We start from the raw sequence: 72,089 nt of genomic DNA, 5'->3' as shown, positions 1-72,089 counted from the left end.
GATTCTGATCCATGCAAATATAGTACACGGAGATATTAGTATATATTATCTTTGAGTAACAAGAAAGACTTAATAATAACAGGCTGTACCACATAATCATTGTTAATGGATTGGATATATTCGAAATGCCATGTAGGAGGTTTGTAATTCCCAGAACGCCTATGGGTATTCATATTTGTGGGAATAGAGCTGTGACTCAATGGTGGTTCAGCTTTTGGACTAGTGGAATTAGCTTTAGACATGCTGCAGGCTTTGGCTTTTGATACAAGTGATGCCTTTCTACCACTGAAAAAGGAAAGAGAAGGAGTTGCAGGTCTTATGGAGGTGGCCATAAATAGCATCTCTACTTTGTTCAAATTTGATCAAATTTTATGAGTGGAAAGATTTTTTTAATATGGTAATTGGATCCCAAGCAGTTGGCATATATATATAAGGAAAAATAAAAAAAATTAGTTTCGCAATTAACCTTTATGAATAATACCACACTATTCTTATTTTTAGTATAATTAACAAATATTACTCTAAAAGCTGATGAAATTAAATATAAAGAAAAAGTGGGCGCCTAATAGTCCAAAGTAAAGCCAAAAACCAGCCCCCAGCCCCTCCCATTCTTCATCTTCATCCCCCCCCCCCCCAACGCTGTTCTTCTCCTTTCACAAATTTTCCTTCTTCTAATCCTTTAAACACTTCTACATAGAAACCCTAGAGGCCCAAAAACTAAAAATTAAAAACTTTCCAAAAAAAAAACCTTAATTAATACTCAGTTTAAATGTGTAATCCAATTTCTTCCTAAGACCAATCAAAATCAAAAGTCATGCACACTCTAACAATTATGATGTTAAATTTCTCATACCCATTTACCTTCCAAGTTCTTCTTCTTCTTATATTTTTTGAAAATTTTGTTTTTGTTAAATCTGTTGCGGATAACTCTTGGCTCTCGTTGGTTCACCTTTTCAATTCTTTTTTGTTTTTTGTTTTCCTTTTATCAGAATTAAATTCTTTATATAACTAACTAGCAAAATTTTCATTTTTGGCTTGAAACCTTTACCCATTTCAGAGTAAGAGGATGATCCGCCAGAATAAGGACATTATTTCTTCTTCACGTTGCAATTTAGCTTCTTTTTATCCTATCTAAATGTTAGAAGTTCAATGGAAGATAGTCACTTTTTATGAATGAATCATTTGTTGTGATTGTGGTTGTTGTGTGCGATGGTTTTGCTGGTGGTGGTTTGACAGGTTTGGTGGTGGATAACGGAGAAGAAAGGATTGGATGACATGGAAAATAATCTTTTTAAAATATGACATAGTATTTGTCGTGGCAGCGACATGGCAATAACGTGAAGGCAAGTGTAGAACACTTCCCACCACGTGGCTGGTTATATGTGTGTTAGGGAAGTGTTTGTTACATTTAAAAAAAAAGATAGGCGGTATTAGGACGTCGGTAAAGGTTAAGTGTGAAATTAATTTTTTGGTACGAGTACACATTATATCTTATGTATTTTCCTTATATATAAAGAGAATGCTATATATCATGAAATAAGTCGTCACCTTGCCTGCATAGCTATAGACGAATCTTAGCTTCTATTCTGTGCGTGGCATATTAAAGAGTGAATATTCTAAAATCTAAACTATTATGCTTTTGTCAATTACCTACTTAAACTATATGGTGTCACCAAAAAGTCTCTTGAATTATATTCCCTTGCTTATTTAAAGATGAAACCATTGATTTCTTGGCAGAATGTGTGAATGAACTCATCAAAACACACATGAGAGATGAAATTATGCATAACAATGGCCCCACCAAGCCGTGTATAACGACTAATTAGTGTTACCCTTTCTTCTTCATTTCTTCTTTATCTATTTCTCCGTAATTTTTCTTTCTTGAAAGAATATCCATTTAAATTTTTCAGTAAATCCAACACACCGCAGAGAAATGAAGTTATTCATCTTTTGTAGATGTGAATCCATCCCCGTGAAAATCGAAGGTTGACAAAAAAAATAATCAATCGAAGTTTAATAGGGAGATATAGTTCGGGGGTTTTGGGAGCACTGATAGCTTAAATAAATAAATAACAAAAGTATAATAGTTTAAACGGGTTTTAGGATATTCATTCTATTAAATGAATGTAGTCAAATATCATATGAACTAAATTCATAATTTATTAATAAATGAGGGACCAATACTGCTAATGCTTTACTAAAATATGTTAATGTAATTAATTTAAAAAATTAAAATAAATGTTAAAATGATGCTACTTGGCAAAAGAGCTCTGCAACTCTCCTGGTTGAGGGCCAAGATTTCCCATTTGAGCGATGGATTCGAATCCTGACAGCTTCACATTTTTGATTTGAGGCTTTTTGTCCCTTTTCCTATTCCATCAGCTAAAAGATTAAAGATACATACTACTCTCTCCGTTTCAATTTAGGTGATGTAGATTGATTTGATATAAAGTTTAAGAAAAAAGAAGAAGATTTTTGAAATATGTGGTCCTAAAAGCTTAAGGGCAAAAGCTTTGTTGGGCCATGACATTTGTGTGACTATAAAAGCTTCTCATTAATGGTAAAACGGTAAAAATAAATTTAAAGCTAAATCATTTCTAAATATAAAAATATGCCATTCTTTTTGGAACGGGCTAATAAATAAAGTGTGTCATTTAAATTAAAACAGAGGGAATATGAAACAAACCAGAGATTATACCTGAACCAACTGATTGTATTAACTCACCAAATGGAATTACAATATCCAAATGTCCACAAAACAATAGAAAACAATACTGGGGGAAATAGAGACGAGATGAGAAAAGAAACTGCAACAGGAAACTAAGAAGAAAGGGGATGAGATACAGATTCAGAAGAGGAGTTGAGAAGTACATACTTGAGCCGAAGCTTCAACATAATTCGCATAATCCTTCTTTCTAATCTCGTAGTCCTTTTTATCTACTTGCTAACTGGGCCTGGATCCCAAATATAATTCTCCAATATTTTACTTAGTCCAATAATCTTAATTGATCCAGTAACGACCCGACATGTCGTTTTAAAAATTTACGCCTCATTCAATGACTTAAGGTCTCGAGAAGCTTCATAATATGTATTATTACCCGCGGGTGTGGTCGAGTTTGATTTACTGAAGATTCATAATTTAATTAAAAGAACAATCCTTATTTAGAAGCTTAAATGGAAAGAGTTGACTGGAGAGTTGACTTTTGAGTAAACGACTCCGAAATTAAATTTTGATGATGTCAATAGCTCCGCATGGTAATTTTGGACTTAGGAGCGTGTCCGGAAAATTATTTGGAGGTCTGTAGTGGAAGCAAGCTTGAAATGGCAAAAATTGAATTTTGGAAAGTTTGACCGGGGGATTGACTTTTTGATATCGGGGTCAAAATCTTATTCTGAAATTTGAATAGCTTCGTTATGCCATTTATGACTTGTGTGCAAAATTTGAAGTTATTCCGGATTGATTTGATATGTTTCGGCACAAGATATAGAATTTTAAAGTTCAATGTTCATAGATTTTGATTTGAGGTGTGAGTCGTCGTTTTGATATTGTTTGATATGATTTGAGGCCTCGAGTAGGTCCGTGTTATGTTATAAAACTTGTTGGTATATTCGGACGGGGTCCCGAGGACCTCGGGTGAGTTTCAGATGCTTAACGGATCGAATTTGGATTTGGAGGAGAAGCTGAAGCAGCTGGGCTGCTAGTGTAATCGCACTTGATGAGCCATTTGTGATATGTGAGTACTTGATGTGTAGTTGTTGAAATCATATTTACTTTGGGACTATGGAACGGTATTCCGGGAGATCCCCTGCCCTGCATATTTTCTTTGGGACTACGGAACGGTATTCTGGGAGATCTCCTGCCCTGCATATTTACTTTGGGACTACAGAACGGTATTCCGGGAGATCCCCTGCCCTACATAGTTACTTTGGGACTGCGGAACGGTATTTCGGGAGATCTTCCTGCCTTGCATATTACCTTTAGGACTACGGAACGGTATTCTGGGAGATCCTCCTGCCTTGCATATTAACTTTGGGACTACAGAACGGTATTCTAGGAGATCCCCCCTGTCTTGCATATTTACTTTTGGGACTACGAGGCGGTACCTCGAGAGTGCCCTTTTGTTGATTTTTTTCTATGGGTGCACTTGCCTTTGGTTATATTATTTTTTCGTGATATGTAAATTTTTATATTCTTCCGTGATGTATTATTTGATTTTATTATGTGTTTTGTATTCCTTGTTGTATCGTGTTGGTTTTGGCTCTTTGTACAAGACTCTACAGATTTGTGTTTATGGTTTTTACTGGTTTTCGAGAATTGAGTTGTTTCGGATAAAATAAATTGCTATTATGTTTTAATTTAATAAATTTTATATCCAAATTAGTAGTCATTGGATGCTTCATTTTAATTGAAATATCATTTTCTTTACCCAAATAATTTCTAAAATAAATTTATTCCTTTGTTGATTTCTTACTTGATTTACAAATTTTAACTTCACTTTAGTGAAAATAAATTGATCATGTAGATCTTATGTACATTGATATTTTGACACGTGAGTTGTCTGTGTGATGGTGATAGAAATATGGGCATGAGGTGCCGTGAAAAAATATGAAAGTGGGCTACGACCCGTAATATTTATGATTGTGAAATGAGGTGTCACATGGCGACTTTTACTTGAAAATATATTTATTGGAAAGTATTATATCTTGAAGATTTTTATTTGAAAAGCATATAGGCGAAAGAATTTATATTCGAAGGACTTGATTAATTGGTTGTACTTGTGTTCCTTATTCGTCTGAGCAATAATTATGATGTTCATATTGCATTGTTGTTATATCACTGGTTGATTTTGTTGTTATCATTGCTAGTTATTTTCCAGTATTATTTTGTATACTATATTGCACAGGCTATTAGACTAGTGAGTGTCTTGACTGTACCTCGTCTCTACTCCACTGAGGTTAGTCTTGATACTTACTGGGTACCGACCGTGGTGTACTCATACTATACTTCTGCACATTTTTGTGCAGAGCCAGGTATTGGAGATATCGAACTTGAGCACAGTTAAAGCGGGATCGTAAGGATTCAAGGTAGAGTTGTTTGGTCGTCGCAGTCCCTTGGAGTCTTTTCATTTCATTGTACTGTTATTTTGAAATCAAACAGTATTGTATACTTGGTCCTCGTGATCATTCAATGTATTCACCTAGAATTTATGACTTAGTACTACCAGTCTTGGGAGGGGGGTGTATGTTCTTATTCGTTCCGCTGTTAGTTTTGGTTGCTTATTTAAATAAATAAGAAAAGAAAAATATCTTCAAAAATGTTATTGAAATCGACTTACCTAGTATTAGAGACTAGGTGTCATCACGTCGCCTGTGGCAGAATTTTGGGTCGTGACAAATTTAGAGTATTATAAACACATGGGCTACAATAGGCAACAACTTTTAGGAACAATATCATAATTTGGTTGGTAGCTTGGAGTTTAGACTTGGGTTCATCTTTATTTCTTAGCTTCAGAAAAACAATAAATGTAATCCAGATAACATGGCAAAGAAGTGTAACAATTTGAGATGTGTCCAAAAGAGCAAAGTGAGTAGAGCACTTCACTGTTAACCAAATATTCGACCGGCTTTTGGAGAACAATTATCAAGCGCCTGGCACACACCAGTTTGTGAGTTCTCTTCATCTCCATAAGTGATGTTGTAACTTCTCCATCCTTAGTGACCAAAGAAAGTCCATAGTCACTAATAATTAGACTGTGATTCACACATAATTCAGTATCGGACTCTAGATTTTTGTTGAAAATCAGACTAATTTTCTCCTAGTCATTTTCTATAAGGGATAACTCTAGTAAATGTATCTCATCTCCATGAGAAAGTTTATCAAACACCTCATGCTCGAAAGTTGCTGACGAGCTCTTAACACACTCGACAGGCTCCGAAATGACATCTTGAGAGACATGAGAGGATTTGGTTGTTACAGACAACTTAGAGTCCTCCTTATCCTTCTTACAAACTCATCCTTCGATCCCAAAGATGTATCTGTCTAGGACCCCTGCAACTTGGCCTCCAAAGCATCTGTATCTACTCCATCGTCCAAATAAGAAGAATTGAAGCTATTATGTAAAGGAGCAACGATAGGGCCTTGCTGTTTAAGAGGAACCCTAGTCTCAAAACGTACATATTGAAAAAGCGTCTATGAAAGATAGGCTAGATGCTCCACTGAATTGGCAAAGGTCCGTTTCTGGAAGTGCATTATTAATTTCTCTATAAAATGCTTCCAATCCCAAAACTGGTTCTTCCGATACAACCAATCAAACCAAAAAAGTGCAGTGCCATCAAGGTAGAGATAAAACCAATCAAACCAAGAAACTGCAGCGCCATCAAGGTAGAGGTAAGCCAGAGATAACCGGTCCTTCTCTGAGAAGCCATGAAAGTTTAAGTAACACTCGTCCCAAAAACTCCAACCCGCTGGGTCACCACCGCTGAATTGATCTAATAATACTGTCATTGGAATACGAATCAATGAAAATACCAATGTAACAAATCAAATTGTCACGATCCAAACTCCGTTAAAGGTAGTGATGGCGCCGAACATCACTGTCAAGAAAGCCAACACTAAAAAGTTAATTAAATTTTTATTTTAATATTTTTGAAATCGTAAATTTACTTCAATTTATCTAGTAAAAGATGAATTTACAGAATAAATAGCATTGTTTTCCAATTTCAATACTGAACATCCCATAATCATCCCAGAACCCGGTGTCACAAGTGCATGAGCATTTTCTAGGAATTTAAAATAAAATACAATAAATGTCTGGAATACGAATTTGGACAAGAAAGAAAATACAATACTCTAAAGGAGACTCTGCTGGCTGCGGGTCATACATAAGATGCAGCTCACTTAATTCCCCGTAATAACCGCGCCTCTGCGCCCACAAGGCAACTAGTCATATATGTACCTGCACAAAACGTGCAATAAGTGTAGTATGAGTATGTAAATCAACACGTACCCAGTAAGTATCCCGCCTAACCTCGAAAAAGTAGTGACGAGAGGTCGACTCTGACACTTACTGTGGCCATCAATAATATAATTAGTCATGGATTTATTAAAAATGACAGTAAACTCAAGAAAATCATGAATCAAGTAAACAATTCCTTTGTTAATAAGAGGTTTCCAAATTCACATTTCATCATTTATCGATTTATCTCAGACCAGGGAGGCAATATCATTATTTATAAATTTCAAGGCAAGTAATTCAAGCATGCGTAAATCATGCCGAGGTCGTACGGCCCGATCCAACAAATATTTAAATTGTGCATTGCAAGAGGGTTGAATGGCGCGAACCATAGATGCATATATTTAATCTACCGAAGCGAACAGCCCGCTCCCATGAGAGTAGTAGGAAACACCCCGCTAGCGAATCATATGTGTGACGCGGTCAAACATAAATTTAAGGAATCACCCCGCTCGCGGATCATACTTGCGACGCGGTCAAATATAAATTTAACATTTAAAATCATATCTCTTTCTTGATTGTTTTCAAAATAGGGGAAATTTAGCTTGTAGCTTTTTAAGGGAATTACCCCTTTCGCGAAACATATATGCGACGCGGTTACACATAGATTTCTTCAGCTATTATATTATTCTTCAATTGTTTTCGAAATTAAGAAGTTCAAATGAAACCTTTTAAATCTTAAGTTCTTCAATTTCAACTCATTTCAAAACATTTAATAAGCAAACACAATTTTGCTCCCTCTCAAGGCAAACAATAAACATAAATCAATAACAATATCAACAAGGCAAGATGTAAGCCTAAAACTACCCGGACGTAGGCATAACTAGTAGCTACGTACGGACTCTCGTCACCTCATGCATACGTAGCCCCCACAAATAGAAGCACACAATAATTTAGCTCACCTATGGGGTTAATTCCCCCTTACAAGATTAGAAAGGAGACTTACCTCGCTCAGTAGTTCCATAACCGGCTTCCAAGCCCTTCAAATAACTTGAATTGATGAACAACGCTCCAAAACTACCCAATAATGATGCAAACCCATTAATATATACTCAAATACTCAATATAATCCAATTTATAATAATTTCTAACCCCGATCGAAAAGTCGATAAAAATCACCCCCGGGCCCACTTGCCCGGATTCCAAAACTTTTCAATGATAAACTTTACCCATAACCTCACGAACTCAAATATATAGTTTATTTTCAATTCCATGCCCAATTTCATTGTCAAAATCCAAAATTACCAAATTCTAGGTCTTCTACCAAAAATTTCACAATTTATACTAATTTCCATATTTAAATCCTTATACAAACCATGTATTTTACTCATACTAAGTGGGAATCACTTACCTTGGCATTGATGACGAAGAATGAGCTCCAAACTCGCTCCAAGACCGGTCAACTAGCCGCACCTGCAGCTTCGCAGGTGCGGGACACCTTCTGCTTCTGTGCCTTCTTCCGCCCCTGTGAGGCATTTTTCGCTTCTGCGCTTGCGTAGATGCAGCCAAAAGCTCCGTACCTGCAGTCCTTCACCTGGCCGGCCTGCTCCGTATCTGCGACTCCAAATGTCGCTTCTGCACCCTCCGCACCTGCGGCATAAAACCTCGCAGGTGCGGGTACACCAGATATCAGGTGCCTCAATGCTTCATCAAATTTCAAATTCGATCCGTTAACCACCCGGAATCCACCCGGGACACCCATCCAATCACACCAACTAGTTCCAAAACCCATTACGAACTTAGTCGAGCCTTCAAATCACATCAAACAACATCGAAATCACGAATCCAACTCCATTCAAGCTTTAAGAACTCTAGAACTTCAAACTCCTACATTCGATGTTGAAACCTATCAAATCACGCCCGATTGACCTCAAATTTTGCACACAAGTCTTATTTGACATTACGGACCTACTCAAACTTTCGGAATCGAAATCCGACCCCGATATTAAAAGGTCCAATCCCGATCACACTTCTCAAAAACCTTCAAATTTCTAACTTTAGCCAAATGACTCTAAAATGACCTACGGACATCCGAATCCACTTCCGGATGCTCTCCCAAAACCAGAATCACCATACGGAGCTATTCCTAGACTCAAAATCCCAAACGGACATCGATAATATAAAATTCACATCCACTCCAAATTCATAAAATTCTGCCAAAGTGCTAATTTCCACAATAGGTGCCGAAATGCACCCGTGGCATCCAAAACCCGATCCGAACATACGCCCAAGTTCGAAATCATCATACGAACCTATTGGAATATTCAAATCCTGATTCTGAGGTCGTTTACTCTAAAATCCAATCTTAGTCAATTATTCCAACTTAAAGCTTTCAGAATGAGAATTTTCTTTCCAATTCAACTCCGAACTTCCCGAAATTCAATCCCGGCCACGCGTACAAGTCATGATACCTAAAGTGAAGCTGCTCATGGCCTCAAACCGCTGAACGATGCGCTAGAGTTCAAAACGACCAGTCGGGTCGTTACATTCTCTCCCACTTAAACATACGTTCGTCCTCGAACGTGCTAAGAACTGCTCTGGAGTTGTCTGAAATCACTGCTTAACACCCCGTACACCTACCCATGCTACCACAACTCAGTTGAGCACACTGTCTTGAGTAAATCGGAAGATTCCCCTTTTTGCTTCGTCAAATTAGCCTTAGAGTGAAATTCCAACATCCGAAATGTTCTGCCATGCCTGTTTCCAACGTACGATCACCGTATCAATCACCACACGATGTACCAAAATATGACTGCATACCTTTGTTGAATTCACACCATGCACCACATAATTCACATGACCATAATAACATCCTCTGATAACAATAGCCGAAATTCCACGAACCTGATGTCCATAACACACCTCATGCCACACACATGTCTTGCTCCAACTCTTGTAATGCTGCCGCAGCGGAAATGATGCGTAGAAATTTACAACGAACAGCCGAGTCAACCATTCATTGAGTTTCTCCCCTTGACAAGAACCATTACCTCATTCTGGACTGAATACCGATACTTTACTCTTTAACTATGCCTCATACCGATCTGATCACATTGACCCCATGTCCAATAATCCCATCTCTCCCAGTATAAGCTGCCCAGGCAATAAGCCACTTCAGACTCTGCCAAAATCTCATATGATGCCACAACGTGCCGACAAACTACAAACGTGAATGTGATACATAAGGAAAATGAACTCTCGAAAGAACTACTCAACCTACGTAACTAATTAAACAACCAAAAAGGCGTTATGAACTTTCCCTAGAAAATGAGAAACAAAACACACAAGAATAGATATAGGGAATTGTACTCCACATCACAATGTTGCGGCGCGCAACCCAATCCAAACATAAACTCTATATAAGGAGATACTTACCGAGCTAGAATGCTCATTATTACAAAATACCCGAATATCAGCCACAAGCACGCTAAGTACATAATACCATCCCCGGGGAGACAGATAGTGCCATATGCTACAAAACTCAAGCACAACTAAGGTGCGATATATGATCTGAATCTTGAGAGCCATCCTGCTCACATAACACCATCGCTACGCGGAACCTCAACACATAGGAAATCTATCAAGCCGTTCCATAACTCACACGGCACAATATAGTATTACATGAAATAGCCGACGACGAAATAACATCCAACATCTGAATACTCCTCCATAAGGAGCGCTATGCCGAAATGAACACATCCGGCCTGACAAAGAGCCCATATTCACTATTAAATCCATCCACAGACCTCAAGCCGATTCTGATCGCACCATGCTAGGCTAATAACCTTTCAAGGATCCATAATAACCCTTTTCCCATAACACACGAGAACCATCATAACCGAAACAAACACCCACAGTCCACAACCAAACGAACCGAGCACCCGCCAGGCATAAATTCCCAATTAGCGATATTAACAAAATCTTCATACTTGGTTTCCATTCTTCAATCAATTAAGTGAATACACGTCACACTTATGCAATCTTCCCATGGGATATGATCCCATGATCATCCGCACCAGGTAACAAGTTTGTACATTTATACTACCGACCACACCAACGTTGTAAAGCAATTCAAGAATCTGCATTCAGTATGCAAATCCCCTTCACACCAGGCACTGATCTCAGGTGATGCCAAAGACAATACCATCTTACTCTAAGCATCTAATTCCTTTCCCGCTCATCCGAGTTCTTGACATTCTTGTCGACACCAAACTGCAACCTTGATCCTCAACTTCCGAATCCCATGCTGATCACTGCACTTAGTCATTCCAATGCACAAGAGTACAAGAATTTCATCTTAACTTCTGAACTACTAATAGGGTAAACACTTCACCACATAGAAACCTTTTACTTAACTCGTTCCAAGAGAACCATCTCAACACGCGACTGAATCCTCATATCTGCAGAAAATACCAACCTCAAGTAGTGGTCTAAACCACCATAATCCTTCCCGGAACCATCTACACATAACATTCCATAATGCTCGAATTCCCCCAAATAGAATCAATTACGGCGACCGTCAAACCTCGCATGTACCGCCACAAATCACATGCGCAACTCAACAGGCTGAAGGAGCTGATCATTACCATCATCATGTCAATTCAACCATTGCTAACCAAACCCGACTTCTCCTAATTTACTCTGGATATTCCTTAGAAATAACAATAGCTCATTTATAAATATAACGAACTCAATCCGCACTCATACCGAGTGACCCCATTTCACGAGACCACATTGTCCCCAAAACCCACGAACCATTTCATACCCTCCTTGTCCGCATAATCGCGTCTTCAACTGATACACCTATTCTGATGATTCTTCTATAAATCCAAAGTTACGTGCTCCCCTTTCTCTCATGATACCCTGTAGACCAAAGATAACACGAAACACTCCAAGCTCCTTTATCATAATCTGCTGCAAAAGCTCGATATTCAAACATACCATGGAGTCAAAATCCTTAGACACCACACCTTAACTTTTGAATCTACTAGGACCGTTATTGAGAGTCACCCACTCTGACTTGGTCCCGAATATAATCAACTCCAAGGCTCTGCTAGCACATGAGCACCCTCTCAAAGAAGTAACTGGCCGAATCATCTTCATTGTAACTCGCCTCTACACGAAGCATAAATCCTGAGTCTTCCCAAATCCTGAACATGAATCGATAAGGCCAACTATAGCACACATTCCTCAAATCTCTTGCTCAAATTACCATTGATGTTCTCTTTCCTTAGACGTAACAACCCATCAATATGGTGATACCCAAAAATCTTACAAATAGATGACCATGCAATCCAACTGTAGGTGGTGGGACTCTCCCACTTAGCTTGAAGCTACTATTGTATAAACCTGAAACCCACCAAGATTCTTCCTTCATCGACATGATCCCGCACAATCAACTCGCCAAATTCCTCGAAATCCTTCTATTAAACTTTAATAAACACTCCGAACCACTAGCCACATTTACATATTAAATCTTTTACCGGGTAGCCAGTAGAATTCTTTGCAAAAGCTTCGTCAACACCACACGACCGCTAACCTGCTAACAGGAGATAACCCACATATGGAAATTACATGCTGGCATATTCCAACGTCGCTGCACTGGGTATAATTACTACGAAGTTAGTAGATAATTCTGAGTCCGAGCTCATTCACCAGCTGAACCAGTCCATTCACTCCTCATGGACGTCAACTAAAGGTGTGACAATACATTCCAATCCAAAGTCATGTGGTATCCTTCTTGATATCATGCAACTCTTTTATGTGGTATCCAATCTCCCACCGCATAATAGCCAATATTTCAAATTAAGTCCGTAGACCTAGTCACTAACCACCATAAATCCCAAATCACTCTAAACTTTCCTCAAGACGTATAGCTATCCTATCATAGAACCCACATGCTACTCTGCCACTCTCCCTCTTTGGTTAAACTCACTCCTTTAAGTAACTACCCGACTCTTGTTTCTCACACTTGGACTTCTATAAGTTTCTTCAACGCAAGGCACCTCCCACATGTCCTTCCTTATCCTTCGCTGCCCAGTTATGGCCTTAAATTGAGATCTACTTCTGTACCACTTGAACCGATAGATTGCTACCAACTTTAAACCTTTTCGTAAATCATCTTTCTCGAGCCATCAATACCGGGAATGCCGTTTCGATCCTGAACAACTACACATTACGACCTCAGTCAGCCGCTTTCCTGGCACCATTTATAATACTCTGCCCCAAGGAAATTGAAGGAAACCATAACACCGGTGAACTTAGCACATCATAACTAATCGAGGACGATGACGTCACATCACATGCGAAGATTCTACCACGCTCGAAAATATCGAGTCCTGCTACTCCATCCACCCAAGTCTAAACATTCTTAGTTCGATTGCCTTTCCTTCGTCGGAAGTAAAATACTGAATCTCTGAATCATGAAATGAGTAAACCTCCTTTCAAGTCATTCACTGCCCCGAGACATAGGCAAGCATCCTACCATCACATCAATACTGTGCGATAACAACTCATGAGCATCATAGCAACCTGTGCATAGCCTCAAAGCTCTCAGAAGTACAGCTACTGAGCTGAAATGATAGAATATCCTTCTACAAGGCGACGACAATGGCCCAATCAACTACACAAGGAGAAACATCCCACACCACATCTGTAGTACCATTACAATTCCTCAATTCCCGATTTCTAACCAGCGCTTCACGTCGCAGAAGATTGAATGGGAAAGAAATGAAGGGATAAGCCTCAAAGGAATCAAATCGCACGATGAGGAATCAAGAAGGGAAGTGCTCCTAAAAGCCATGTAGCCTCTCGAAGATAAGTACAAACGTCTCTATACCGATCCGCAAGACTCTACTAGACGTGCTCATGACTCGTGAGACCTAAGTGAACCCAATACTCTGATACCATATTGTCACGATCTAAAATCCGTTAAAGGTCGCGATGGAGACGGACACCACTGTCAAGCAAGTCAACACTAAATAGTTAATTAAATTCTCATTTTAATATTTTTGAAATCGTAAATTTACTTCAATTTATCTAGTAAAAGATGAATTTACAGAATAAAAAATAATGTTTTCCAATTTTAATGCTAAACATCCCATAATCATCCCAGAACCTGGTGTCACAAGTGCATTAGCATTTTCTAGGAATTTAAAATAAAATACAATAACTGTCCGGAATACAAATTTGGACAGGAAAGAAAATACAATACTCTACAGGAGACTCTATTGGTTGCGGGTCATACATAAGATGCAGCTCACCTAAATCCCTATAATAACCGCGCCTCTGCGCCCACAAGGCCACTAGTCATATTTGTACCTGCACAAAACATGCGGCAAGTGTAGTATGAGTATATAAATCAACACGTACCAAGTAAATATCCCGTATAACCTCGAAGAAGTAGTGATGAGAGATCGACTCCGACACTTACCGTGGCCATCAATTATATAATTAGTCGTGGATTTATTAAAAACGACAGTAAACTCAAGAAAATCATGAATCAAGTAAACAATTCCTTTGTTAATAAGAGGTTTCCAAATTCACATTTCATCATTTATCAATTCATCTCAGACCAGGGAGGCAATATCATTAATTATAAATTTTAAGGCAAGTAATACAAGCATGCACAAATTATGTCGAGGTCGTATGGCCCGATCCAACAAATATTTAAATTGTGCACTGCCAGAGGGTCGAATTGTGCGAACCATAGATGCATCTATTTAATCTGCCAAGGCGAACGGCCCACTCCCATGAGAGTAGTAGGAAATACCTCGCTCGCGAATCATACGTGCGACACAGTCAAACATAAAGTTAAGGAATCACCCCGCTCGCGGATCATACTTGCGACGCGGTCAAATATAAATTTAACCTTTAAAATCATATCTCTTTCTTGATTCTTTTCAAAATAAAGGATATTCAGCTTGTAGCTTTTTAAGGAAATTATTCCGCTCGTGAAACATACATGCGGCGCGGTTACACATAGATTTATTCAGCTATTATATTATTCATCAATTGTTTTCGAAATTATGAAGTTCAAATGAAACCTTTTAAATCTTAAGTTCTTCAATTTCAACTCCTTTCAAAATATTTAATAAGTAGACTCAATCTCGCTCCCTCTGAAGGCAAACAACAAACATAAATTCATAACAATGTCAACAAAGCATGATGTGAGCCTAAAACTACCCGGACGTAGGCATAACTAGTAGCTACGTACGGACTCTCGTCACCTCGTGCATACGTAGCCCCCACAAATAGAAGCACACAATAATTTAGTTCACCTATGGGGTTAATTCCCCCATACAAGATTAGAAAGGAGACTTAACTCGCTCCGTAGTTCCATAACTGGCTTTCAAGCCCTTCAAACAACTTGTATCGATGCACAACGCTCCAAAACTAGCCAATAATTATGCAAACCCATTAATATATACTCAAATACTCAATATAATCCAATTTATAAAAATTTCTAACCTCGATCGAAAAGTCGATAAAAATACCCTCGGGCCCACGTGCCCGGATTTCAAAACTTTTCGAAGATAAAATTTACCCATAACCTCACGAACTCAAATATATAGTTTATTCTCAATTCCATACCCAATTTCGTGGTCAAAATCCACAAATATCAAATTCTAGGTCTTCTACCAAAACCCCCACAATTTATACTAATTTTCATGTTTAAATCCTTATACAAACCATGTATTTAACTAATAATAAGTTGGAATCACTTACCTTGGCATTGATGATGAAGAATGAGCTCAAACGCGCTCCAAGACCGGCTCTCATGGAGCAAATGAGGTGAAAATGAGCCAAGCCCTCGTTTTTAAAGAACACATTGCCCATCCCTGACGTTCGCACCTGCGGTGAAGTAGCCGCACTTGCGGCTTCGCAGGTGCGAGACACCTTCCGCTTCTGCGCCTTCTTTCGCTCCTGCGAGGCATTGTTTGCTTCTGCGCTTGCGCAGATGCGGCCAAAAGCTCCGCACCTACGGTCCTTCACCTATCTGGCCTGCTCCGCATCTGTGACTCTAAATGTCGCTTCTGCACCCGCCGCACCTGCGGCCAAAACCTCACAGGTGCGGGTAGTCCTATCTCGCAGATGCGAGATATCTGAAGGCTTTTGCATTGTTTCTACTCTCGTTTGCTCAATTTCACTTCAATTGAATTCAACTCTCTACATGGCATCATTTACATGAAAATCTAGCAATACACACCATAAACAACCTCATATTATAATTAAAGAACGCAAAATTTAAAGAAAACAGATTAAAAGAAGTGGTAAAATTACCACTTATCACGGGTACACTAGATATCCACTGCCTCAACTCTTCTTCAAATTCCAAATTCGATCCGTTAACCACCCTGAATCCATTCCCCCCGGGGACCCCATCCAATCACACCAACCAGTTTCAAAACACATTACGAACTTAGTCGAGCCTTCAAATCACATCAAACAACGTCGAAATCACGAATCGCAACTCAATTGAAGCTTTATGAACTCTAAAACTTCAAACTATTACATTCGATGCCGAACCCTATCAAATCACGTCTGATTGACTTCAAATTTTGCATACAATACTTATTTAACATTACGGACCTACTTAAACTTCCTGAATCGGAATCCGACTCCGATATCAAAAGGTCCACTCCCTGTCAAACTTCTCAAAAACCTTCAAATTTCTAACTTTTGCCAAAATGACTCAAAAATGACTTACAGACCTCCAAATCCACTTCCGGGCGTGCTCCAAGCACCATAATTACCATATATAGCTATTCCCTGACTCGAAATCCCAAACGGACATCGATAACATAAAATTCACCTCCACCCCAAATTCATGAAATTCTTCCAAAGTGCTAACTTCCACAATAGGTGCCGAAACGCTCCTGGGGCATCCAAAACCCGATCCGAATATACGCCCAAGTCCGAAATCATCATACGAACCTACTGAAACCTTCAAATCCTGATTCCTTGGCCGTTTTCTCTAAAATCCAATCTTAGTCAATTCTTCCAACTTAAAGCTTTCGAAATGAAAATTTTCTTTCTAATTCAATTCTGAACTTCCCAAAATTCAATCCCGACCACGCGTACAAGTCATGATACCTGAAGTAAAGCTACTCATGGCCTCAAACCACCGAACGACGTGTTAAAGATCAAAACGACCGGTCGTATCGTTACACAACTGATTGTATTAACCCACCAAACGGAATTACAATAAACAAATGTCCACAGAAAAATAGAAAACAACACTAAGGGAAATAGTGACAAGATGAGAAAAGAAACTACAACAGGAAACTAAGAAAAAAGGGGATGAGATACATATTTAGAAGAGAAGATGAGAAGTACACACTTAAGCCGAAGCTTCAACATAATTCGCATAATCCTTCTTTCTAAGCTCGTAGTCCTTTTTATCCACTTGCTAACTGGGCCTGGATCCCAAATATAATTGTCCAACATTTTACGCGGTCCAATAATTTCAATTTACCCCAGTCTCATTTATCTCTTCTAGCCTATAGGCCCTTATAGAGTCAACTTGGTTCACAACAGAATATATGCTAAAACAATACATAGATACGTGGGGCTGGAACGTTGGATATCAGTCAAACTGCAAATAGCAAAGCAACAATTATGCAACTACTTTTTTTCGTCATTTTTTTTTTGATAAAGTTGATTAGTAACCAGTTTGGCAAACCTTTTTCAAAGCTAAAAGAACCTTTTTTTTAAAGTTGAAGCGTTTGACTAAGTTTTTAGAAAATAAAGTGATTTTGATTAGAAGCAGAAGCATTTTTGAAAAAGCAGAAAAAACTATTCTCCCCAATATCACTTTTTTTGAAAAGTACTTTTGAAAAAAATACAATTAAAATTATTTTTTAAAAGTTTGGCCAACCACTAATTGCTACTCAGAAGTATTTTTCAAATTAATTAACGAATACAGACTGCTTCTAACCAAAAGTACTTTTGAAAAATAAAATCTCAAAATATGATGATTTTTTATGCTTGACCAAACAGGCTATAAGACAGATTTTTGTAATTAAATTAATGGTGAACTTTTGACTGTTTATTTTATGCTTGATATATTTATAATCTCGTCCCTAGTGAAGATTATCTAAACCAAGTATGAATTATCTCGTTAGGAAACTATGGATCATATTTTACCGTATATTTGGCCATTGCAAGAGAAATATTATTTGAATCAACTAGAGACTTCTGACAACAATTGCAAAAGAGGTTTTTAATATATGTGTTTTTCTAACTTAAATAACATTCTTCATGATATGCACTATTTGTTTTTACATTTACAATAAATTAAAAATAGTAATTAGAAAAACTTGGAATTACAAAATTGTCTAAACATTTCTAGCATAAACTTAAAAGGAAAAAAGAAAAACAGAGATGACTTCCAAGCAGAAGCTTTCCTAATGATTCAGATTTATGAAAAAAAGTGTTAAAATTATAGTTTACCTCAAAGTCTTAACTATTAGTTCGTCAAATTTAAACAAAGTATTGTATATCCAAAAAATAAAAAATTAATTATAGTATAATTTTATCCAACATGAAATATAGTGTTAAAGGATAAAAAAAAGTCAATCAAGATATCGTATTGAGTTATTTCAATAAGAAACAATGGATCATATTTTACAAAATATTAATGTCTTTATACATTAAGTCATTAAGAGATCTACTGAAAACGAGGTTTCTAATATATATTACTCCTCCTGTTTCAATTTAGATGACACACTTTCCTTATTAGTTCGTTTCAAAAAGAATAACTCATTTTTACACTTGAAAATAATTCAACTTTAAACTATTTTTTTTACTAATTTTACCCTTAATGAGAAATTTTTATATATAATCACACAAATATCATGGTCTCATAAAACTTTTATCCCTTAAATTTTTAGAACCACAAATTTCAATTTTTTTTTAAAACTATGTGCAGAGTTAATGTACCTCCTTTAAATTGAAACTGAGAGAATACTATATGTTTTCCACTTACTCAGTAGCAATAATGGGTTTTAAATTTCAAAATAACCCAAATGAACGCAATGTAAGCTGGAGAATGCTTTGGAGTTTAGTGACTTGGACCAATCATGAAAAACTATAATTAGGAGGCCATCCAATCCAATCACGTGCAGATTTGTTTTGGCAGAAAAAATACAAAAGAAAAAAAAAAAAAAAGTCCGACAAAATGTAAGGTTAATTCAATGTGTACCGAAGATTGATTGAACTTCCAAATTCTAATAGCCACACTTTTTCACGTGTTAAAATTGATTGAATGTCACCCTGGAAAAAGCTGGGCCATCCCAGGTGCGCCACTCCCTCAGTCTAAAAAAGAATGAATCCAACTATCCAAGTGCCCACACCTTTATGACAAACAATACATCAAATTTTTAGGCCACACATTTTACCAAGACTCAAAAGTTGTTGTCTATCTTTCAATATGCTTTTGAGTACACTTAGGCGTGAATTATAAGCAATAGCTTTAGTTTGAATTTTAGTTAGGGCTGAGGGATAATCAAGCTCGAATTGATTTTTTTCTCCGTATGGATTGACTTTTATCTAAGAAATGATAACTGGATCCATAAAATGATCAAATAAATTAAAAATGTAAGTTGTTTTTTAGTTCTTCCTGAAAATGAAAAAGAAGCCATTTTACTCGATTAGCAATAATATTTTTTGTAGACTTCTGGGCAAGAAATAAAGAAGAATAAGGAGAAAGTGTCCCTCCAGTCAAGAATTAGGGTCCTCCAAGTTTAACCAGTGAATCGATTTTCAATACTACACATATTTTTATTACAACAATAATAAATCTAGTATAATCCCACAAGTCGAGTTTGGGGAAAGTAGTGAGAACACAGACCTTACCTCTATCTTGAAAAATAGATAGGTTGTTTCTGATAAACACTTAGCTCAGAAAAGGATAAAAAGAGAAGTAGTAGCAACAAGCGGTAACAACAACAAAATAATAAGAACCGAAACGATATAAACAACAGATAGTCTAATAAGAAAATACAAGACTAATACTAATAATCAGAGGCAGTTGCATACTATACGTAGAGGGGTCACCGGCACCTGGAAACTTCGACAAAAACACTATATATATTTGTAAATATTTTTAAGAAATAGTCAGATATTAGTGTAGGCCCTCTTACCAATCTTTATGAATAGTGATATTGAATGTCATGGTGACTTGCGACCGCCGAATCCCGGGTCCGCTTCTGCTAATACTATTGGTATGGAAAAGAAAAATGCTCGACTATCTACTAACTTTCTACCCTAATTCATGACCTCCATACCCTCCTAACAAGGATCATGTTCTCGGTAAGTTGAAACAGCATCATGTCCTGCCTAATCATCTCTCTCCAATGCTTCTTTGGTCTACCTCTACTTCTCCTCAGACCCACCAAGGCCAAGCTCTCGCACATCCTAGTGGGGCACATCCTAGTGGGGCTTGCTTCCTGCATCTTGTCCTCCACGGGAGTTATTCCCACCTTGTCCAGAATATCTTCATTTCTAATCTTATCTATCCTAGTATAGCCGCACATCCATCTCAACATCCTTATTTCTGCTACTTTCATTTTCTGAACATGAGAGTTCTTGACTGGCCAACACTCTGACTCATACAATATAGTTGTTCTAACCACCACTCTGTAGAACTTACCTTTATGTTCTAGTGCCATATTCTTATCACACATAATACGGATGCGAGCCTGCTTTCATCCATCCTGCTCTAATAAAATGTGTGACATGTATTTTTGAGTACATACCGAGGCATGTATTACAAACAATAGCCGTAATTTGAGTTTGAGTTTGAGTCTCACTGTCAGGCTATATGGTTTTATTAAGACTCAAATTTTGAATTATCCATCTATATATTTTCTAATATATGAACTGGGACGTGTATAATTTGAGTGACGTCTGACTCTCAGGCCACATGTTTTTATTGAGACACAAATTCAGGATTCAAAGTTAGTTAAGCTTATTGCTAGTATATATTTTAAATGTTTTTTACAAACTTATACATAATAATTCAAGTAAAAAATAATGAGTCCAATTAAATCCACAACTTTAGCATCTACTCCGGTCCAAGGTTTTCTGCCTTGTCATCGTTTTCAACCTTAAAAACCATCACTTGTGCTAATCCAGTTCAGGTCTTCTAGTGAGGATCCAACGTTGAGTTTGCCTCTTTTTCTTGTATTTTTTCTGATTTAATGATAGGGACATGCCATCATACGACATAATTGAATTATTTTTTAAAATACTTAAAAGTTGTCACTGTGTAAACTACTAATCACTCACCCCCTTTGTGTTTGTCATGCTTTCATCGGCCAATTTGAAGTATTCATCTTATCTACAAGGTTATATACAATAGGGGTCAAAGATGAACCCTCCACCATATCGGATATATAGTCGTCTTCCACATTCTCAGCAACAATGCCAACACATATATATTTGCTTACCTAAGATCTACCAATGTCTAATATGAGTATTAAACCTATCAAAAAGAAATACCAAAACTATCTATAAAGAGAAGTAAAGAAATGGTCGCCACATCCCACATACCCAGTTTCCCACATCAAAGTCTGAGTGAAAAGATTAGCCGAAAGAAATAGCAAGAGAAAGAATAATATGGCATTTGTGTGTATAGAACTTAAACGTAGGTAAAAAAGTTGCTGAAAACCCTCCATAAAAAGTTTTCAATATATTATAATTGGAGATAGCTTTAAAGATTTTTTCAGTATTGGGTTACCAAAAGATATAGACACGTAACCCTCCATAAAAAGTGCTATTTATAATCTTTAAAATAAAATTCTAAGTTATATGCACAAGCAAAGATTTTTTTACACTATTAGTGTATTTTAACTTATTATAGAAGACTGGTTTCCATTTAATATATGTATAGAGACTACTCTCAATTTCTTTTTATGTGATTTGATGGTGTAAATCTTTATTAATCCTATAGTGCATAAAACTTGTACTCTATAAATTAGATGAATTAACTGTTACAAACATGTAAACACGATTTCATATGGTAGATTATTAGTTAAAACTCAATTAAAGTAGATAAACATGGGGTTCCTTGACCACATAGCACTACGTAGTAAACTCCACATAGTATTAATGTCAAGAGTCAAGAAGGTTATGGTTTCTTTAATTAACTGAACATTTGAGTATTGAACCATTATAAAAGCAGCTAAAGTTAATTAAAGCAATATCCATGCATCATAAGCTTCCATTTCTTTCCTTACTGTTCAATGGAGATTTTTCAATCATCCTCTCTTTCCAATTACTTAGTTTCATTGCTTCTTTTTTTTGTCCTCCCTCGTTATTCTAGTTACACAATGGAGAAGAAACAGATCTAGAAAACATAAGGTTGCCTCTAGGTCCATGGAAACTTCCCTATTAGAGAAGGGTCGTATTAGTTGTGGTAGTTATGTTAGTTCGTTAGGGGTATTTTAGTCCTTTTACTTACTCTACACACGTGACACGTGTGAGCTGAGCTGTATTGTCACGACTAGAAATTTTCACCTTCGGAGCTGTGATGGCGCCTAACATTTTACTTGCTAGGCAAGCCAACGTTAGAATATAATTAGCCATTTTAATACAATTGTAAATTAATTAATAACAAAGAAACAAATACAGAAACAAAGTCTGAAATAAAGTTAATAATCCATAATACTAGCGATGTATGAATACCATCCCAGAACTGGTGTCACAAGTACACGAAATTCTAGAATAATACAAACAAGAGTATAAACAAAATAAAGTTGTCTGAAAGAAAGAACATAACTAAAATATAGTAGAAGGAGACTTCAGAACTGCGAACGTCATACAGCTATACCTCAAGTCTCCACTGGTAGCTGAATCCGAGCACAATCTACAGTACATCGCTAGGACCAACTCCGAAATCTGCACAAGAAGTGCAGAGTGTAGTATGAGTATAACCGACCCCATGTACTCTGTAAGTGCTGAGCCTAACTTCGACGAAGTAGTGACGAGGCTAAGGCAGGTCACTTACATTAACCTGTATGCAATAATAGTAATAACAACAATAATAGAAATAAAATAAGTAAGTCATTTCAACAGTTGAAGCCAACTCGACAGTCATATCTAACTATTATTTCAATTCATTTCCATTGCGGCGTGCAACCCGCTCCAACAATATAATTCTTCAATAAATTTTCGTTGTGGCGTGCAACCTGCTTCAACAATATAAACTTAAAATATAATCTGTTGCAGCATGCAACCCGATCCCCCAATTTATTCATTTTCATTTTCGTTGCGACATGCAACCCGCTCCAAAAATATAAATTAACAACTCTTAAAGGTAATAAAAATACTCCAATAAATACCACATTCAATAAGAAACTATTAGACAACAAGCATACAATAATTATGATTTATTTAAAAATAAGTGATGACAAGTAGCAATTAATTGTAGAAATTAAGGACGAAATGGGCAATTTAATAATTATTATGCTAAATGTCAAGTAGCAATTAAGTCACATAAATCAAATAAGCATGTATCGATTATAGGATGGATTCAAGGCATAATATTGAGCAAGGAATATGAGAGAAATAATTAATATAATAATTAATTCATGATTTAAAATAATTTATGATTTTTAAATAATTATGCAAACAATTAGTTTGATGACGTATAGACACTCTTCACCTCGCCTATACGTCGTTCACATGAATTTCACATAACAAATAATTCAAGCGTTCTATTCCCTCAAGTCAAAGTTAATCATAACACTTACCTTTCTTTGCAACTAAATTCAAGATTTCAATAAACCTTTGCCTCGCGAATTCGTGTCTGAAATCCTCAAATCTAGTCATAAACAATTCAATATACTCAACACGAATCGTAGGAATTACTTCCATATGAATTTACTAATTTTTTCAGATTAAAATCCGAAATTCAATATAAAATTTGACAGTGGGATCCAGGTCTCGAATCCACAAAAAACTCACAAAATATGAGCACATGTTCCAATACGAGTTCAACCATACAACAATTATCGAATTCCGACATCAGATTGACCTTCATATCTTCATTTTACATTTTTGGAAGATTTTATAAGAATCTGATTTTTCTTCCATAAATTCATGGATTCATGATGTAAATGAATATGGAATGATGAAATATAATCAATATAGGATACGAGATACATACCCCAATGCTTGCCCGTAAAAATCGCCCAAAAATCGCCTTACCCGAGCTCAAAATCGTAAATGGTAGGAAATGGGGCGATATCCCATTTATAGAACTTAAGTTCTATTTGCCCAGGTTTATCCTTTATGCGATCACGGGCAAATAGGCTGCCCAACATTTGCTCTAAGTGAACGCGGCATCGCTCTTGCGAACGCGAAGCACAGCTTCTCAGCCTTCCGTGATTGCAGACTACCTTATGCGATCGCGTAGCACAAAGTTTGTGCTTCAACTTCTGCCTCATTCCTTCTTCGCGAACGCGGCATGGCCCTCACGTTTGCGGTGACTTAGTTTTTGCAGTTGTGCGATTGCATAGTACAAATTTCATCAGTGACCATTAAGTCTTCGCGATCGCTGTCACAGTCACGCGATTGCATAGAAGGAAACTAGTAGCAGCAGGTTCAGCAGTTTCATGGCTCCGAAATGCGCCGATCATGATCCAAATTACACTCGAGCCCTCGGGGTTCCAAACAATATATGTACACCAATTCATAAACTTAATACGAACTCTCTCGCGCAATCAAAACACCAAAATAATGCCTAGAACTCCGAATTAGACACCAAATCAAATGAAAATTTTAAGAAAACTTTAGAATTTCTATTGTAACAATCGGACGTCCGAATCACGTCAAACCAGCTCCGTTTCTCACCAAATTTGGCAGACAATTCATAAATATAGTAATGGAGCTATACCGGGTTCTGGAACTAAAATACGGATCTGTTATCAACAAAGTCAAACATTAGTCAAATCTCTTAAGTCATTAAACCTTTAAACTTAAACATTTTGACAACATGCGATAACTCTAGTTAGGGACCTCCGAATTCGATTCCGGGCATACGCCCAAGTCCCACATCACGATAAGAATCTACCGAAACTGTCAAAACACTTATCTAGATCAGTTTGCTCAAAACGTTGACCAAAGTCAACCCAATTGAGTTTTAAAACTCTATTTCACATTTTAATTAATTTTTCACATAAAAACATTCTGAATAAAATTATGGACTGCGCACGCAACTCGAGGAAAAATGAATGGTGCTATTTGATTTCTCATAACACAGAAATAATTATTAAATTTAAGGATGACCTTTTGGGTCATCACATTCTCCACCTCTAAAATAAACGTTCGTCCTCGAAAGGAATTAGAAAGGTACCTGAGCTGGTGAAAAGGTATGGATATTTACTCCACATGTCCGACTCGGACTCCCAGGTAGATGCTTCTACCGGCTGACCTCTCCATTGCACCCGAACCGAAGGATAACTCTTAGATCTCAACTGTCGGGCCTGTCGGGCTAGAATAGCTACCGGCATAAGTTAATTCTTTGTCCAATTGGACTGAGCTGAAATCTAATATATGGGACGGATCTCCATGCTATTTTCGGAGCATACACATGGAACACCGGATGAACTGCTGATAAACTAGGTGGTAGTGCAAGCCTGTAGGCTACTTTACCCACCTTTTTCTAGAATTTCAAAGCGTCTAATATACCTAGGGCTCAACTTGACCTTCTTTCCGAATCTCATTACACCTTTCATAGGTGAAACCCGGAGCAATACTCTTTCTCTAACCATGAATGCAACGTCACGAACTTTACGGTCGGCATAACTCTTTTGCCTAGACTGAGATGTGCGAAGTCAATCCTGAATAATATTGACCTTATCCAAGGCATCCTGTACCAAATCGGTACCCAACAATCGAGCCTCTCCTGGTTCAAACAGGCAACGAGCGAACGACACCGTCTACCGTATAATGCTTCGTATAGAGCCATCTGAATGCTTGAATGATAGATGTTATTATATGCAAACTCCGCAAGTGGCAAGAACTGATCCCAAGAACTTCCAAAGTCTATAACATAAGCGCGAAGCACTTCTTCCAATATTTGAATAGTGCGATTTGACTGTCTGTCTGTATGAGGATGAAATGATGTACTCAACTCAGCCTGTGTACCTAACTCACGTTGTACAACCCTCCATAAGTGCGAAGTGAACTGCGTAATAATAGACAAGGGCACACCATGAAGGCGAACAATCTCACGAATGTAAATTTCAGCTAACCGCTCTGAAGAATAGGTAACTACCACTGGAATGAAATGTGCTGATTTGGTTAACCTGTCCATAATGACCCAAACTACGTCGAATATTCTCTGAGTCTGTGGGAGCCCAACAACAAAATCCATAGTGATATGCTCCCACTTCCACCAGGTCTCTGATGCTCGAACTTGACTTGTTCACAATTTAGACACCGAGCTACATATGCCACTATATCCTTTTTCATTCTCCTCCGCCAATTATGTTGCCGCAAATCTTGATACATTTTGGCAGCCCCTGGATGAATAGAATACGTGGAACTGTGTGCCTATTCAAGAATTAATTCACGAAGCCCTTCCACATTAGGCACACAAATACGACCCTGCATCTGCAGAACTCCTTCTTCCCCCGCATCAACCTGTTTGGCGTCATCGTGACACAACATGTCCTTAAGGATAAGAAAATGAGGATCATCATACTGTCGCTCTTTGATATGCTCATATAAAGAAGACCGAGCAACTGTATAAGCTAGAACCCGGCTGGGCTCTGAAACATTCAACCTCACAAACTGATTGGCCAAAGTTTGAAAATCTGCAGCTAACGGCCTCTCACCAACCGGAATATACGCAAGGCTGCCCATACTCACAACCTTTCTACTCAAAGCATCGGCCACCACATTGGCCTTTCTGGGGTAATACAAAAAGGTAATATCGTAGTCTTTCAACAGCTCCAACCATCTTCTCTGCCTCAAATTAATATATTTTTGTCTGAATTGATACCGTAGACTACGATGATCTATGAATACTTCACATGACACACCGTAGAGGTTGTCTCCAAATCTTCAGCGCATGAACAATGGCTGCCAATTCTAAGTCATGAACATGATAATTCTTCTCATGGACTTTCAACTGCCACGACACATGAGCAATCACTCTACCATCTTGCATTAATACTGCACCAAGTCCAATATGAGATGCATCACAATACACCGTGTAAGACCCCGAACCTATAAGTAATACCAATACTGGGGATGTAGTCAAAACTGTCTTGAGCTTTTGGAAGATCTCCTCACACTCTTCGGTCCACCTGAATGGAGCACCCTTATGGGTCAATCTGGTCTTAATAGTTGTTCATAATCAATTACAGAATCGTCAATTAACTTCATGTTAACAAAAATCTCGTTTCAAACCTTCACAATACTGATAACGAGATGTGAGGTATGAAGACCTCATAATTATTTACCCAAATTAACGAGTCACATTTAACGCCACCTGGGCGGGTACCAACCTCGTTGGTTAAAACTCAATAATTACAACACGAATTTGGCAAGTATGCACAGAGAATTCCGTATAAGAATTTACAAATAAGACTAACAGGCATGACTCCCTATTAGTAGTATAGTATAAATTTAATTTCGCAAGGGAGAACTTAAATACAAGAATTTTCATCACAAGGATCTCGTCTTTATATAACTTCCACCTTAGCTCATAGCCCGGTTTAAACATATCAATTTATATTAAAATACGAGGATCTCGTCCTTAGTTCTAAATCACAAGTAATATGCACATTGTGCCAATCAAAACTTTTCATTTTCTCCTTTTAAATAATTTTCATTAAATAAAATCACAACACATAATGAACCCCACACAAGTAGCGCATATAATTCATAATTTGTAATTAATTATATAGAAATTACATCAAAACCTACCGAAATGAGTAACAGAAAGTCACCTTTAGCCTCGCAGCTCTTATTATTGACCAACATGGAATGATAGGAATAGTTTTCTCCATAGAATCTTCCAACAGGAGTAAACACATAAGTAGATTATAGAATTACGAAGCTCACTCATAAGTGAAGTACAATAGGAGGACTCGTCATGATACTCTTGACCAAATCAAGTTACGAAAATTATTCCTTTATATTAAATCGAGGTCGTACCTGTAACGACACCATCTGATGTAGCGACCTCCGCCATACCATAAAACAAATATATATATATATCAACTGCTAGGCCTCCAGCTCTAGGACGCCCTCTACCAGCCCGTCCTCCACCCCTAACTGGTCGTGTAGGTGGTGTAGTAACTGCAATGGGGCACGTAGCATGAGTGCTTTGATGAAATATGTCTCTCCCAAGTCTGGGTCAATTTTCTCATGATGTGCCTAGTATCACCGCATTTATAACAACCCCTTTGTGGGTTTGGCTGCTCATACTGAGTCTGTGCCAGATAACTGGAATAACTATCGTAGGAAATTCATGTCGGTAGTGCATTAAAAGAACTTACTGGAGCATCTCGAGTAATCCGATGTGCGGACTGGGCTGACCGACTACCTAAGCCTCCGCCATAATGATTTATAGTTGCAGAGTAGAATCCACTGAATACTACACAACCTCGAGACCTCTTGGTCTCCTTAGTTTCCTTTTTCCTCACCCCGAACACGTTTTAATATCTTGACAATTTCTACCACTAGCGAAAATGAAGTATCAACCTGTAGCTCCCGAGTCGTACAAAATTTTACGATCATAATTGAGTCCTTTAATGAGTCAATGGACTCTCTATCTAGTTGTATGAAGAAAAGTAAGGTTATCACGGGCTAACTTATTGAACCCAAAAGCATATTCTGACACCGTCATGGTGGTCTGTCGCAACCGTTCAAAACCTATGCGCCACACATTACGGAGAGTCCGGGAAACAAACTCTTTCAAAAGCATTTCTGAGAACTGAGCCAAGTGGGCGGTGTGGCATTGGATGGTCTTCCCTCTTCACAGGCTTGCCACGAACACCGATGGAGAATTATCTCTCCCAAGGCCAATTAATTCTTTTGTTATACTGACTCAACACTGTTAAGTTGATCCATTTCTTAACATACTCTTCGATTCTTCTTTGGGGTAACCCTTACCCCTATTTATATATAACGATAAAAAAAGTAGAGCTCCATACAGACAAATCTCGACACGAACTATATAGTCCAGAATCTTGTCAACCACTGTTCTTCCTTCGAAGCACCCTAAAATCTACAACTGTGACGTCCACGCTGAGTAGACCTTCTGTAAATTTAAAGTTGTTTGTCTAACTCCTTTGGTACTAAAGTATAAGATTATCAAGGAGGAGGATATACCACAAGTCCCAGCCTTATCCTTTACAAAATCTCAGTCCGTAATCATGTGTACATTTTTGGGGAACCGTTCAGTACCACATATATACATTTCAGGCCAAAACTGATATAACATATGACCGCGCAATCTACCCATTGATAGTGGACTCCCCACTCGGCGTGAAGTCATAGGTCACAACGTCCGATGATCTACAATATTAATCTTCACAGCTCGTATAATTCAACTAGATACCAAGGTCCATTGCCCCCCCCCTCCACATGATTCACCGGGTGGTCTCTCAATACGTCGGCATCTTCAGTCAGAACCACACGTTGAGGCAATGTTTGAGCATCTCTGGCTCCCTCGTAGTCCATCTACGGCATCACGAATTGTCGACGCACAACTGATAGTGAGTGCGCAATGTCATACACGAGTGGATACAAAGGAATATGAGATATATGTTTCAAGCTAAATCAATGTCACATGATAAGGAATGAAAAAAGCGGAATTATTCCTAAACTCTGTAGCCTCTGTAATATAATTACAAACATCTCAGTACCGATCCTTCAAACTCTACTAAGCTTGCTCGTGACTCATGAGACCTAGGTACCTAAGGCTCTGATACCAACTTGTCACGACCTGAACTTCCCACCTTTGGAATCGTGATAGCGCCTAATATTTCACCTTCTAGGCAAGCGAACGTTAGAATATAATTAGCCATTTTAACACAATTTTAAATTAATTAATAACAAAGAAACAAATGCAGAAATAAAGTCTGAAATAAAGGGAACACTCCATAATACTAGGGATGTATGAATACCATCCCAGAACTGGTGTCATAAATGCACGAGATTCTAGAATAATACAAATAAGAGTCTGAACAAAATAAAGATGTCTGAAAGAAAGCACCTAGCCAAATTAAAATAGACGGGGACTTCAGAACTGCGGACGCCATGCAGTTATACCTCAAGTCTCCTATGGTAGCTGAAATCCGAACAAGTCTATGGTACGCCGCTGGGACCAACTCCAAAATCTGCACAAGAAGTGCAGAGTGTAGTATGAGTACAACCGACCCCATGTACTCTGTAACTGTTGAGCCTAACCTCGACGAAGTATTGACGAGGCTAAGGCATATCACTTACATTAACTTATATGCAATAATGGTAATAACAACAATAATAGAAATAAAACAAGTAAATCATTTCAACAGTTGAAGCCAACTCGACAGTCATATCCAACTATTATTTCAATCCATTTCTGTTGCGGCGTGCAACCCGATCCAACAATATAATTCTTTAATAAATTTTCGTTGTGGCGTGCAACCCGCTCCAACAATATAAACTTAAAATATAATCCATTGCGATGTGCAATCCGATACCCCAATTTATTCATTTTTATTTCCGTTGTGGCGAGCAACCCGCTCCAACAATATAAATTAACAACTCTTAAAGGTAATAAAAATACTCCAATAAATACCACATTCAATAAGATACTATTAGACAACAAACATACAATAATTATGATCTATTTAGAAATAAGTGATGACAAGTAGCAATTAATTATGGAGAATAAGGACGAATTAGGTAATTTAATAATTAGTATGCTAAATGTCAAGTAGCAATTAAGTTACATAAATCAAATAAGCATATAGCAATTATAGCATGGATTCAAGGCATAATATTGAGCAAGGAATATGAGAGAAATAATTAATTGATGATTTAAAATAATTTATGATTTTCCAATAATTATGCAAACAATTAATTTGATGTCGTATAGACACTCGTCACCTCGCCTATACGTCGTTCACATGAATATCACATAACAGATAATTCAAGGGTTCTATTCCCTCAAGTCAAGGTTAACCACGACACTTACCTCGCTTTGCAACCAAATTCAAGATTCCAATAAACCTTTGCCTCACGAATTCATGTCTAGAATCCTCAAATCTAGTCATAAATAATTCAATATACTTAACACGAATCGTAGGAATTAATTCCATATAAATTTATTAATTTTCAGGATTAAAATCCAAAATTTATTTTAAATATTGACAATGGAACCCACATCTCAAATTTCGGAAAAACTCCCAAAACCTACACACTTGTTCCGATACGAGTTTAACCATTTAGAAATTATTGAATTCCGACATCAGATTGACCTTCAAATCTTCATTTTACATTTTTGGTAGATTTTATAAAAATCTAATTTTTCTTCCATAAATTCACGGATTCATAATGTAAATGAGTATGGAATCATGAAATATAATCAATATAGGATACGAAACACTTACCCCAATGCTTTCCCGTGAAAATCTCTCAAAAATTGCCTTACCCGAGCTCAAAATCGTAAATGGTAGGAAATGGGACGAAATCCCATTTATAGAACTTAAGTTCTGTTTGTCCAGGTTTATCCCATATGCGATCGCGGACAATGCTTCGCGATCGCGAAGCACATTTTTAGACTGCCCAGCATTTTCTCTACGCAAACGTGAAGCACAACTTCTTAGCCTTCAGCGATCGCGGACTACTTTAGGCGATCGCGTAGCACAAATTTTGTGCTTCAGCTTTTGCCTAATTCCTTCTCCGCGAACGCGGCTTGGCCCTCGCGTTCGTGCTGACTTAGTTGCGGCAACTGTGCGATCGCGGACCTCACTATGTGATCGCATAGTACAAATTTTATCTGTGACCATTAAGCCTTCGCGATTGTGGACACAGTCACGCAATCGCATAGATAGAAACCAGTAGCAGCAGGTTCAACAGTTTCATGGTTCCGAAATGCGTCGATCATGATCTGAATTACACTCGAGCCCTCGGGGTTCCAAACCATATATGCATACCAGTCCAAAAACTTAATACGAACTCGTTCGCATAATTAAAATACCAAAATAACGCCTAGCACTACGAATTAGACACCAAATCAAATAACATTTTTAAGAAAACTTTAGAATTTTTATTTTAACAACCGGACGTCAGAATCACGTCAAACCAGCTCCGTTTCTCACCAAATTTGGCAGACAATTCATAAATATAGTAATGGAGCTATACCAGGTTCCAAAATTAAAATACGGACCCGGTATTAACAAAGTCAAACATTAGTCAAATCTCTTAAGTCATTAAACCTTTAAACTTAAAACTTTCGACAACATGCGATAAATCGAGCTAGGGACCTCCGAATTTTATTTTTCACATACGGTCAAGTCCTAAATCACGATACGGACCTACCGGAATTATCAAAATACTGATCTGGGTTCGTTTACTTAAAATATTGACCAAAGTCAACCCAATTGAGTTTTAAAGCTCCATTTTATATTTTAATCAATTTTTAACATAAAAACTTTTCGTAAAAATTTACCGTCTATGCACGCAAGTCGAGAAAAGTTGAATGGTTCTATTTGATATCTCAGAATACAAAAATAATGATTAAATTTAAAGATGTTCTTTTGGGTCAACACATGTATATATCTAACTCACTCTGTATTAACATAGCAGTTAGACACATAATGAAACCTTCTTCTTCCTCTCTCGCTTTGTTCTCTCTACTCTAACTTCCTTCTTGATCGCATGCAATTGTCTTCCCCGCTAAATCTGTACACAGATTCAATCTTGGTATTAGAGCAGGCGATTTGAGATTGGATCAAAGATTTCAATATTCCAATTGGCTGCCATTTTCAAAGCTTAAGCTGGTCAGTCTTGGCAGAAACTGGAAATCTATAAATCGATCACAATCACCCACTATTTTTACAATAAACTGATACTCCTGAAATGGCGTTGATAGATATCAAGCTTACAGGACCAGAAAACTACGCCCTGTGGAACAGATCAATGAAAATGGCTTTGTTAGTGAAAAACAAGCTAGGGTCATAGATGTAACGTTTTAAAAAGCTCTTATAAAGGAGAATTGAGGCATCAATGGTAATAATGTAATGTTGGGGTGCTTTCGTGAATATGTCGCATTGTGTCTATTGAATTGTATCCAAACATCATCTACGCATCAGATGCGAGGAAGGTATGGAATGAATTTATGGAACGTTTTAACAAATCAAACCTTACTAGATTTTATCACTTATGGACGACAATAGGAACACTAAGTCAAAGTACCGACTCTATAACATCCTATTATACTAAGATGAAGGATTTATAGGATGGGATGGATTTAATGGTGCCAGGACCTGGATGTGATTGTGGGGAAACCATGCCTTTTCTAGATCAATTTAAAAACTTGTACTTGTTGCAATTCCTTGTTGATTTAAATGAAAGCTACAGTCACGTGAGAAGTGATATCCTACTTAAAACACATGTGTTGACTACGAATTAAGCATAAGCATTAGCAGTTCAAGAAGAGAGTCAATGAACACTTAGTGTAGTCAGTTCAGACAAAGAGCCTTTAACTATGCTAGCTGGAAGAGGATAAGGTTTTAAGGCAGAAAGGAAACCAGGTCTCATATGTGATTACTGTGGTTACAAAGGTCACTTAAAAGAGAATTGTTACAAGATTATAGGCTATCCACCAGGCTTTAAAAGCAAGAAAAACCTCAAAATTCTGGTGTGAAGGGTAATGCTAATGTGTCAGCTAAAGAAAGAAGGAGTTCTAATACTATTACTCAGACACATGAGCATTACTTCATAGAGGATCAATACAAACAACTGTTGGGACTCTTGAATAAACCATATCCTGATCCAGGTGACTGTCATACTCTGATACCAGGTATAACTTCATTGTTGTCTAAAGCATTAAACTATTATTAGATAATAGATACATGTGCCACACATCATGTTACACCCTATAAAAAATTATTAGATAAACAAAAGATTGTAAACCAAAATAACAATGGTGTGAACGTGCCTACAGGAGGTAAATGTCATGTAGCGCATACAAGAAATGTGAAGATATTAGACAATTTGATATTAAGCGATTTACCGCATGTTCCTAACTTTAAATTTAATTTAATGTCACTCTCTAAATTGACTAAGGATTTGTCATGTTGTGCTGCATTCTTCCCTGATTTATGTGTATTTCAGGATCTTTACAGTGGGAAGGTACTGGGGATTAGTAAAGAACACAATGGTTTATATCTGCTGAAAAAGGAGAAAAATTATACCTTAGTCTTTTCAAAGGGCTTCTTGAGACAGTAGAGTCTCGTGATGATAACGTGAAATAAAACGATAAAAGAAAATAAAAATATTGCAAAGAAAAGAGAGAGAATTCTATTGTTTTTTTAGGATGAATTACAATGGAATAGAATCCCTCTATTTACAGGGGAAAAGTGACTTAACCACAAAGTAACAAACCCTAAAGTTTCTCTAAATATAGACATTCACCTTAAATACAATTCTATTTATAACAAATTTTCTATTTTTGCTAAGACTATTTTTTGTTTTTGTTGTGTTTCAGATGACATTTTGTATTTGATTAATTTTGTTAGGAGTTGTATCATATTTAGCTTAAACATTTACAAGGCATAATTGGTGATAAATTTGAAAAATGAAGTTGTCTTAAATTATTTTTATAGTAATTATTGATAAATCTGATATTTATAATAACTAAACGTATTTTAGTAATAAATTTAATAGTTATCGTTCAATATGACCAGTTAAACTAAATAATAAAAATATTTTATTAAACTATATCAAATGATACAATCTATTTACACGTACATTGTGAAATGATGGGTAACAACCATCAAAATAAATTATATATCGCGTAATTAATAAGTTCACTACTTTCTCTTACTCACTACTGCTTTCACTAACAGTAGTATTATGCAAGCACAAGTTAAGAGTCTTATTTGATACAAATAAATTATACTAGTATCTAACTTTAATTATAGGGATGGATTGGGAGTCAATGGATTTGGAATTGTTATATGCTCAAAATGTACTTTGGAGATGCTATTTTTAATATCGGCGTTTGAAATTCCATGCCGATCTCCATGCAGATACATGCACTGTGCCGTTCATGCAGTATTCTTTGCAACTGTTATCTCTAGATTTGTCCTAGTTCATTTTACTCCGACATCGATAATATTATTTCTAGCTTGAGGGAAATTAATCTCACAAGACTAGGTTTGCTCTACTTGCGTGGTTTGCATTTATCTTTTGTGTTTTATTTCATAATTAATCTGATTTACCACTTTGTATTAAATTGGATCATGAATCCTTAAAATCGTGTATAAATTCAATTGTTATCCGATTTTAAGGATAAACAAACACGAAAATATCCATTATATGTTATTACCTATTTGAAGTGATTGGAGCATTATGTTATTGATCGCTTTCCCATCTATTTGTTCTTTTATTCTATTTTTCTATTTAACTCCATCTTACAGTATTAGAATCTTCACCTCAGATTTCAAGTTCATTTACGCTACCCTTTTTTGATATCCCTTTTATAAATATATTCTCCATCCACGTTTTTCTATTTTTGCTAAGACTATATTTTGTTTTTGCTTTTTTTTTTTTTGGATGACATTTTGTATTTGATTAATTTTGTTAGGAGTTGTATAAATTTATAGCTGTAATATTTACAAGGAGTAATTGGTGATAAATTTGAAAATGAAGTTGTCTTAAATTATTTTCATAGTAATTGTTGATAAATCTAATATTTATAATAATTCAACGTATTTTAGTAAATTTAACAGTTATCATTCAATACGACCACGACCAGTTCAACCGAATACTAAAATATTATTAAAGTATATCAAATGATACAACACGTACATCTTGAAATGATGGGTAACAACCATCAAAACAAGCTATATATTGCATAATTAATAAGGTGACTCATTGCTGCTTTCACGAACAATATTACGCAAGCACAAGTTCAGAGTCTTATTCGATACAAATAAATTATACTAGTATCTAGCTCTAATTATAGGGATGGATTGGGAGTCAATGGATTAGGAACTGTGATATGCTCAAAAAGTATTTTGGATATGCTATTTTTAATTTCAGCGTTTTGAATTCCATGCCCATCTCCATGCAGATACATGCACTGTGCCGTTCTTGCAATATTCTTTGCGATTTCAACAAATGTTCCAGAAAATAGCAAGTTTTCCCTTTGAGCTTTGTTCATCATTTCCCATGTCTCCTTTATCAAATGTTGTATGCGTTCTCTAGCCTCTTCTTCGGAAATACCCTTTTCATTTATGTAACACTAAATAGACTTTGGAACGTTCCCCCTTTCCAATTCATACTGAAATAAATATAGGAAAAGAAAAATTATAGTATGAGACATCGAGAATTTGAAACGTCTATTAATTATTTTTGAATGCCATATATTTCATACTATTTTGATCCGAAAGAAAATAAGGGCTTATTTTTCTGGACGGATTTGAAACCTTGTATTCGTTGCCCCTTGTTACTATAGACCTAAACAAATTTGAATTCGAAATGCAAACTCATCGCAATTCGTTCATTTCTTATTTTGAATGTATATGTCATTATGAAAGTTTTTAAAACGCTATAACATTTATAAATTTTGAAATATCTTTCTTTAGTCACATATATCTCCATATATTCAATTGGACCATAAAATAGATTAGAATGAGGAGCCGTACAAATTTCATGTGAAGGAAAAGGTATAAAAGCATACCGATGGTGTCCCTAAATTATCAGCGAAGCGAACAATTGTTGAAGACCAGCGAATTATGTCTGGGTACTTGCTTAGTGATTCCAATTCCTCTTTGGTAATTGGGTTGGTAACTAAGAAGAATGCATGGATTAATATCATAGGAATTGCAATTGAGATCCATGCGTTATCCACGTATTCATGCAGAGTTGACTATGTCCATTATAGTACCATCTTGCTTCTCATAAGTAAGCTTTGCACAAGTCTGCCCACTAATTAATTAACGTGCATGCGTTTCAAATAGCATATTAGATATATAGGAAATTAATAAAATAGGCATGTTTAATCTCTGGGACAAAACATATATTCTAAATACAACGATATGAATTCTTACTGATTTTGTAAGGTAGGGTAGGACGTTGATACCCTGCTCTTTAAGAACTTCATACGCCATTTCATTGATTGTGTAGAACAACGCAAGGTACATTACTTTCATGTATTCTGGAATCTGCTCCATTGCTTTTAGCTCCCATCTGAATGTATTAATTATAACCAGAAAAATATATTTTTACATTCTAACCGAACGTGAATAGAGGGGTCAATTAATTATTAGAGCAAGTACATCTTTTCAAGACCCAACATAGCTAGTCTACAAAAATTTGAACGTACGTGAAAAGAAGAAGCTAATTAGAAAAAAATCTTGAAAATGTTAGTCTCTTAATCATGGGAGTTGAGTAACGCATGGTTTGTGTTAACTGTAAATCAAGATAAATGAAGTTAGAGATGTAGTTGCTCTCATAAAATTAACTTTCTATAGCATTAGTGAAGAGTTGTAACGCATGATAAGTCCCATAAATATCATCAATGGTTGTAACAAGAGCATTGATCTTTGTCAGCATTATTCGGCAGTGTCCTTGTTGAGGCTCAAATACTTTCCTTGCTGCCCAAAATGTAACGACCCGACCGGTTGTTTTGAGCTCTAGCGCGTTTTCGGTGGTTTGAGGTCTAGAGTAGCTTCACTTCATGTTTTATGACTTGTACGCGTGGTCGGAATTTAATTTCGGAAAGTTCGGAGTTGATTTGGAAAGAAAATTTTTATTTCGAAATCCTTAAGTTGAAAGAATTGACTAAGATTGGATTTTAGAGTAAACGGCCTCAGAATTGGGATTTGAAGGTTCCAGCAGGTTCGTATGATGATTTCAGACTTGGGAGTATGTTCGGATCGGGTTTTGGATGCCCCGGGAGCGTTTTGGCACCTATTGCAGAAGTTAGCATTTTGAAAGAATTCCATAAATTTGGGTTGAAGTGCATTTCGATATTATCGATGTCCGTTTGGAATTTTTGAGTCCGTGAATAGCTCTGTATGGTGATTTCAGTATTGGGAGCGCGTCCGGAACTGGATTCGGAGGTCCGTAGGTCATTTTGGAGTCGTTCGGCGAAATTTAGAAATTTGGAGGTTTTTGAGAAGTTTGACCGGAAGTAGACTTTTTAATATCGGGGTCAGAATCTAATTCCGGAAGTTGGAGTAGGTCTGTAATGCCAATTATGACTTGTGTGAAAAATTTGAGGTGAATCGGACGCGGTTTGATAGGTTTCGATATCGAATATAGAAGTTTGAAATTCTAAAGTTCATTAGGCTTGAAATGGGGTGCGATTCATGAATTCGACGTTGTTTGATGTGATTTGAAGGCTCGACTAAGTTCGTAATGTATTTTGGGATGTGTTGGTATAATTGAGTAAGGTCCCGAGGGCTCCCGGGTGGTTAACAGATCGAATTTGGAATTTGAAGAAGAGTTGAGGCAGCTGATATCTGGTGTGATAATCCATCGCGGGGGCGAAGCTGCAGGTGCGAAAAATCCATCGCGGGTGCGAAAAAGCCATCGCGGGTACGAAACCGTAGTTGCGAAAAATGCCATTGTGGGTGCGAAGCCGCAGGTGCGAAACATTCATCACGGGCGTGAAGCCGCAGGCGCAAAGAATTTTGCCGCGGGCGCGATGCTCGCTGGGCAGTGAGTGTATAAAGCGGGGATTTGAGCATTTTTGCTCATTACTTCATTCTTGGACGATCTTTGGAGCTTCTTGAGAGGAGAATTCACCTAGCAACTTGGAGATAAGTTAATTCCCACCTATTGCAAGTTAAATACATGGTTAATATATGGATTTAGACATGAAAATTAGTAGAAATTGTGAGGTTTGGGTAGAAAACCTAGAATTTGGTATATTTGGATTTTACCACGAATTTGAGCTTGGGATTGGACATAAGTCATATATTTGAGTTCGTAAGGTGTCACCACCCAAAATCTCACATGTCGTGATGGTACCTATCTCAATACTAGACAAGCCGAAAATCTCAATAATCCACCATATCTTTTAAATTTGAAAACAAATTATTAAATTCAGCGGAAGAAATCTTAAATTTCAAATATAACACTCTCAAAACCCGGTGTCACTGAGTATGTGAATATTTAATATGTGTACAATGATTGACTAATAAAAACCACTGTATGAAAATATAAAACAGTACAATAACTGAAGGAAAGAGAGACAAGATCAGCGGATGTCAAGCAACTACCTTGAAAGTCTCCAACTGATAGTACTCTGAAATCTAAACAATCTCCGTGTCCGAAAGCACCTGGATCTGCACACGAGGTGCAGAGTCTAGTATGAGTACAACTAAATCAATAAGTAACAAGACTAACCTCTAGGCTGGAAGAAATGATGAGCTCTGCAGTTATAATCCAGTAAAAGTAATGGTACAGAAATGTAGGCATGCTTTCAAGTTCAACAGTTAAACTCAGTACAAGTGAAATAGATCAATACTGCATGATATGAGGAATATGACATCTCAGTAGAAATACCTCATGTAAATACTGGTCACAAATTATCCGGTCACTCGGTACCGTTTATGGCCAATCCAGCCCAGGGGTGTTCCAACCCGTATATAATTACACATCGACTGACAGTCAATCACTCAGTACCGTATAAGGCCAATCCAGCCCTGGGATAATTTATCCCTATATATAAATGATACTGACAAGATCCAATGTCCAGATAACTCATTACAATACAAATAAGTAAGGCAAGTCCATGCCCTAGGAAAATCCATCCCAAATATATATATATAAGCAGTAAGTAAGGCAAGTCCTAAGTAAGGCAAGTCCATGCCCCGGGAAGTCCATCCCGAATATCGATGATCATCTATGCTCATTGGGGGTGTGTACAGACTCCGGAGGGTCTCCTTCAGCCCAAGCGTAATGCAAAGCCAATTTGGCCTAGTTCAGGCGGGCAGTCCCGATACGTATAATCATAAAGCCGTAAGGCCTGTTGCAGGCGGGCAACCCCGATCCATAAAATAGTAAAGCCAATAAGGCCTGCTGCAGGCGGGCAGCCCCAATCCAAATAATAGTAAAGCCAATAAGGCCTGCTGCAGGCGGGCAACCCCGATCCATATAATAATGATGTATAAAGCCATTATGGCTTGCTGCGTTGCGCAACGCAATCCCATAAATATCCTCACAATGGACAATTATAACTAAGTGTGAAATGTATATTTTTGAACAATTAATTCAACGACAACACGATCCCATGGGTCCTAAAATATCGACACATAGCCTAAACATGATATTTATCACAAGTCTCAGCTCAATTCCTCTAACACGTGCCACATGTTCATATAATAACATGATTCTTTAATTTTACAACTTCACAGGATTTATTCAAGACACAATTTCTATGGTGCACGTCTACGTTTCGTCACCTATCGTGTGAGTCACCTTCAACAATTTATATCATACCAAATTCAGGGATTCATACCCTTAGAACAAAGTTTAGAAGTGTTACTTACCTCAAACCGTGTAATTATTTACTCCGCTATGCCTTTGCCTCGTGAATTGGCCTCCAAACGCCTTAAATCTATCCACGATTCATTCGATTCAGTCAATAAAATTTATTGGAATTAATTTCATAAGAAAATACTAATTTTCCATAAAAATCTGAAATTTAGCTCAAAACATGCCCATGAGGCCCACGTCTCAGTACCCGACAAAAGTTACAAAATCTGGAAGCCCATTCAACCACGAGTCTAACCATACTAAGTTTACCAAAATTCGACAACAACTCGATGTAATGACCCAACGGTCATTTTAACTTTTGGAAACACGTTACCTTAGATAAAACTCCCCGAACATGTTTTTATTAATTTATGACTCGCGGGGATGGTTGGTTCGGGATTTAGAAGTGTGTAGGTTGAAGTCGAAACACTTGGTTCCTTAAGTTAGCTTTAAGTATACAAGTTTGACTTCGGTCAACATTTTGAGAAAACAACCACGGAATTAGGATTTGACGGTTTCAATAGGTTCGTATAATGATTTTGGACTTGGGCGTATGTCCGAATCGGGTTTTGGATAACTCGGGAGCGTTTTGACGCTTAATAGTAAAAGAATCAACTATTTGAAGGTTTAAAATTCTTTAAATTTGGTTTGGGGTAGGTTTTTGAGTAATTGAAGTCCGTTTGAAATTTCGAGTTTGGAAATAGTTCCGTATAGTGATTTAAGACTTGCACGCAAAATTTCATGTTATTCCGAGTAGTTTAAGTATATTTCGGCGCATTGGAAGTAAATTGAAGAACTTGAAATTCTTAAGTTTTAATCAATTTGGTTTAGGGTATGATTCTTAGATTTGATGTTGTTTTACTCGTTCCTAGAGTTCGAGCGAGTCCGTTTTATGATTTCAAACCTGTTGGTATGTTCTGGCGGGGCCCCGGGGGTCCCGAGTGTTAATCGGACGAGGCTCGGACCAAGTTGAAAGTTGGGAGCCAAACCTGAAGCTCCCAGTTACTGTCAGAATCACACTTGAGCTTGGCAAGCCGCACGTGCGACACTCGCAGGTGCGGCAGTAGCTCTCTGGAGAGAACCTCGCAGATGCGAGTTTTTGTGTGCAGAAGCGGAAAAGAGAAGGGGGCAATCGACCGCAGATGCGGAGAATTTGCGCACCTGCGAATGCGCAGGTGCGAAGAAGGGTGCGCAAAAGCGACCTTGGCCCAGGCGAGTGAAACTCGCACCTGCGAGGATTTTCTGCAGGTGCGGTGCACGGTCCGCAGGTGCGGTATACGGTCCGCAGGTGCGAAAATGACTGTTGGGCAGAATGTGTTAAAAATTTGGGCTCAGTCATTTTGAGCCCATTTTCTTCCATTCTTGGGCGAATTTGGAGCTTTTTGAGAGGATATTTCAACTAACAACTTGGAGGTAAGTTAATTCTATACCCTTTGAGTTAAATACATATATTATGGGTAGATTATAACTAGTAAATCTTAGAAATCAAGAGTTTAGATGAAAAACCTAGATTTTTATAAAAATAAAATTTTAACCACGAAAATAGTTATGGAATTGGATAGAAGTTATATATTTGAGTTCTTGAGATTATGGGTAACGTTTCCATCCAAATATTTCCAGAATCCGAGCACGTGGGCCCGGGGTGAATTTTAAGAATTTTACCATTTTGGATAAGGTAATTTATTTAATAGATAAATTTTGAATCATTTAGCATATATTAATTATTTTATATAACTTTTGAATAGTTTCGGATTTTTCGGCATCGAATCGAGAATTTTACGCGATGCGATAATCGAAAAGTGGACTTTGAGACGAGGTAAGTCTCTTGTCTAATCTTGTGAAGGGAAAATTACCCCATAGGGATTAAATTGAATAATTGTTGCTAATTTCGGGGGCTACGTACGCACGAGGTGACGAGAGTCCGTGCGTAGCTACTATTAATGCTAAAGTCCGGGTTGTTTAGGACTCAAAGCATGCCTTAATTGTGTAAATTATATTCTTTGATTTATTTATATTAATTGATATCTATATGAATATATTGTGAACTGTTAGATAAAGATATTAAAGAATGGAAATCTCATATGCTTGATTTTTGTTTAAATCAATTAATTGTTAAAAGGATTTTACGTTTAAATTATTTAATTGTTAAAAGAAATTGTTCTTCCTCCCGAATTTATCTTATAATAAATATACTCTCCTTCCGGAGGTACATAAGAAAATGTCTTCCTTTCTTGTGGAGCGGGCCGAAAGCCTCGGCAGGATAGAAGTATCTATGGATCGTGCCGCACGTCTCTCGACAGTGTACATGACACTCCGGATCGGGCCGTACGTCCTCGACAGAAATCGTGCTTAATAATAATATTTACACGATACTTTAATAGTTTATTTCAGCTTGCGAAGCTAATTGATAAATTGGAAAATTCTTGAAAATTAATGAATTATTATTCCTACTTGTTAATGAATTAATTGTTATTCATGTAAATGAGATTTAATTGATAAATTAGAAATTATTTGAATTGAATGAATTTAATTAATATATTGAGAATTGTTGCATTTGAAGGAATTTGATTATTCCCGCTGGTTAAATAAATTATTGTAAATTCTGTGAATCATGTTGATTTAAATATTCTAGTTGTATTTTAATTATTATTATTGACCCATAGTGAGTGTCAAAGTCGGTCATCTCGTCTCTACCACTTCGAGATTAGGCTTGATACTTACTGGGTACACGTTGTTTACGTACTCATACTACACTTGCAGCACTTTTTGTGCAGGATCTGAGGCAAGTACTAGTGGGGGACCTATCGTCTTACACCTACATTATCCAGGGTCATAGTGGTAAGCTCCCTTTCTGAGCGGTTCTGCAGCTACTCATGATCAGTGTCTTAAACGCATTTTAAGGTATTTGAAAGGCACTCTCCATTATATTATGGTCTTAGATTTCCTCATCGCCCTATCTCAACACTTTTTTTTGTTACTCTTATGCGGGGCTGGTTGTCCAACAATTCGTCGCTCAACCACTGGATTCTGCATTTACTTTGGTGACAATCTAATTTCTTGGGGCTCTAAAAAGAAACCAACAGTTGCCCGTGCTAGTGCAGAAGCTGAATACAAAGCGTTAGCTATCACTGCTTCGTCTTCTCTTAGGTTTCTTCCTCCCGCGCCCGTCGCCGCCCGGCCTGCGTTAGAGGGGAAGATTAGCAAAGCGGGAAAAGAAAGAGGGAAGGGGAGCAGCATCTTATTCTCTTCGCGAGAACTTCCGGATCGTAGAAGCATTCGGAACGGGCTCCGCGTTCAGTGTCTCTCCTTGTATTTTTCATTCTGTCTATTTTTATTTCAGACAGTATTTGAGGTTTTGTATAATCTACTAGATGCTCATACACTTGTGACACCAGGTATTGGCACACACATTGGTAGAATTTGGTATTTTATTATTTTCTTGGTTTTAAATTTGGTCAATGTATGCTTAATTTATTAAGTTGGCTTGCCTAGCTGTAGTGTTGGCCGCCATCATGACCTCTAAGTGAAATTCGGTTGTGACAACATGGTATCAGAGTCAGGTTCACGTAGGTCTCACAAGTTATGAGCAGGCCTAATAGAGTATTGCGGATCGGTACAGAGATGTCTGTACTTATCTTCGAGAGGCTATAGGGTGTTAGGAAATTACCTTTCTTCATATTCCATCGTGCAATTGATGTAGTTCTAAATATCCTTCTCTTATTCTCTCTTAGATGGTGACAACGCGCTCGAATTAGGTTCCAGGCCAGGGAAGAGCTACTCCCCCAGTTGCTAGAGGCCGAGGTATAGGCCGAGGGAGGGCTCCAACCCGTGGTAGAGGGCGAGGACGTCCCAGGACATTTCCAGTTATGCCGCCAGTGGGTCCACCAGAGAACCCCATTGTTGAAGAACATGATGAGGTGCCTATGGCAGAGCCAGCTCCAGTGGATTTCACATCTGCATCGGGATTTCAGGATGTCATGGGTCGTATGCTGTGGTACATGGACAATATGACTCAGGCCGATTTATTTCCGGCAGACCTAACCATATCTCAGGCGGGCGGGGGAACACAGACCCTTACCATGCAGGCTCATAGATAGGCAATTACTGTATATCATACCTAGGGTGCACTACCCATGGGTGGAGCCCAGCCAGTGACAGCAGCTACACTTGAGCCCAAGCCAGCTGTAGTCGCTGATCCTCAGAATCTATTGGACAGATGGACTAGACTACATCCTCCTGTCTTTGGGGGTGAGCGACATGAGGATCCACAGGACTTCATTGATCGTTGCAAGGAAAAACTGCATAACATGAGGATATTGGAGTCTCATGGGGTAGACTTTGCTACTTTTCAGCTAGAGGGCAGAGCCCGTAGATGGTGGCAGTCTTATGTTCTTGGCAGAACAGCAGATTCTCCTCCCATGACTTGGGACATGTTCACTCGTATTTTCCTGGATAGGTGTATTCCACCCTCCCAGAGGGAAGAGTTGCGGTTTCAGTTTGAGCCGCTCCAGCAGGGTCAGATGTCAGTGACCGATTATGAGGCGAGGTTTTCTGAATTATCTCGCCATGCACTTATGATACTCCCTACTGAGGCGGATAGAGTGCAGAGGTTTGTAGCTGGTTTACATACTAGTATTCAGGCCACTATGGCTAGAGAGGTTGAGATGGGTACTTCTTATGAGCTAGTTGTAGAGATAGCCCGGAGGATTGAGGGTGTGCGTCAGCGGAGCCGAGAGCATATTAAGAGAGATAAGCGGTTCAGGTACTCTGGAGAGTTTAGCGGTACTCCGTCTGGGGGCAGAGGTCAGTTCGTGAGAGGGGCAGTCCAGCAGACCCCCATATCTAGCACCACCACCTCCTCGAGGTACTCCAGTGCGACCTTATCTCAGTGCTATACCAGAGAGTTCCTACCGCCCACCAGCTATTCAGGGTCCTTCCAGTGGGTATTTAGGTCCCCAGGGCCAGACTCTTAGTCAACAGCCCATCGCACCAAAGAGTTGTTATGAGTGCGGGGATCCCAGTCACATGTGGAGGTTTTGCCCCAAGCTTCGGGGTAGACCAGTATAGCAGGGTCAGCAGCCTATGCTTACCGGACCAGTTGCTCAACCAGTAGTCTGACCACCAAGAGGTGGAGGACAGGTGGTTAGGGGCTGTCCTAGAGGTGGAGGTCAGCCAGGCGGAGGCCAGCCAGTTGGCGCTCCAGTTTTGTTCTATGCTTTTCCGGCTAGACCAGATGCAGAGGCCTCAGATGTTGTGATTACAGGTATTATTTCTATTTTCGGCAAAGATGCCTCAGTATTATTTGATCCAGGATCCACGTATTCATATGTGTCATCTCTATTTTCTCCATTCGTGGGTGTTTCTCGTGAGTCCTTGAGTACTTCTGTTTATGTGTCCACTCATGTAGGCGATTCTGTTATTGTGAACCGGGTCTACTGGTCTTGTATTATTACATTCTGTGGTTATGAAACTAGAGTAGATCTTTTATTGCTCGAGATGACCGATTTTGAAATTATTCTGGGTATGAACTGGTTATCTCCATATCATGCTATTCTAGATTGTCATGCCAAAACTGTTACCTTGGCTATTCCATCTTTGCCTAGGCTAGAGTGGAATGGTTCATCGGTTAGTTTATTTAATCGGGTAATTTCTTTTATAAAGGCTCAACACATGGTTGAGAAGGGTTGTTTGGCTTATCTAGCCTATGTTCGAGATACTTTTGTAGAGACTCCAGCTACTGATTCAGTGCCAGTAGTTCGGGAGTTCTCCTATGTATTTCCTTTAGATCTTTTAGGTATGCCACTTGATCGGGATATTGATTTCTGTATTGACTTGGCTTCAGATACTCAGCCTATATCTATTCCACCGTATCGTATGGCTCCGAAAGAATTAAAAGAGTTGAAAGAACAGCTTGAAGGGTTACTAGCCAAAGGGTTCGTCAGACCGAGTGTACCACCTTGGGGTGCACCAGTATTATTTGTGAAGAAGAAATATGGCACAATGAGAATGTGTATTGACTATCGCTAATTGAACAAAGTTACTATTAAGAACAAGTACCCGTTGCCGCGTATTGATGACCTATTTGACCAATTGCAGGGTGCTAGGGTGTTCTCTAAGATCGACTTGAGGTCAGGGTATCATCAGTTGAAGATTCGAGATTCGGATTTTCCGAAAATTGCTTTCCGTACTAGATATGGTCATTATGAGTTTCTGGTAATGTTCGCTGGTTTAACTAATGCCCCAGCAGTATTTTTGGATCTGATGAACAGGGTATTCAGGCCATATATTGATTCGTTTGTCATTGTCTTCATTGATGACATTTTGATTTACTCGCGCAGTAAGGATGAACATGAGCAACATATGAGTGTAGTGCTTCAGACATTGCGGGAACAAAAGCTATATGCTAAGTTCTATAAATGTGAGTTATGGCTAGAGTCTGTAGCATTTTTGGGACATATTTTATCGGGTGAAGGTATTAGAGTTGATCCCAAAAAGATTGAGGCAGTTCAGAATTGGCATCGACCCACTTCAGTGATTGAGATCAGGAGTTTTCTGGGTTTAGCAGGTTATTATCGTTGGTTTATGGAAGGTTTTTCATCTATTGCAACACCTTTGACCAAATTAAACCAGAAGGGTATTCAGTTCCGATGGTCCAATGATTGTGAGTCAAGCTTTCAAAAGCTCAAGACAACATTAACTACAGCACCAGTGTTAGTGTTACCTTCTAGTTCGGGAATGTATACAATGTATTGCGATGCTTCACACATTGGTTTGGGTTGTGTATTAATGCAGGAAGGGCGAGTTATTACATATGCTTCACGTCGGTTGAAGCCCCACAAGCAGAATTATCCGGTACATGATTTGGAGTTAGCTGCGATTGTTCACGCTCTTAGGATTTGGAGGCATTATCTTTATGGGGTGTCTTGTGAAGTTTATATTGATCATCGCAATTTGCAGCATTTGTTCAAGTAGAAGGACTTAAATTTGAGGCAGCATAGATGGATGGAATTACTAAAAGATTATTATATTTCTATCATATATCGTCCATGTAAAGCAAATGTTGTTGCAGATGCCTTGAGTAGAAAGGCGGAGGTAAAGCAAATGTATGGCTTTCATTTTAGCAGAAGAGAGGCCATTAGCTTTGGATATCCAGTCCTTGGCCAACAGACTTGTGCGGCTAGATATTTTAGAGCCCAGCCGAGTTCTTGCATGTGTCGTAGCTCAGTCTTCACTATTTAAGCATATCAAGGCTCGCCAGTATGATGATCCACACTTAATGGTTTTTTGAAAAACAGTACTATGAGGTGGTGCCAAGGAAGCTACTATTGGTGCGCATGGTGTTCTGCGACTCCAGGATCGTCTGTGTGTTCCTAATGTGGATGAACTGAGGAAAAAGATCCTGGAGGAGGCACATAGTTCCCGGTATTCTATTCATCCAAGTGCTACAAAGATGTATTGTGAGTTGAGGCAGCATTGATAGTGGAGACGAATGAAAAAGGACATAGTTGAGTATGTAGCTAGGTGTCTAAATTGCCAGCAGGTTAAATATGAGCAGTAGAGGCCAGGTGGCCTACTTCAGCAGATGACCATACCATAGTGGAAATGGGAACGAATTACTATGAACTTTGTAGTTGGATTGTTGCGGACGTTGAGGAAGTTTGATACGGTTTGGGTGATTGTTGACGGGTCGACCAAGTCGGCACATTTTATTCCTGTTGTGACTACGTATACTTTAGAAATGTTGGCCCATATTTATATTCAAGAGATAGTTCGATTGCATGGTGTGCCAATTTCCATCATATCAGATAGAGGCACTCAGTTTACTTCACATTTCTAGAGAGCAGTACAGAGTGAATTAGGGACCCGTGTAGAGCTCAGCACAACCTTTCATTCGCAGACCGATGGGTAGTCAGAGCGGACAATTCAAATTTTGGAGGATATGCTCAGGGCATGTGTGATTGACTTTGGAGGTCACTAGGATGGTTTCCTTCCTTTGGCCGAGTTTGCTTATAATAACAGTTACCAATCCAGCATCGAGATGGCTCCATTTGAGGCTTTATATGGCCGTCGATGCCATTCATCTTTCGGATGGTTTGAGCCCGGTGAGTCTAAGTTATATGGTACTGATTTGGTAAAGGATGCCTTGGAAAAGGTAAAGTTGATTCAGGAGCGACTTCGTACAACACAGTCCAGATAGAAGAGTTACGCGGATCAAAAAACGCGTGATTTATCATTTATGGTAGGTGAAAAAGTTCTCTTGAAGGGTTCGCCGATGAAGGGAATTATGAGATTCGGGAAGAAGGGCAAGTTGAGCCCAAGGTTTATAGGCCCATTTTAGGTGTTGAGACGAGTTGGGGAGGTCGCTTATGAGCTTGCATTGCCTCCCAGTATATCAGGAGTTCATCCGATTTTCCATATATCTATGCTCCAGAAGTATCATGCTGACCTATCACATGTGTTGGACTTCAGCACAGTTCAACTAGATAAGAGTTTGGGTTATGAAGAAGAGCCATTTTCCATTGTTGATAAACAAGTTTGCCAGTTGAGGTCCAAGAGGATTTCTACAGTAAAGGTCTAGTGGAGGGGCCAACCAATTAAGGAAGTGACTTGGGAGGACTAGGAGGACATGCAGAGCAAATATCCACACTTATTTAGCACTTTAGGTATTATTCTAAAGTCGTTCGAGGACGAACGTTTGTTTAAGAGGTGGAGAATGTAATGACCCAACCGGTCATTTTAACTTTTAGAAACATGTTCCCTAAAATAAAACTCCCCAAACATGTTTTTATTAATTTATGACTCGCGGGGATGGTTGGTTCAGGATTTGGAAGTGTGTGGGTTGAAATCGGAACACTTGGTTCCTTAAGTTAGCGTTAAGTGGACAAGTTTGACTTCGGTCAACATTTTGAGAAAACGACCACGGAATCGGGATTTGACGGTTCCAATAGGTTCGTATGATGATTTTGGACTTGGGCGTATGTCCGAATCGGGTTTTAAATAACCCGGGAGCATTTTGACGCTTAATAGTAAAACCATCAACTATTTGAAGGTTTAAATTTTTTTAAATTTGGTTTGTGGTAGGTTTTCGAGTAATTGAAGCCCGTTTGGAATTCCGAGTTTGGGAACAATTCCGTATAGTGATTTAAGACTTGCACGCAAAAGTATATTTCGCATTGGAAGTAAATTAAAGAACTTGAAATTCTTAAGTTTGAATCAATTTGGTTTAGGGTATGATTCTTAGATTTGATGTTGTTTTACGTGTTCCGAGAGTTCGAGCGAGTCCATTTTATGATTACAAACCTGTTGGTATGTTCGGACGGGGCCCCGGAGGTCCTCAGTGTTAATCAGACGAGGCTCGGACCAATTGGAAGTTGGGAGCCAAAATCAAAGCCTCCAGCTACTGTCAGAATTGCACCTACGCTTGGCCAGCCGCAGGTGCGACACTCGCAGGTGCAGCAGTAGCTCGCAGGAGCGAACCTCGCAGATGAGCAGAAGCGGAAATGAGAAGGGGGCAATCGAGCGCAGAAGCGGAGAATTTGCCCTCCTGCGAACGCGCAGGTGCGAAGAAGGGTGCACAGAAGCGACCTTGGCCCAGGCAAGTGAAACTCGCACCTGCGAGGATTTTTTGCAGGTGCGAAAGCCATGGGTGTGGTACACGGTCCGCAGGTGCAAAAATGATTGTTGGGCAGAATGTGTTAACAATCGGGGCTCAGTCATTTTGAGTTTATTTTCTTCCATTCTTGGGCGCTTTTTGAGCTTTTTGTGAGGATATTTCAACTAACAACTTGGAGGTAAGTTAATTCTACACCCTTTGAGTTAAATACATAGATTATGGGTAAATTATAACTAGTAAATCTTAGAAATCAAGGTTTTAGATGAAAAACCGAGATTTTTATAAAAATGGGATTTTAACCACGAAAATAGTTATGGAATTGGATGAAAATTATATATTTGAGTTCTTGAGTATATGAGTAATGTTTCCATCCGAAAATTTCTAGAATCTGATCACGTGGGCCCGAGGTGAATTTTAGGAATTTTACCATTTTGGATAAGGTAATTTATTTAATAGATAAATTTCGAATCATTTAGCATTTATTAATTATTTTATATAACTTTTGAATAGTTTCAGAGTTTTCGGCATCGAATCGAGAATTTTATGCGACGAGATAATCGGAAAGTGGACTTTGAGACGAGGTAAGTCTCTTGTCTAATCTCGTGAGGGGAAAATTACCCCATAGAGATTAAATTGAATAATTGTTGCTAATTGCGTGGGCTACGTATGCACGAAGTGACGAGAGTCCGTGTATAGCTACTATTAATGCTAAAGTCCGGGTAGTTTAGGACTCAAAGCATGAATTACTTGTGTAAATTATATTTTTTGTTTAATTAATATTAATTGATATATATATATATGAATATATTGTGAATTGTTGGATAAAGATATTAAACGATGGAAAATCTCATATGCTTGATTTTCCGTTTAAATTAATTAATTATTAAAAGAAATTGTTCTTCCTCCCGAATTTATCTTATAATAAATATACTCTCCTTCTGGAGGTACATAAGAAAATGTCCTCCTTTCTCTTGGAGCGGGCCGAATGCCTCGACAGGATAGATGCATCTATGGATTGTGCCGCACGTCCCTCGGCAGTGTACACGACACTCTGAATCGGGCTGTACGTCCTCGGAAAAAATCGTGCTTAATAAAAATAATTACACGATACTTTAATAGTTTATTTCAGCTTGCGAATCTAATTGATAAATTGGAAAATCCTTGGAATTTAATGAATTATTATTCCTGCTTGTTAAGGAATTGATTGTTATTCCTGTAAATGAGATTTAATTTATAAATTGGAAATTTTTTGTATTGAATGAATTTAATTAATATATTGAGAATTTTTGCATTTGAAGGAATTTGATTATTCCCGCTGGTTAAATAAATTATTGTAAATTCTGTAAATCATGTTGATTTAAATATTCTAGTTGTATTTCAATTATTATTATTGACCCATAGTGAGTGTCAAAGTCGGCCATCTCGTCTCTACCACTTCGAGATTAGGCTTGATACTTACTGAGTACACGTTGTTTACGTACTCATACTACACTTGCTGCACTTTTTGTGCAGGATCTGAGGCAAGTACTAGTGGGGGACCTATCGTCTTACACCCACGTTATCCAGGGGCATAGTGGTGAGCTTCCTTTCTGAGCCGTTCTGCAGCTACTAGTGTCTCTCCTTGTATTTGTTATTCTATCTATTTTTATTTCAGACAGTATTTGAGGTTTTGTATAATCTACTAGATGCTCATACACTTGTGACACCAGGTCTTGACACACACATTGGTAGAATTTGGTATTTTATTATTTTCTTTGTTTTAAATTTGGTCAATGTATGCTTAATTTATTAAGTTGGCTTGCCTAGCTGTAGTGTTAGGCGCCATCATGACCTATAGGTGAAATTGGGTCCTGACACTCGACCCTCAAATCTTCAATTTAAACCAAGAGGGTTTTCAAACTTTTTCAACTTAATTCACCAATTAAATGATAAAAACAACCATGGATTCGGGTAATTTAACCAATATTGAGTTAAGAACACTTACCTCGTTGTTTTCCTTGAAAAACTCCCAAATATCACCTATTCCTGAGCTCAAATCCGTCAAAAACTAACCATAAACTCTCTGTCCAGACCTCTTTTCTTCGCGAACGTGACAGGTCCCTCGCGTTCGTGAAGCACAAAATGTGCTACCCAACATTTGCTCTTCGTGAACGCGAGACATTGCTCGCGAATGCGATGCTTTACGGAGCCCTTCTTCGCGAACGCTAAGGCAAAAACCAATGCCCATTATTGTTTCCCTTCGCGAACGCGATACCCTAAACGCGAACGCGATGCACAACCCATCTCCTCTTCGCGAATGCGAGACCCCCTCGCGAACGCGAAGAGTAAATCTTGCCTGCCTCAAATTTCTCTTCGCGAAAGCGAGGGCCCACTCGCGAACGCGAAAGAGAAAATCCAAAAAATGCAGTAACAGATATCAGCAATCTCACCAAGGCCACAAATGATCCGTTAACCATCCAAAACTCATCCAAATGATCCGTTAAATCAATCAGGAATGACTTCAAATTTTGCACACAAGTCATAAATGACATAACAAAGCTATTCAAATTTCTAGAATCAGATTTCGAGCCCGATATAAAAAAGTCAACTCCCCTGTCAAACTTCCAAACTCAACTATCTATTTTAGCCATTTCAAGCTAAATTCTACTACGTATTTCCAAATAAATTTTCAGACACGCTCCTAATTCCAAAATCACCATACAAAGCTATTGGAATATTCAAAACTCTATTCTAGCGTCGTTTACACATAAGTCAACATCCGGTCAACTATTTCAACTTAAGCTTCCAACATGAAAATTCATTCATCCAAGCTAACTCTGAAATACCTTAAAATAGAAACCGACAATTCACACTAGTCATAATACCTCGTAGGAAGTTATTCAAGACTTCAAATATTTGAAAGGAGCGTAAATGCTCAAAACGACCGGTCGGGTCATTACAATCTCCCCCACTTAAATACACGTTTGTTCTCGAATGTGCCAAGAGTTGTTTCCAAGCTATCACATCACTATTCCATCTACCACGTATTTACCCGGGGGTGATCCCACGTCACCCTATTCTATATAGGCCTGACAACATAACATGACTAAAAATTATTAATTTAACCTTAGCCCAAAACATGGAGCCCAATTTATAATACCCAAAATTCTTTCCAAGATCTAAATCTTACATACCGTATAAGTCTGAACAAGCTGTATCAAGCCATAGTCATAAACCTAGATATAATCACATTACATACTACACAACTCATATGCTCGCAACACCATTCTCGATCACAATCACAGTAATTACTCCAAACCAACCAAGTACAAGTATTTAAACCCCGCATTCAATAGAACCTCATTCCAAAACCATCGTGCACTGCCAATGATGAAAGAAACAATCAAATACTCATAACCACTCATCAGATCAACTAACCATGGAGCTCTCTCGCCCCAACCAGAACCATAATCACTTTCTAAGTCATTTCAATATTATACTCCTGAATATACCGTAATCAAACCTGATAGTACCCATTCTAGGTCCAATGACCTTATATTATTAAATACAACTATCCTATTGACATGCCACACCAATACAACTCAATCCACAACTACGCAACCTCATACCCAAAATGGAAGATGTCTCAAAGTAGAGAACTGTATTGTAAGTTCAACAAGCACCACCACAACTGTGATGCTATAAGCTCATTATATATAGTGGAACCCATACACACAAGTTTAATAACAGTAACCAGCTTTTCTAGAGGTCACATTAACATCACTAGCACAGATAACTCACATGCTATGGCATCAATATATGGACCTGCACGAACAACTCACATGCCAATAATATCGATAATTTGAATATCAACATTCTATCAACCAGGAGAGTATCATAATACCTATGAATATCTGTAAATAAAAACAAAAATCCCCTTTCAACCACACACCCTTATCAGGGATTACCGAGCAACTATAACATTCATCTAAATATATAACACTGACCATTCCATTCAGAATTTGTGATCTTCCTTTCAAGAATGAATTGCCACATCATACCTATAAATCTAAATCCCTCACAACACACAGCTATGCTCAAATCTAAATTGTACCTCCCGAACAAGCCAAAGGACATATGCTCCTTTAGCACAATCAACACTCAAATAAGTAACCCTACCTTAACACGACCAATCAATTTCATACTTCGTGTGCACTACATCCTTCAAAATAACAACTTACTCATTCCATAGTTTTCATACTTTCATAAAGTGCAATGTAACTCGCATAGAGGAATTTTTTTTACTCGAGTCATCCACGATCTCAACCTCTACAAGTCATAACTAATCAACAAGTATGCCTCGGACCAAAACCAACACCACACCTAATCGTGCAATCTAATTATAGATAGCATACTTCCCCACTTGGCTCAAGGCCATAAAACAAAACATCTGATATCTCACTATACCCAGTTAACATATAAATTGACCATGCTAAGCAATAATAGACCAACTCAGGTCTAGTCCCCCAATAATTCCCATACACGACTGATACACCCGGTACACAATTATAGTGTCGCCCATCGGCGTAGATAAATGAACATGTGAACTAAGGACTCACAGGGCATATCCAGAAATGAATAAAATATGATAAAGCTAGGGTCAAATAATAAAAATGCCTCCCTGTGGCACAATAAGACAATACTTGTGATCACTGCATCTAAAGCAACGACATCTGGTCTAGTAGGAAAAGCATATAATCGGCCCTGACCGCCACTTGATCGGCCTCCCCCTCTTGGGTGACCCCTAGCTAACTAAGTTCCACCCTGAGCTAGCGGAGCGGGTGGTGGAGCAACTGGTATAGAAGTAGTAGCCTGACTCCTCTGCTAAGCTGTACCTCGCTTATGGCGAGGACAATATTTCCTCACATGGCCCAGCTCTCCATACTCACAGTACTCCATCTGGAAGAATGGTGGCGAGTCCTGAGGCGGACCTCGGGAACCAGAATGATTACCAGAAGGACCTAGTATAATCCTTGAACTGATGGTGCACGGAGCATACTCGGGGCTGGAAGTGCACTGAGAGATGACTGACTCTGAGGAGAATTGTATGAACCATGGTTAGATGATGCACCACTATGAACTGAACGACTCGTCTGAGCGTGTCTGTAAGAACGACCCCTACCGTGGTAAAATTGACCCCTTAAAGAAACACCGCTGTAATCATCTGGACCACGAGGCCTCTTAACCTCTCTCTCTCTCCACGTTCCTAGCTATGAACCATCTCTTTCTGCCGAGCAATGTCCACTACCTCATCAAAAGTAGCACCAGTTACTCTCTCCCTAGTCATAAGTAACTACAACTAATATGTGAGGCCATCAATGAACCTCTTAATACTCTCCCTATCACTGGGAACCAACCAGACTGCGTGACGAGCCAACTCAGAAAATCTTATCTCGTACTACGTCACGAACATATCACCCTGGCAAAGCTGCTCAAACTGTCTGCGCAGGTCCTCTCTGTGGGACTGATGCACGAACTTCTCCAAAAATACCATGGAGAACTGCTGCCAAGTAAGGGGTGCTGCGCCAATAGGCCAACATCTCTCGTAATTCTCCCACCATCTGAGTGCAGCCCCAGAAAATTGAAAAGTAGTAAATGAGACCTCACTGGTCTCCAGAATACCCGTTGTCCGAAACATCCGTTGACACCTATCCAGAAAATCCCCAGCATTGTCTGACTCAGTATCTCTAAATGGTAGAGGTCGAAGCCTTTCAAATATCTCAAGTCTCCTCTGCTCATCATCTGCCATTACAGGAACTACTGGGGCCTGAGCAACTACAGCCGGCTAGGCTGGTAGTGCCCTTGGTATCTGGAGTCCCTATATTACCTGGTCTGGAGTACGGGCATTGTGGGTATGAGTACCTTCCCCAGCCTGAGAAGCGGCAGGTGCGTCCTGAGCCGAAACCACCTGAGCAAGATCATTGGAAGCTGCCAATATCTGGGCCAAAGTCTCCTGAAGGCTTGGAATCTCAATGGGTAAAGCTGGTGCCTGAGCTGATCCTGTCGGCTCAGCTATATCCGGAATCTGCTCCTGAGGTGGAGCACCTGGTGGTACTACAGGTGCTTGTCCAACTGTGGTACGAGCTACACCTTGACCTCTACCACGACCCCAGCCTCTCGCGGCCCTAACTGGTGGCACTGGTGGCCGACCGTCCAATCCAGTAGTATGTGTCCTCACTATCTGTGAGAGACTAAAATAACAAAAATTTAGTTTTCAGAATCAACAAATTCGCACGATAGAATACAAGAAAGTGAAATTTTCCTAAGGTTTCTGTAGCCTCTCGAAGATAAGTACAGACGTCTCCATATCGATCCGCAAGACTCTACTAAACTTGCTCATGAGTCGTGAGACCTATGTAACCTAGGGCTCTGATACCAACTTGTCACGACCCAAAATCTCACCTGTCGTGATGGCGCCTATCTCAATACTAGGCAAGCCAAAAATCTCAATAATCCACCATATCTTTGAAATTTGAAAACAAATAATTAAATTCAGCAGAAGAAATCTCAAATTTCAAATATAACACTCCCAAAATCCGGTGTCACTGAGTACATGAGCATCTAATATGAGTACAATATTGACTGATAAAAACCACTGTCTGAAAATATAGAACAATACAACAACTGAAGGAAAGAGAGACAAGGTCAGCGGACGCCAAGCAACTACCTTTATAGTCTCCAACTGATAGTACTCTGAAATCTAACAATCTCCGTGTCCGAAAGCACCTGGATCTACACATGAGGTGTAGAGTGTAGTATGAGTACAACTAAATTAATAAGTAACAAGACTAACCTCTGGGCTGAAAGAAATGATGAGCTCGGTACAGAAATGTAGGCATGCTTTCAAGTTCAACAGTTAAACTTAGTACAAATGAAATATATCAATACTGCATGATATGAGGAATATGACATCTCAATAGAAATACCTCATGTAAATACTGGTCACAAATTATCTGGTCACTCGGTACCGTTTATGGCCAATCCAGCCCAGGGGTGTTCCAACCCGTATATAAATACACATCGACTGACAGTCGGTCACTCAGTACCGTATAAGGCCAATCCAGCCCTGGGATAATTTATCCCTATATATAAATGATACTGACAAGATCCAATGTCCAGATAACTCATTACAATACAAATAAGTAAGGCAAGTGCATGCCCCAGGTAAATTCGTCACAATATAAATAAGTAAGGCAAGTCTGTGCCCTAAACAAATCCATCCCGAATATATATAATCATCTATGCTCACTGGGCTGTGTACAGACTCTGGAGGGGCTCATTTAGCCCATGCGTGATATAAAGCCTTTATGGCCTACTGAAGGCGGGCAGTCCCGATCCGTATAATAATAAAGCCTATAAGGCCTACTGCAAGCGGGCAACCCCGATCCGTAAAATAGTAAAGCCAATAAGGCCTACTACAGGCAGGTAGCCCCAATCCAAATAATAGTAAAGCCAATAAGGCCTGCTGCAGGCGGGCAACCCCCGATCCATATAATAGTAAAGCCAATAAGGCCTGCTGCAGGCGGGCAACCCAATCTATATAATAATGATGTATAAAGCCATTATGACATGTTGCATTGCCCAGCTCAATCCCATAAATATCCTCACAATGGACAATTATAACTGAGTGTGAAATGTATATTTTTGATTAATTGATTTAGCGACAACACGACCCCATGGGTCCTAAAATATTGGGACGTAGCCTAAACACGATATTTATCACAAGCCTCATCTCAATTCCTCTAACACGTGCCACATGTTCATATAATAACATGATTCTTTAATTTTACAACTTCACAGGATTTATTAAAGACATAATTTCTGTGGTGCACGTCTACGTGTTCGTCACCTATCGTGTGAGTCACGTTCAACAATTTATATCATACCAAATTCGGGGATTCATACCCTTAGAACCAAGTTTAGAAGTGTTACTTACCTCAAACCGTGTAATTCTTTACTCCGCTATGCCTTTCCCTCCTGAATTGGCCTCCAAACGCCTCGAATCTATCCACAATTCATTCGATTCATTCAATAAAATTTATTGAAATTAATTCCATAAGAAAATACTAATTTCCCATAAAACTCCAAAATCTAGTTCAAACGTTGCCCGTGGGGCCCACATCTCAGAACCCGACAAAAGTTACCAAATCTCGAAGCCCATTCAACTACGAGTCTAACCATACTAAGTTTACCAAAATCCAACCCCAACTCGACCTTCAAATCTTCTATTTAAACCAAGAGGGTTTTCAAACCTTTCCAACTTAATTCACCAATTAAATGATAAAAACAAACATGGATTCGGGTAATTTAAGCAATATTGAGTGTATAGCACTTACCCTATTGTTTTCCTTGAAAAACCCCTAAAAATCGCCTCTTCCCGAGCTCCAATCCGTCAAACACTGAAAATGGGACAAAGTTCCATTTGCAAAACTTAAACTCTCTGTCCAGACCTCTCTTCTTCGCGAACGCGACAGGTCCCTCGCGTGCGCGAAGCACAAAATGTGCTGTCCAACATTTGCTCTTCGCGAACACGAGACACTGCTCGCGAACGCGATGCTTTACGGATCCCTTCTTCGCGAACGCGAGCTCCGCTTCGCGAACGCGAAGGCAAAAACGCATGCCCATTATTGTTTCCCTTTGCGAACGCGAACGCGAATGCGATGGACAACCCAACTCCTCTTCGCGAACGTGAGACCCCCTCACGAATGCGAAGAGTAAATCCTGCCTGCCTCAGATTTCTCTTCGCGAATGCAAGGGCTCACTCGCGAACACAAAAGAGAAAATCCGAAAAATGCATCAACAGATATCAGCAATCTCACCAAGGCCACAAATGATCCGTTAACCATCCAAAACTTACCCGAGGCTCTCGAGACCCCGTACAAACATACCAACAAGTTCCTTAACATACCAAGGACCTACTCAAGGCCTCAAACCATATAAAACAATATCCAAACGACGAATCGTATCTCAAATCAAAATCTATGAACTTTGAACTTTCAAATTCTATATTTTGTGCCTAAACATATCAAATCAATCCGGAATGACTTCAAATTTTGCACACAAGTCATAAATGACATAACGAAGCTATTCAAATTTCTAGAATTAGATTTCGAGCCCGATATCAAAAAGTCAACTCCCCGATCAAACTTCCAAACTCAACTTTCTATTTTAGCCATTTCAAGCTAAATTCTACTACGGACTTCCAAATAATTTTTCAGATACGCTCCTAAGTCCAAATTCACCATACGGGGCTATTGGAATCCTCAAAACTCTATTCCGGAGTCGTTTACACATAAGTCAACATCCGGTGAACTATTTCAACTTAAGCTTCCAACATGAAAATTCATTCTTCCAAGCTAACTCCGAAATACCTTAAAACCAAAACCGACAATTCACACAAGTCATAATACCTCGCAGGAAGTTATTCAAGATTTTAAATAGTTGAAAGGAGCGTAAATGCTTAAAACGACCGGTCGGGTCATTACATAAGGTTGTGGGTAAATTTTATATTCGAAAATTTTCGGAATCCGGGCACGTGGACCAGAGGGTAATTTTTTTAACGACCTTTAGAATGGAGTTGGAATTTGTTATACATTGGATTATAAGGAGTATTACAGTATATATTCATGGATTTGTATATTTATTTACTAGTTTTGGAGCATTGAGTATCGGTTCGAGTTATTGGGAAAGCTTGGGAGCCTGAAAAGGAACTTCGGAGCGAGGTAAGTCTCCTTTCTAACCTTGTAAGAGGTAATTAACCCCATAGGTGAATTAAATAAATGTTTGTACCAAATTGCGGGGGCTACGTATGTACGAGGTGACGAGAGTCCGTACATAACTACTATTATGTTATTGTCTGGGTAGTTTAAGACTCGTATCATGTTATACGTAGAATGTTTGTGCTCTTACTTGCTAATATAATCACTTGGCCATGATAGAAATTGATAAAAAAATGGTGTGAGATTAAATTCACTTACTTGAATGTTTGTATGAGATACTTGACTGTACATGAGAAACTTGTGTTTTCTTGAGAATAATTGTTATTTGTGGATCGGGCCGAGCACTTCGGTAGTAAATAGATGCATCTATGGTTCACGCCATCCGACCATCTGGCAGTGCACAATTTAAATAATTGTTGGATCCGACCGTACGACCTTGACATGATTTGCGCATGCTTGTATTACTTGCCTTGAAATTTATAAATAACGATATTGCCTCCCTGGTCTGAGATAAATTGATAATTTTATATGGCCTCATTGGCCGGAGATATAAATTGTTAAAAGATGAAAATGAATTTGGAAATCCCCTATTGACAAGAGAATTAATTTCCTGTCTCATGTTATTGTGTTTACCGTTGCCTCATGAAAAGTCCATAATTTATCATATCATTGGTATATTGATTATAGCCCATAGTAAGTGTCCGAGTCGACTCCTCGTTACTACTTCTTCGAGTTTAGGCGGGATACTTACCGGGTACGCTTTGATTTATGTACTCATGCTACACTTGCTGCACATTTTGTGCAGGTACACATATGTTTAGCGGCCTTATGGGCACAGAGGTGCAATTATGGAGGGGACTTAGGTGAGCTGCATTCTATACGATGTTCCGCGGCCAACAGAGTCTCCTTCAAATTACTTACATTTTTCTTGTCCAATTGTATTCCAGACAACTGTTGTATTTTATTTTACATTCGTAGTAAATGCTCATGCACTTGTGACATCGGGTTTTTGGATGATTATGGGTTGCACTGTATTGGAATATTTTTTAAAGATATTATTACGTATTTTGTAAACTCCAATTTCTGCTATTAAATTGAGGGGAATAACTATGAATTCAAAATATTAAAATGAGAATTTACTAATTATTGGTGTTGGCCTGCCTGACAGTAGTGTCTTGCGCCATTACGATGTTTCAATGATTTTGGGTCGTAACACAAAAGAAACACTCTGCCAATCTATCCCTTGAAAATGGTAACTTCTCTGCCAGGCATGTGTTCTTCCACCACCTTTAAATATAATTAATTACTCACCAATGCTACATGAGAAATTATTAAAAACATGTTCTAAATAATTAAGTAGAAATACTTTTTTAGTTTCTCCTAATTAATTAATATTCAGATATTTGTTAAACCTATGTATTGACGATAGATATATTATATATAGATACATACATACATCTATATATATAGCGAGAGAGAATTCACACCTTGATACATCTCTTAAATCTTCTTGATGTGTTGCTTGAACAATGTTGAAGTCCAACTTGGCAAGCTCGAGAAGAAGAGGATTAGAGTTTGGCATTTTCTCATAAACGTTTATGAACCACCTTGTCTCTAATCTGAACATCATCCAATGCGAAAGGAGTTCCAACGCATGGCGGACTAATATTGCTGTTACATTCTCCTCACAGTGTTCATAATTTTCTAAGATAATTCTTTAGCTCCATTACGTCAATTATGATTCCGAAAATGGGAATAGCTTCATTACGTCAATTATGAACACTGTGCAAAATTTGAAGTCATTCCGAATTGATTTGATACGATTCGGCGCAAAAATATAGAAGTTGAAAGATTTGAAGAGATATAATTCGATTCGATGCGTGATTCATAATTTTGGCATTGTTGGATGTGGTTTGAATCCTCGACTAAGTTCGTATTATATTTTGGAACATGTTGGTATAATTGGTTGAGGTCCTGGGGGCCTCAGTTGGATTTCGGAAGGTTAACGGAGAATTTCGGACTTGGAAGAAGCTGCTGGAAAATGGCAGCAACTGTTGGATTCGCACCTGCGGAATTTTGGGCATAGGTGCGACCACGCAGAAGCGAGGGAGCCATCGCAGAAGCAAAGATGGAAGGGAATGACAGTGGTCGCAGGTGCGAAGAAAATCCCGCACCAGCGGAAGCGCTGAAGCGGGAATGGATGGCGCAGAAGCGGCTATTTGCGCAGATGCGGATGTTGCATTGCACCTGCGAATGCGCAGAAGCGTAAAGGATTCTGCATGTGCGATGTGTTTGTTGGCTGTGGCCTTCACAGAAGCAAGATTTCGCTCGCAAAAGCGAGCACGCAGGTGCAAAAATTAGTCCGCAGGTGTGAAACTGGGCAGAATGTTAAGTACCAAAAATGGTCATTTCGCCATTTGTCGATTTAGATTTTAGAGCTCTGTTTTGGGCAATTTTAGAGAAGTTCTTCAAGACTTTGACTTGAGTAAGTGTTCTATATCCTAAAGTAATTATATTTCATGAATCAATGATTATATTCATCGTTTAATTCAGATTTAAATGGAAGAAATCAAGATTTTTACAAAATCTTCCAAAAACGAAAATTTAAGATTTGGAGGTTGAGTTTTTATTGGAATTCGATAAAATTGGTATGGTTGAACTCGTATCGGAATGGGTGTTTGGATTCTATAAAAATTATGTCGGGTTCTGAAAGGCAGGTCCCTCGTTGACTTTTGTTGACTTTTTACAATAAATTTCTAAGTCGACATTTTATTATCCGAAATTATTTTCGATAAATTTTAATGAAGTTATACAATTGATTTGAATAGATTTGAGTGGTCCGGAAGCCAATTCAAGCAAGAAGGCGATTTTGGAATATTGGCACAACTTCAAAAAGGTAAGTGTCTTGGTCAAACTCGATTGAGGGAATTTTCCCTTAGGCATTGAGTCTTATGTGCAAATTGTATAATTGAAAACCATGTACGCGAGGTGAAGAGTGCGTACTTGGTTTATATATGCAAATTTTATTGATTAAAAAAATCCTTAGACGCCCTTATGTATTAAATTGGAAATTATTGGCACTTATTAAATCCTCTATTTGTCATGCCTAGATCCTTGTTTGTTGAAATTATTTTTACATGATGATTTGGTGTGATTGCCACCTTGATTTTTATGTGAAATATTATTTTATTGAGTTGTCCACTTCCAGATAATTTGTTAAGATTTTTGTGCACATTATGGTCGAGCCATTGGCTCCTTATTGTGGAAAATAAGGTATTGTTAATTTTTGTGGCAAGTTGTGATAATTTATAATATTTGAGCACTTGATGTGCAATTTGTGATAAGTTTTAATAACTGAGCAGTTGATGTGTAATATATGATAAGTTATAATAATTGAGCATTTGATGTGCAATTTGTGATATGTTGTAATATCTGAGCACTTAGGTGCAATTTATGAGATGTGATTTTCGCACGTTATATTGTTGGGAAGTTTTGTTCGGGTGTTTGCACGAGATTTCTGCTGTGCTATTATTACTATTGATTTATGCACATGCGGCGTGACAAGGCGGGCTATATATATATATATATATATATATATATATATATATATATATATATATATATATATATATATATATATATATGTGTGTGTGTGTGTGTGTGTGTGTGTGTGTGTGTGTGTGTGTGTGTGTGTGGGTTGCGCATGTGGCGAGACAAGGTGGGAATATTATTATGCACGTGTGGCAAGACAAGGCGGAAATTTAATTTACTATTGCACACATGGCAAGACAAGGTGGGCTATGTCGGGGATTGAATTGTGATGACTTATGATGGCCTGGGGATATTGTTGTTGCATATTTACTTTTGGGATTATGTGACGGTATCTCGGGAGTGCCTTTGTTGACATTCTCTGTGGTTGAACTTGTCTTCGGTTATTTTTGTATTTCCGTGATAGGTAAATTATTATGTTCTTCTGTGATGTAATATTTGATTCTATTATATGTTTGTATCACTTGTTGTAATGTGTTGGCTTTGGCTCTTGTACGAGACTTTGAGGATTTGTGGTTTTAGTCTTTATTAGTTTTCAAGGTTAAGTTGTTTTGAATAAAAAGAATTATTGTGTGCTTTAGTTCTTATAAGTTCTACATCCAAATCACCAACTATCAGGTGCTTCATTTTAATTGAAATGTTATTTTCTTCACCCAAATAATTTCTAAAATAAATTTATTTCTTTGTTGATTCTCTTACTTGATTTAAAATTTTAAACTTACTTTATAGGAAATAAATTAATCGTGTGGATCTTATATGCATTGATAATAATATTCGGCACATGAATTGTCCATGCAGTTGAGATATGAAATGAGGGCACGAGGTACCGGAAAAATATGATGATTTAATTATAGGCACGAAGTGCCGTGGAAATATGAAAGTGAGATGAGACCTGTGTTTATGAAAATTATGAAAATGCACTGAGACCCGTAGTTGTATGATTATGAAAGGAAATTTCACATGGTGACTTTTTATTTAGAAGGATTTTTATTCAAAAAGATTTATTTAAAAGAATTACATTCGAAAGGTATTTATTTGAATAAATTATATTTGACAGAGATTTATTTAAAGGAAGAATATTTGAAAGATATTTATTTGAAGGAATTATATTCGAAAGAGATTTATTCGGAAGGATTATATGTGAAAGATATTTATTTGAAATACTTGATTCAATTGGGTATACTTATATTCATAAATTGTTGAGCGTTATTAATGGTGTTCTTGTTGCCCTTATTGTTATTTGTTTCCTATTATTTTGTATATCTTATTGCACAGGCTATTAGACTAGTGAGTGTCTTGACTGTACCTCGTCTCTACTCCACTGAGGTTAGTCTTGATACTTACTGGGCACCATTGTGGTGTGCTCATTCTACACTTCTGTACTTTTTTGTGCAGAGCCAGGTATTGGAGATATCGGACTTGGACAGAGTTAAAGCGGGATCATAAGGATTCAAGGTAGAGATGCTTGGTTGTCGCAGTCCCTTGGAGTCTTTTCATTTCATTGCAATGTTAATTTTTAATCAAACAATATTGTATATTAGGTCCTCGTGAATATTTTATGTGTTCAGTTAGAGTTCGTAACTCAGTACAACCAGTCTTAGGAGGTTGTATATTAATATTTGTTCCGCTATTAGTTTTAATTACTTATTTAATTTTTTTTTCAAAAACGGCTTAAAAAAATATAATTGAAATCGGCTTACCTAGTCTTAGAGACTAGGTGCCATCACGACGCCTGTGGTGGGATTTTGGGTCGTGACAAGTTGGTATCAGAGCTCTAGGTTCATAAGTTTTACGAGCCACGAACGAGTTTAGTAGAGTCTTGCAGATCAGTATGGAGACGTCTATACTTATCTTCGAGAGTCTACAGAGCTAGTAGTAAAAATTGTCACTTCTTTCATTCCTCATCGTGTTACATTTATTCAACTTGAAGCATATATCTTATGTTTTTTTGCATCCACTCGTGTATGAAATTGCGCACCCGGTATCAATTATGCGCCAACGGTTCGTAATACTATAGAGGGGTTATAAGAGAGCCAGGGTTACTTAGCCATTATTACAACGTGTCGTCCAGATAGAGGATGCAGAAGTATTGAGAGATCATTCAACTGTGCACATTGGGGTGCAGCAGGTTCTGACATCTAATTGATATGTATGATATTAAGAAGGTTTAGTTAATTGCCTAATCATCACAATTATGGCAGGGTCACGAGGTGGATGTAGATCTAAAATAGGTGGTAGTATTAAAGACTATGTAGTTCGTATGTGATTTCTATTTAGCGAAGGTCACGTACACAACCAAGGCACTAGAGGAAGCGAGTTTAAGTATCACGAGGATGGCATGCGCCAAATAAATGGCTTGAGGCATCTTATGACCGGTATCCTACGAGCGATGAAAGTTAGTATCGTGGATCATGGGAATGTGTCATGTGGCTTCGCGCCAAGTGAAGGGAGTCCACTATCAATAATCAGATTGCAGGGTCATGTGCTATATCAGTTGGGACCTGAGATGCATTTATGCGGTATTGAAAGGTTCTCCGAAACCTGTATATGATTAAGAGGTGGGATTCAAGCTACAAGCTTTATTCCACTTAATACTCCACGTGCATAGTCATCTAGAGGTGGAGGATAGGCGGGTAGTGGGCGCCTAAGAGGTAGAGACCCGACCCGTTTCTTCGATCATTTCAGATTGGATTGTGTCCCGGGCCTTTGTTTCTACGATCTTCGTTGTATGTTTGATACCGATCTCTGCTCGACCGGGGTTCTCTGTCGATATCCCTTTGAGTTCTGCTGATGGGCCTGTTTGGATAAGCGGAACCGGAAGGGGTTCCCAATTGATCATCCTCGACCCTGATCTTTGACTGGTACCGATTATGTACATCGGCCCAGGATACTGCTGGATATTCAATTAAATGCTGCTTTAGCTATCGTGATGCCACTGAACTTCGTTCGTTCAAACCTTGAGTAAAGGCCTGAACAACCTAATCGTCTGTGACCGGTGGTAGTTCCATGCGTTCGATCTGGAACCGAGATACGAATTCCCTCAATATTTCGTTGTCTTTTTGTTTCACCCTGAAGAGGTCCGATTTCCTAGTCACAACCTTTATTGCTCCTGCATGTGCCTTTACGAAGGAGTCTGCAAGCATGGCGAAGGAATTGATGGAATTAGGCGAAAAATTGTGGTACCATATCATTTCTCCTTTTAACAAGTTTTCTCCAAATTTCTTCAGTAGAACAGATTCAATCTCATCGTCATCCAAGTCATTCCCTTTTATTGCGCATGTATAACAAGTGACATGCTCATTTGGGTCGATTGTCCCATTCTACTTGGGAATTTCTGGCATTCGAAATTGTTTTGGAATGGGTGTCAAAGCTGCACTTGAAGGGAAAGGCTTCTGTACGAATTTCTTTGAATCCATACCATTTAGAATCGGCGGTGCCCCCGGTATTTGGTCAACTCGAGAGTTGTATGTTTGTACTTTATTGTCATTTGCCTCGATTTTCTTTTCTCCCGATTCAATCCGTTTAGTTAGCTCCTCGAACATTTTTATAATGGAGGGGTCAGCCCCCGATTCGTTGGCATTCGACTTTTCCGGCATAGGCTCGGTCCTGTGGATGACTTCTGGTTCAATCCTACTCGGTGTTCGGTGTTGATTTTGTAGTTGTGCTATAGCGGCTTGTTGTTCATGTAACATTTTGAATATCAATTGGAGGCTAACTCCACCATCTTCTCTGCCCTGCGGACCTCGACCACCTGATCGAACTTTTCTGCATATACTACCTTTGGGATCAACGCGCATATTTGCATTTAGGGCGACATGTGAATTGACATCGACATGATTTGCAATCGGTGCTCCCTCGAAGTCAGCCTGAGGCACCTCGATTCCTAGGGCGGCTATGTTATCATTTTCCCCTTCCATGCGGGGCCAGTAATATCCTTCCCGTACCAACTTCAACACCAAGGAATCTATGCCCGAGTGGTTGCCGCATATCCCTTCGTGAACCTCTCTCATGACATAGTTAGCTTCGGACCCTCCTAAGGATTAGGCCAGTGGGCCTTGAAAAGATTTTCTATACAATTGGTATCGCTTGAAGCTATATCGTGCTGCTTTGGTGCACAACGCCCATGACATTTTTGGGTCTTCAGGTAGTTTCCCATGTTCGAGATAATCAATAATATTATTCTTCCAGTCCCAGACAATACTAGTTGAATTTACCTCGTAGTAGCCATTTGTATCCAGGACTGAGTTCATCAATTATACTACCGACCCGAACTCCAATCCCTTTATTTATGTTGATGATCCTAGGTTTGCCAATGCGTCTGCTATTACATTTTATTCCCTTGGGATATGAGTAATTGACCACTCTCGGAATCGCGCCAGCAGAGCTTGAACCTTTACCATGTATTGTTGCATGCGCTCCTCTTTGGTATCGAAGATCCCGTAGACCTAATTTACCACTAGTTGTGAGTCACATGTGATTTCGATGAGATCAGAGTCAAGTCCCCGAGCCAACTCGAGTCCTGCAATCAAAGCTTCATACTCTGCTTTATTGTTAGTTAAATGGACCGTCCTGATGGCTTGCCTCAGGGTTTACCTGAAGGCATGATTAAGACTATACCGAGCCTGGACCTTTTCACATTGGAAGCTCCATCCGTAAATAAGGTCCAACCCCCTGATGTTGATTCTGACATCAATATTGCTTCCTTGGTTGCCTGAGGCAATAATCCCGAACAGAAATTGGCCACAAAGTCAGCCAATACTTGCGACTTAATTGCAGTCCACGACTTATATTCTATGTCGAACTCACTCATTTTGACGACCCATCTGGCCAATCTACCCAAGAGCTCGTGTTTATGGTAGAAGTTCCGCAAAGGGAAAGTAGACAACATGGCTATCGGGTGGCATTGGAAATAGGGCCTCAGCTTCCGAGCGGCGACTACGAGAGCTGAGGACAATTTTTCCAAATGTGGGTAACGAGTTTCTGCTCCTGTTAAAACTTTACTAACATAATAAATGGGAGATTGCGTACCTTCACCCTCTCAGACTAAAACCGCACTTACCGCAACTTTCGAGACCGCGAGGTAAACAACAACGTTTTTCCTTCTTTTGGTTTTGAAAGCAATGGAGGTCTTGACAAGTACTTCTTTAAATCCATCAAAGCCTGCTGGCACTCCGGGGTCCATTCAAAATTATTTTTCTTTTTGAGCAGTTGAAGAAACGATGACACTTTTGTGACGATCGGGAAATGAATTTCCTTAAAGCTTCCAATCTCCCCGTAAGCCTTTGGACTTTCTTTACATTTGACAGTTGGTCTGGGATATCCTCTATGGCCTTTATCTTATCGGGGTTTACTTCAATCCCCTTTTGTGATACCAGAAATCCTAGAAACTTATCTGAACTGACCCCAAATGCGCATTTCTCTGGATTAAGCTTCATATTATGTTTCCTTAGGATGTGGAAAGTCTGTTGCAGATGTTTAAGGTGATCACTTACATTTGAAGACTTAACGAGCATATCGTATATATAAACTTTCATATTTTATCCTATTTGATTTTCAAACATCCCGTTCACGAGTCGTCGATAAGTGGCTCCGACATTTTTCCACCCGAAGGGCATCACATTGTAATAATATATACCGAAATTCGTTATAAAAGAAGTTTTTTCTTGATCTTCCAGGTTCATCTTAATTTGGTTGTACCCGAAATAAGCATCGAGGAAACTTATTAGCTCGTGCCCGGCCATGGCATCAATCATTTGATCGATGTTTTGTAGTGGGAACGAGTCTTTCGGGCATGCTTTGTTACGATCTTTATAATCTACACACATGCAAAACTTATTGTTTTTCTTAGGAACTACTACTACATTAGCTAGTCAGTCTAGATATCTTACCTCTCGAATCGAACCGATATTAAGTAAGTGTGTTACCTCTTCTTTGACGAATTTATTCCTGGTATCGGCGATCGGGCGCTTCTTTTGTCTTACCGGAGGTATGTTAGGACCCAAGCTTAACTTTCTTACGACTACCTCTGTAGGGATACCTGTCATATCCTCATGCGACCATGCAATACAATCGGCGTTAGATTTAAGGAATTTAATGAAGTCGGACCTGAGTTCTGGATGCAGTCCTGTCCCCAAGTGGAATTTCCTCTCTTGGAATTCCTAGAACAATGCCACTTGCTCCAGCTCTTCCGCTTTGGACTTCGTCGCATCGATTTCTTCTAGAACTTGAAAATATCTCAGTACCTGATAAAACTTTCGACGCCTGGCTAACTTTATCTACTTCAGGAGTAGGTGATGGGCCGTGTAATTTCTATGTCACATGCCACATCTCTCTTGCTGCTGGGTGGTCACCCCTTATATGCTTAATTCCCTCGGGTGTTGGAAACTTCAGCAATTGATGGTATGTTGATGGTACAACTTTCATCTCGTGCAACCATGGCCTTCCCATATCACCAACTACCACTTCTAAAAGAGTTGTTTTCATTACTCCTTCAGCATTTGTGAGTAATAAAATCTCTCCCCGCGTTGTCACACTTGCGAGGTTGAACCCGGCGAGAAGCTTCGTGGCAGGAATAATGCTTCAGGTGAGTTTATCTTGCTCCAATACTCTCCATTGTATGATATTAGCCGAACTCCCTAGATCCACTAGAACATGTTTAATCTTAAAATCTAACACATTTAAAGAAGTTACCAGTGCGTCGTTGTGTGGTAGCGACAATCCGTTTGTGTCCTCCTCTGTAAAAGTGATATCATCTTCCAGAAGCCTTTCGCTATGCATTATTGATACTTTCGTCTTCTTTACTGCTGAAAAGGTGACCCCGTTAATCTCGTTCCCTCCGAAGATTATGTTGATTGTTCGACGTGGAACACGTATAATCCTTTTTCGGTGATAGTTGAAACCTGGTAGGGGCCTTTCCACGTTGGACCTAGCTTCCCCGCATTGAACTCCCGGGTATTGTGAGTTACTTTCCTTAGGATCAAGTCTCCTACTTTGAAATAACAGAGGTTGGCTCTTCGATTATAACACCCCTCCATTCTCTGTTTTTCAGCTACCATTCTTACATGCGCCAATTCCCTGCATTCATCGAGCAGTTCCAAGTTGACTAGCATTGCTTCATTATTCGATTCTTCATCATCTTGGAATTATCTCAAGGTCGGTTCCCCTCCTTCCATCGGGATTAAAGCTTCTGCACCATACACGAGGGGAAAAAAGGGCTTTCCCCTATGATTGACTTGACCATATTTCAGAATGGCCATAGAACTCCGGGTAATTCCTCGGGCCAATTTCCATTAGCCACTTCCAGCCTTTTGTTGAGGCTTTGAATAATCACTTTGTTCGTTGACTCCGCTTGACCGTTTGCACTCGGATGATAAGGTGAAGATGTGATCCTCTTTATTTTCAAATCTTGGAGGAACTTTATAATTTTTGCACTGATAAACTATTGCCTAGTGTCGCATGGTATCTCTTTTGGTATTCCGAACCTGCAAATTATATTTTTCCACAATAAGTCCACCACTTCGCGTTCTCCAATTTTCTTATAATGACCTTCTTCCACCAACTTAGAAAAATAGTAAGTTAAAATTAAAAGAAATCTTACCTTTTCGGGAGCCAGTAGTAATGGTCCGACGATGCCCATTCCCCATTTCATGAACATCCATGGAGATATGACCGTCCCGAATGGTTAGTAAACATAGTCGTAGTCCCTAAAAAGGGAAATAAACTTAGAATGTGTGTAGACTATAAATATTTAAACACAGCATGTCCTAAAGACTATTTTCCTCTACCGAATATTGATCGCATGATCGATGCCACGGTCGGCCATGAGATCCTTAGTTTTCTCGATGCCTACTCTAGGTACAATCAAATACAAATGAACCTGGAGTATCAGGAAAAAACTTTGTTCATCACTAAGTACGACACCTATTGTTATAATGTAATGCCGTTTGGACTAAAAAATGCTAGTGCCACTTATCAACGCTTAGTAAATCGAATGTTTTAAGAACAAATAGGTAAGTCAATGGAGGTTTATATTGACAATATGTTAGTTAAGTCCCTGCGAGCAGAGGACCATTTGACATATTTACAGGAGACCTTCAATATACTGAGGAAATACAACATGAAACTCAACCTGGAGAAATGTGCATTCGGGGTCGGCTCAAGCAAGTTCCTCAACTTTATGGTATCGAATCTGGTATCGAGATCAACCCCGATAAGATCAAGGCAATCGAAAACATCACATTTGTGGACAATGTTAAGGTCGTACAAAGATTAACAGGGCGCATAGCCGCCCTATGCCGATTCATCTCGAAGTCTTCAGATAGAAGTCACAGGTTCTTCTCACTGCTCAAAAAGAAGAACAATTTTGCGTGGACCCCCGGAATGCCAATAAGCATTGGAAGAATTAAAGCGGTATGTCTCGAGCCCGCCACT

At 38.6% G+C, this 72,089-nt stretch overlaps 1 protein-coding gene and 1 pseudogene across 4 annotated transcripts in view; both read right to left on the bottom strand.

Annotated features, from left to right (window-relative positions):
• Nucleotides 1-409, bottom strand: part of LOC107829661 ((-)-camphene/tricyclene synthase, chloroplastic-like) — a 4,623-nt gene extending 4,214 nt beyond the window's left edge. For 2 of the 4 annotated variants that reach the window (XM_075244859.1, XM_075244860.1), the window contains exon 1: nucleotides 90-406. In XM_075244859.1, the coding sequence (XP_075100960.1) occupies nucleotides 90-341 (252 nt within the window). In that variant the 5' untranslated portion in view covers nucleotides 342-406. Of the gene's footprint in view, nucleotides 1-89 lie in introns of all 4 variants that reach the window. The other 2 variants (XM_075244861.1, XM_016657117.2) reach the window with 2 other exon arrangements.
• Nucleotides 410-36,110: 35,701 nt separating this feature from the next.
• LOC107829660 ((R)-linalool synthase TPS5, chloroplastic-like) lies at nucleotides 36,111-71,317 on the bottom strand (annotated as a pseudogene).
• Nucleotides 71,318-72,089: the final 772 nt, after the last annotated feature.

This window comes from Nicotiana tabacum, chromosome 22 (genome assembly GCF_000715075.1).
Source record: "Nicotiana tabacum cultivar K326 chromosome 22, ASM71507v2, whole genome shotgun sequence".
In the NCBI taxonomy this organism is placed as follows: domain Eukaryota; kingdom Viridiplantae; phylum Streptophyta; class Magnoliopsida; order Solanales; family Solanaceae; genus Nicotiana; species Nicotiana tabacum.
The sequence above is the reverse complement of the archived record's forward strand: the minus strand, read 5'-3'. Positions and strand labels throughout refer to the sequence as shown.